This window comes from Panthera tigris, chromosome E2 (genome assembly GCF_018350195.1).
Source record: "Panthera tigris isolate Pti1 chromosome E2, P.tigris_Pti1_mat1.1, whole genome shotgun sequence".
Taxonomy (NCBI): domain Eukaryota; kingdom Metazoa; phylum Chordata; class Mammalia; order Carnivora; family Felidae; genus Panthera; species Panthera tigris.
In genome coordinates, this window is record NC_056674.1 from 23,047,627 (window position 1) to 23,118,303 (window position 70,677).

The 70,677-nt window shown below is 51.2% G+C and overlaps 1 protein-coding gene across 2 annotated transcripts; it reads right to left on the reverse strand.

Annotated features, from left to right (window-relative positions):
• Positions 1-2,752: 2,752 nt before the first annotated feature.
• On the reverse strand, positions 2,753-28,446 carry VSTM2B (V-set and transmembrane domain containing 2B). 2 transcript variants are annotated; one of them, XM_042969554.1, is made up of 5 exons: positions 28,365-28,446; positions 27,626-27,810; positions 26,680-26,709; positions 24,852-25,332; positions 2,753-3,114 (listed from the first exon to the last, which is right to left on the reverse strand). In XM_042969554.1, exons 1-5 carry the CDS (start codon positions 28,444-28,446, stop codon positions 3,026-3,028), a joined length of 867 nt encoding a protein of 288 aa, XP_042825488.1. In that variant the 3' UTR covers positions 2,753-3,025. The 2 variants fall into 2 exon arrangements, with proteins under 2 accessions (XP_042825488.1, XP_042825489.1); XM_042969555.1 differs by lacking the exon at positions 26,680-26,709.
• Between the last annotated feature and the right edge of the window lie 42,231 nt (positions 28,447-70,677).

Below are 70,677 nucleotides of genomic sequence, written 5' to 3' on the forward strand. Positions count from 1 at the left end.
TCCTTCCCTCAAGGCCTCACCTGGAAGAGCTGCCTGCTGCCTGGAGGAGAAATGTGGGACAGCACCACGAGGCGCTACCAGCGAGGGGCAGCCCTTATCACCACTGCATAGTGCAGGCCACTCCCCTGGGTCTGGGGGGTGGGTGGCCCAGTCTCTCCAACGGGCCTGTTCCCCTTGCCCCCTCACGGCCCCTCCACCCCCTCACTCAGTCTCCCCCTGGGGTGGAGCTTTGCCTTGCTGTCACTTCCTTCCTCTCCCTTCTTGCTTCCTCACCCTTATTTTGGTGTTATTTGCACTGATGATCCACACTTCTGCAACCCCTTCTAGCCAAGGGGCTGGTCTTCACAGCCTGGGGCCAGAGTTCCTGAATCCCCCACAGTCTCTTCTTCTCAAGTTAAAATATTCGTCTTTGTCTTCATACCCGAGCCCCTGTCTGCCGTGGACTGGGACTGAAATCCTGAGGAAAAGGTGGTTTGGGTGGTGAGTCCACTGTCTCAGTGTCCGTTTTTTGTGGGAGCTGTTCCTCCTGGCTTGTAGATATCCCCTAAAACTCAGTGCAGCCTGCCCATTCTTTGTCCCGTGTTGGGACATGACATGAAGGACCTCAGAGGGCATGTGCAAGTGTCCCCCATCTATCTGCTTTGTGGGTGCACAGGTGCACACTCCACTTCTCCTTGCTTTGAGTCCAGGGCACCGAGCCAGCTGGGATATGGCCCAAGGGAGTCCACTGTCAGAGTGATTTGCTTTCGCCCCTCATGGACCCCAGTTCCTCCTTGGCTTTGGTGTGACTTCCACGCCTCTGTTGGGGGTGTTAAGCCCAGCCTCACCTGTGACTTCCTTCCTGGAAATCGTCGGTCCTGAGGAGGAGACATAAGGGCTTGTTTCTCTGAGTGTGAGCTGCTGCCTCTCTGTGCAGGGTCAGGGTGGCCCAGTTCCCCAAAGCACCTCTGTTCCTCTTTCCCATATGTCTCACACCAGGGCCAGTTGCTTCCGGGCAGAAACCTGGCTGCTGGCATCTGTGCTTGCAGAGGGTCTGGTTCTGGGGATGGGAGATGGCTCCCAGCTGCTGGTCCCCGGAGTGATCTGGCACAATGTTAGCCGGTCACTGACACACCGTTTCCATTCAACCTGGCGTCCGGCAGGTGCCTGTTTCTTTGCAAGCACACGGGGCCTGTATTTAACATGACATTAGCCTGCTGCAGTATTGAGTTAACTATAAAAGAGATGATCCTCTGGACAGAATCACTATCCACCAGACAAAATGATTACATTTACAGCTCAATTGGTGCCGATCAATATAAATGAAATGTGAACAACTTAATGTATCCACCAGAAACAGCAGGCCTGAGGTGGTCTCCTCACGTGCATTGTGCTCCACACTGGGGGGTGGGGGGTGGGGGAGTGTCTCTGCACTCGAGTGGTCATCCAAAGCACTTTTGCTTTCTCTCACCCCTCAAGTAAGCAGGCAGTACTTTGCCGAATCAGTCGAGGTAGGCTGGATGATGCTGCACTAATGAGCCAAAGCTCAGGGGCTTGAAACAGCACAGGTTGGTTCGCCTTCGTGCTGCATTTCCAGTGCTGGCCAGCAGAGGGAGCTCTGTCTACTACAGAAGCTCAGGACCTAGGCTGGTATTTTCGTCTTGAAAATTGCAGATGGTCCTATCAGAGGGAGAGAGGGCTTTGAAGGGTCTTGCACTAGCAGTCAGATGCCTGGGTCTGGAAGTCAGGCACATCCCTTCTGCTCATCACTCACTGGCCAGAGCTGGGTACACGGCTCCACCTGCCACAGAATGTGGGAAGATGAGCAACATCAAGGACAAACACGCTTGTGTAAAAACTGGCTGGATGAACAAATCCAATGGGTCCTGGCAGTTTAATGCGATCCTATCATGGAAGGAATAACAGCCCCCGAGTCATGTCTATTTCTTTAAGATCTGTGTCGCCTGCCCATACACATGTATTTCAGAGGTTCAAAGCCATCTCTTCATGCATGAAGAGAGGGTGTGAGCTGTTTCACCTCCCCAAATTTCCTCCTCAAACTAGCAGTGAATCCAGTAACCGTGAGTATACCTGGCTGTGTCATTGTCATCTCCACGTGGGCAAATGCATTGCACAATTACTTTAAACCAAGAGGGAAAAAGTGGTTCTTGATTTATATCACACCCCTTCCCAGTGACCTTCTTTCCTTCCAAACCCAGGCTGGAGGTTCCTCTGACTTCTGGCTTCATGAGGTCCCCTGTCCCTAGTGGAGGCTGGGAAAGCATCCCCGTCTGCTCTGTGCGGCCTTGGCCAGGTGCCCGGGGCTGTCCTCCAGCCTGGGCTGTATCCAGCCAAGGGTGCAGCTGGCGTCAAAGAACAGGAGGTCATGGCATCCGGGCTTAACATTCATACATGCCTGCAGAGAGGTTATTTCAAAGTTGTTTTTTATTCAACTGTTATTCAGCAATATACAATACAGTTTATAAACAAGTGTCTGACCTTGTTTCCAATCTTTATTTAAAAATAAATATTATTGACAGTGAATTTTAATTATGATAAGATGTATCTTTTTTTAATCAAAATGTCTCAAAAGAAATAATTTACTTTAATAAAAAAAAGGAAAGCCCCTAAAGAAAAAAGTAAATAAAAAAATCCCTAAACACAATAATCTACTAAAAATATTTTGCTTTGTCAGAAAGGCTTTGACCCAACATTTTTACATAGTATCCTAAAGATAACTGCTCAACAGTTCGTGCAAAATGAACACTTGGAGGAAAAGTTTAGAAAAGAAAAATACATTGAAGTAGCGAAATCACTGATCCCATGCATACCGCATGGTCCAAATTCCATCTTATTTGGAAACTAGATGCATTATTTTAGGTGTTCTACATTTGTGTAACTTCCCCAAAAATAGGATTTATTTATTTTCCACATGGACTTGGTCATGCTTCTCAGTCTCTCTGTGTCCATCTGGTGACGCGAGCCTCACGCCGGGTCTGGGCAGGCCGTGTGGGCGGGCTGAGGTGCGGGGGGATGGCTGTGCGTGTCAGTGCCCCACCAGCAGGCGAAGGAGCTTATGCAGAGCCAGCAGGAGCAGGGACAAGAGTGGGTCTGTGGCGGAGCTACGGCCAGTGCCTGCAGGGGGTGAGAAAATGGGCACGGTCAATGCCGGATTCATGAGAACCTAGTGGCCATGGGCAAACCCGGGAGAATGAGACTTCCTCCAACTTGGACATCTTGACCTCAGTACTCAGCTGGTGCCTAGTGGCACTTCTGCACAACGATGAAGCATTTTGCTGTTTGTTATTTACAGACCACACGTTTTAGGAGCCTACTGTGGTCAGACACCAGGTACCCCAGCCTAAAGCCGTGTGTGCTAGATCACAATTGCAATTCTAAAGTCCCAGTTGTTATTTGAGCTGAATAAGAAGGCAATATGCCAATCACCACCCCCCTACTCTCCCCAGAACTATACTGGAAAGTGCCTTCCGCATCAAAGGCCCAGCTTCCCCTCTCCTCCAAGGATACTCCGTGATTGCACACAACTCCAAACCTTCCAACCCCTGCCTGAACTACACAGCTTAGTATTCACAGATGCCGTCTTAGGCATCCTGATATTTCTGTGAGTCTTGTTTTCATGCCCTGTTGGTCTATCCTACCTTAGGGTCAAAGTGGGGAACTCAGAAATCATTGGTTGATGGAGGTGAGGGGTTCCTGGTTCCTAGATTCCTGGAGGAGTGACCCTTGCACTGTTCTAGTGAGGTCACTTCCATTTGCTTAACTTGGGCCCCTGGCCCACCACTGGAACTGTAACGTGTTCCTTCATCCTGCCTCCCCTGGGCTGCCTGCCTGGTTTCTTGCCCATCTGTCATTGGGGTCTGCGTCTAGTGGAAGACCTTCGGTGCAACTGGAGGAAAGCCTACCCGTGAATCACAGGCTTTTCCCTGGAAGGTGGGATGCTCCAGGGGTCCTGAGAGGAGCCAGGGAAGAAGTGCTACCCAAACCGTGGGGATGACGTCACTGCCACTGCCACCCTGCTTAGGGTCAGACTGCATTAATGTAAACAGTTTCTAGCCCTACCCTGCTCACTTGTACCATCTGGAGGCCTCTCTCCTCCCTTCACTTCAGCCAGCCAGCTGGGCTGGAGCTCTGTGCCTGGATGGAGAGAGGCAGGAGGCCCTTCCCTGTGCCAAGCAGATGGTACAGAGGCCGTGGCCACCTCTGCTTATCTGCCCACGGGTGCTGCAGCCAGGCAGGCCGGGTTTCTGGCTTTCCTGACCAGGCTGGGCCTGAACCCATGACCTCCCCCTCTCTCCAGTTGGAAGAGCCATTAATCTTCTATCTAAGGTGTTTCCCCCAATCCCAAATCCATCTTGTTCTGGCAATAACTGTGTCCTGGGCCTTAGTGTCCCTTTGTGAAAGGACAGGGTAGGATAATGATCCAGGGGCCATTCCTGCTGGAGACTCCGAGATTCTACGTGCCCATTTTGGGAAACACAGGCTGGGTTCAAACATCTGAATGAAAAGGGGGTGGAAGCTGTCTGCAGTGCACATCTCGCCCACCATTACTTGTTTCCATGCATGGTCTGAGACCCCGTGGAGAAGCACAAGGACAGGACAAATCCAGGTGTGCTAACCTTCCTCTTCAGACACTAATTTTTTACACAGTTGTCCCTCCTGGCCCTGCTTGCAGCCTGGCAGGAACTGACATTCTGCCCCTTGCCATCCATCCGTGGAAAGGACCAGGGTGTGGTCATCACTCCCAAGACTCGGGTCCTCCTCCTCTGCTGCTTTCACTGCCACACATCACTGGGAAGAATGAGGGTGGACGTGGTGACGGGTGTGTTGATGGATGGCCAGGTGCCTGGGCTCAGGTACACGGAAACCAGCGGTGCTGCTGGCAGAACGCTGCCTCCTGGCCACACAGGGCTTGTGTGCCCAGACTGGGCCCATTGGCCTTCAGATCTCCTGGCTCAGAACTTCACGCTCCTGCAAACCCAACACGCAGGCAGGTGCAGGCAGGATAGAAACAGCCACACGAGGCCCTGGAAAGCAGATGTCCGTGTGCAGTAAAACACGGAGCCTCAAGACACGCGGGGGCAGGACGAACGGCAATTGGGCTCTCGAGCTGGGCAAGGGAAGTGTTGCCTGTGGAACTGGGGACAGATGAGATGTGAGGAGACATTTTAATTTGCCTCCAGAGACTGCTGACTGGCCTTTCCCGCTGTCACAATATCACCTACTCACATTGAAAAGTTTTAAAATTGCACAAGACTTTCCAAAGACCCCGGGTTAAAACAAGCAGCCTGCCACTCTGTTTTGGGCCAGAGTGGGAGCAGCAGGGGCCAGCGGCTGAAGTGGTGGCTCCTGGAGACCAGAGCCTGTGGAGGGCAGACACCAGAGTCTGTGGTGTCTCTGCTGGTGGATGTCTGTGGGGGCTCGGCCAGGGTTTGGCTCCTGGGTGGCACCTCATCTACTCCCTGGCCCAGCGTCACCACAAAGGGGGCCAAGGGAGGTGGTCAGGGGCAGCAGGCTGGCACCTGGGAGAGAGGCTTTCAAGCAAGCCAGCTGTGTGACCTGGGGCAACACCCTTTACCTCTCTGGGCATTGTGCCACCCACTCTATAGAATGGGGATGCGCATATGCATGGCTCTGTAAAATTAACATGTGCTTGGCATGTCTTTCCAGGTTGGGGTCCAGATCAAGCAAGATCACAGTGGTAGATTGCAAAAATGGCCACAATCTCCTTCCCCCCTCACCTCTTAGATCCCAGCATCCACACCCTGTGATAGTGCGTCCCCCCCACCCCTCCGAGATGCTGGGCTTGGTCACATGACTTGCTTTGGCCAGTGAATATTATCAAATGTGAAGTAAGCAAAGCCTTAAAAAAGTGCTTGTCTAGGGGTGCCTGGGTGGCTTAGTCGGTGAGCGTCTGACTTTGCTCAGGTCATGATCTCACAGTTGGTGAGTTCAAGCCCTGCGATGGGCTCTGTGCTGACAGGTCGGAGCCTGGAGCCCCCTTCGGATTCTGTGTCTCCCTCTCTCTGCCCCTTCCCCGCTTATGCTCTGTCTCTGTCTCTCAGAAATGAATAAACGTTAAAAAAAATTTTTTTTTAAGTGCTTGTCCACTGAGGCTTGCCCTTCCTCTGTGCCTCTTGTAACCCACTGCCTATGAACAAGACTGGGCCAGCCTGCTGCAGGATAAAAGCCATGACACGTCCCAGCTGGACTCCCTCTAGCCCAATCAGTCCTCAGCTGAAAGGGCAGCTGTCCACGTGAGCAGGAATGGGTCCACAAGAGACTGGCAGAGGAGTTTCCCGACTGATCCACAGGATCATGAGCTAAATAAATTGTTCTCGTGTCATACCAAAGCCACCGAATTTGAGCGTCTTCTGTTACACAATTACGTAAACAGAGTCAGCTGCTCTGAAAATAGATACAATTGAGAAGGGTAACATAACTACCTCTCTGAAAAGCGTTGGAGAAAATATAATATGGGGGGTTGTCCTTCCCTCAAGAGGAAAGTTTTCCAAGATCGACAACTGTTTAGGACATGGCTGCCGGTCTCCCTTCACCGCCCCCAGCGTCTGCTGCCTCAGTCCCTGTCTTTGCTTTCCTGGAGTGGAGTGAGGCAGGACTTCCCGCTATTGTCTGGGGCTCACCTGGACCCTCCAGGGCCAGGAGGATGCCTTTGGCTCAGCTGAGGTAGGAGCTCCTATCTTGGCCTCTGCAGTGTGGGGATGGCTCTGTTCCTATGAGGCTGCTGTGTCTGGATGCTAACAGTCTCTGTATCTATTTCCTCCCTTCCTAAGAGCACCAGGAATAGCACTGGAACACGCAGAAGTTTATTTGTCATGATTAAGCTGGAAAATCAGGCTGCTTGAAATCAGGCTGGAAAATCAGAGGTGAGGGAAGCCCTCTGATGGAATAGTGGCTGATTCATTCTTTGATTTAACAAGGATCATCATTTTGCTAATCATTCTTAAAGAAATCAAAGCTGCTTTGGCTCTGCGAATATTAGCTTTTATCATTGAAATGGTGAACAGGATAAGACACCTGCTGGAGCCATTTAAGAGGCTCCCAAAGAAAACAGTGGGGGCACTCAGCCCCCATGGGCACCGCAAAGGCACCAGCCAAGCTGCTTCTGACTGGGAAATCCCACTTTTCCATTTACACGGCAATGGCAGAATGCCAAAAGCCCTGTCAGAGAACAACACAGAAGCTTTGAGGCCTGGTGATAAAAGTGAAGGAGGAGGTTTTGCTTGGGTCATCCTCTGGGACCCTTGCCTGCACTGGCTGGAGGCTAAGCCCATGAGTCAGGTTCCTGGTGGGGCAGTGCCTGCAGGGGAAGCAGCTGCCCACTCCCACTCTGTCTCAGACTCCCACAGGCGTGGGTGCACTGAGGGGACCGCTCCTGCTCCGTGGGCATCAGGAGCATGGTGAGCTGCTCCCCAGCTGACCAGTGGGGACACTAGCCAGGGAAGCCACTGTCTTTCCTCCATGTGCCCTGCTTGTCCTTCCCAGGGTCACAGATGGTTCCCTGGCTTCGGGGGTGACGTCTGCCCTGCTGTGGTCTGTAGCCCCTGTCATGCTGGCCGCGGGCAGGAGGGAGCTAGGGGCCTGCTGACGATCTGCTTGCTGTACTGGAGGGGTTGCCTGGGTCAGAGCTTTGCAAACAGTGCCCCTCGGAGTCCAGGGTTGTTCAGGGGCTGTTTTTGTGTTTGTTTATGCTATAGCTTGAAAACTAAAATTTGGTTCAAGTTTGTAAAGAGTAAATAAAATTCAGATACATTGGAGGCCTAGCTCTACCTACAGAAACAGATCCTGGGCTAAGTTGGAGGTTCACTCTGGCCACAGCGTGATGCCTGGCCTTTCCCCGTCCAGAATTGCACTAGAACATTCAGAAGCTGACTACAGCAGCCAGAGAACTAGTCCAGTCTCTGTGGACAGAGCCATCCCACCAGTAAGCATGGGTATCCTGACATAAAGACTGTGATGGGGATCTTGGGGACAGTCCCCTCCATGTCACACAGAGCAAGGCCACATGAATATTCTGCATTTCATGCTGTCACAACACATCTCTTAAATATAGGCTTCTAGGCTAGAAAAGGTAGGAAGTCAAGTGAGTGCCCTGGACAAGACCCCTGTCAAGGCCAATGCTCAGTGCTGGGCCTTTGCCCTTTTGCTCTGCCTCAAAGTGAGAGAAGACGGCTGGCCCCCAAGAGGCAGCAACCTTCATGGGCTGGCCTCGGACATGCGCTTAGACATGGGATGGAGGCCTGTCTGGACTGGTCCTCGCTCCCATTCCCATCAGTGCCCTGCCCATCCTGGACCCACAGCAGAGGGCCAGCCCCCAGTCGAAGGAGAGGACACCCTCTTAGAGCAACCCAGTGCCAGGGTGCAAGAGGCTTCTCTCTGGGTTTAGAGGGGTTTGTGGAGTCAGGCAGAGAGGGCATGTAGGAGTCACCCTGGCCATGGTGGAGATGCCCGTGATCTGGAAGCACCAGGCCAGAGCTGAGGGCAGGGTCGGGGGCACTTCTGGGGGCTGGCCTCTCCCTCTTCTTCACCCTACCCCCTTCTCCAGCCCTGCCTCACTGGCTACAAATCACCATCTCCTGCAGAGCCCAGGGGCAACAGCAAGGAAAAGGGGAGGAAAGGAAAATGGCCACTGGAGGCTCAGTCTTGTCTGCAGAGGGGTCTGACTTGGTACACACAGTTTCAAACATTACAAATTGGGGCGCTTGGGTGGCTCAATCGGTTAAGCGTCGGACTTCGGCTCAGATCATGATCTCATGGGCTCAGATCTCCTTTCATGGGCTCAAGCCCTGCATTGGGTTCTGTGCTGACAGCTCGGAGCCTGGAGCCTGCTTTGGATTCTGTCTCCATCTCTCTCTGCCCCTCCCCTGCTCACGCTCTGTCTCTTTCTCTTTCAAAAATAATAAACATTAAAATTTTTTTTAAATAAAAATTATGAATTATAGGGGCACCTGGGTGGCTCAGTGGGTTAAGTGTCCGACTCTTGATTTCAGCTCAGGTCATGATCTCACGGTTTGTGAGTTTGATCCCCGCATCAGGCTCTGCCTTGACAGTGTGGAGCCTGCTTGGGATTCTCTCTCTCCCTATCTTTCTGCCCCTAGCCTCTTTCTCTCTCTCTCAAAATAAATAAACAAAAACTTAAAAAATTATAAATTATAATCCAACATGTAAAACTCAGAGACTTTTACCTGAAAGCACAGATTCAGGTAACCCTGGGCACGGTTTCCTCCAAGATACATGACCAGTAGCGGGCTCCTCTTCTGGCAGGAATCTGCTGCTCCTTGCTTGCTCCTGACCCCCAAATGGGCCCAGGGTGGCTGCTAGTTCCCTTCTTGGCCCTCAAACAGTTGGGGCTTCCTTTGTCCAGCCAGTCTCATTCCTCTCCACCACCCTGCCTGGCGCTCGGTGGGGCCTGAGTTTGCAGCCTCTGAGCCTCTGCTGTAGCATCCAGGAGGCCTGGCCAGGGTCCCGTCTTGGTTCGTACAGCACTGTGTGAAGCTGGCTCTCCCTGCTCTGACGCTCCTGGCTTCCCCATGGCCGCTGCGCCCACCTCCCCATGGCTCTCTACCTCCCCTGGATGCCGTGGCGAGCAGGCCAGGCAGCCCGGCCACAGCTGAGCGGGAAGATGCTGCCTTGCAAGGAGGCTGCTTCCCTTGTTGACGTTTTAATTAAAGCCTCTTCATGGATATTTATTCAAAGGGAGTCAGCAAGGAATAACCGGGCACTAACAGAATTGGACAGAATTAATTTCTGCCATAAAATTAATGTGTGCTGGTAACTAGGGCAAAAACTAGGCGCAACCAGTGCCGTTGGGCTTTAAAGGAAACAGAGACGTTTGGAAGGAGAGCTGAGTGTGGATGAAGAGATGTAGGAGAGCAGATGGGACGTGGGTCCGTTGGTCCCGTGTTGATCCACCCTGCTGTCCTGGCCTGCCCAGGTCCTGGGTTCGAACACAAGCTGTCCTCCGGTAGCCTCAGTGTCTAGGCAGTGGGGGGAGCCTAGGCACTCCCTGGGGTGAAGGGGGGCAGGGGCAGGTGTGGGACACTCATTTTAGCCTTGCTTGCTGTGCCTTCTCTTCCTTGCCATGGCCCGAGTGACCTCCTAAAGCATCTTCTTGTCTCCACAACACCCACTGCTCACCCCCCTCCTTCAGACACACCCGAGAACTCTCCCTGAGGTGCATAAACTCGATGCGGCCCCTCTACCCACAGGAGAAAGAGCCTCCGGCTCAGTGCCACAGCTAGGACTTCTCTGTGACACTCCCAAACAACCTCGCCTTTGCTGTGCCCGGCCAGCTGACCTGCACTCCAGTCCACTGTTCCTGGTGAGTGCCTACAGCAGACTCTGGGCTCACCTGCAGAACCTCCTTGTCCTTTGTCTAGTTCTGACCTCTGCCTCAAGCCTGGAACAAGCACTACCTCCTCCAGGAAGCCCTCCCTGAGCACCTAGGCACAGAGGGCTTGGGACAAATGTCTGTGCTATTCATGTGGCCCTTTGTCTTCTCCCCTTCTCCCCCCACTCCCATAAATGCCTTTCTTACAACATGTCCTACCCCTCCACCTTTCTGGAAGCCCAAGCACCAGAGGGCTGGCCTCAGACCTCCTCCTCTCCTCTGCCCCCAGCAAGCAGCCCCACCCCCAGCAGGGAATGGATCTGATGCTGGAGCAGATGACCAGCAGTGGGGAGTGCATGGCAGGGGGCAGACCCAGCCAGGTTCAAGCAGATAGAGGTGATCAGCTTCAGGATGACTACAGCGAAGCTGGCTAGCTCTTGTTCACACAGGCACTGTCGCAGGTATATTACATCAAATACAATCCTCATAACTGTAGGAGTCACTCTTTTATTCCTACTCTACAGGTGAGGAAACTGAGGTCCAGAGATGTGAAGCAAAATACTCAAGGCCTAGGGTTGCCAGAGAAAATACAGGACACCAGTTCAATTTGAATTTCAGGTAAACCATGGATAATTTTAAGTACATGTATATCTCAAATACTGCACGGGTCCTACTTAACCTAAAATGCTACCTCTTGTTTATCTGAAATGCAAATTGAACTGGGGGTCCTATATTTTTATTTGCTAAACCTGGCCCTACCAAGGCCACACTAAGAGAAATGGCAGAGCCCGGACTTGAACTCAGACAGTGTGTCTGCCGTCCACACACCTACCCACCACATACACCACCTCTCGGGACCAAAGAGCCAGACCCTTTCCCCGATGCCTTGGCTTGACCCCAGCCCTAGGCTGCTTCCAAGGGAGACCTCATGGGGGATGAGACGTTTTTCTGTATTTTAACCTTCGTAATAGCTTTTTAATGCAGCCAACTTTGTTGTGAATGCCTTTCCAGCTTCTATTTCTTTTGAAATTAGATCTTGCCTCAAATTATCCTTTAATGGTGTCACTTAATGAAAATGGTAAACAGGTCTTTCTGTGTGGTCAGGAGGCTGGCATTGGTAGGGCTAGGGGTAGCCCAGACCACAGTAAGCATCAGGGTTCTCCCCATGCGGGGGTGGTGGGGGGCCTCTCTCAGTGCTGGGTCCAGGTCTCAGGGGGATCCCCCACTGCCCATCCAGATTCTCTGAGCTCTGAGACTGCAGGATGCTAACAGGCACATGATTCTGGGTTCCCAGTGCCAAGAAAATTCTCTCCCTTCACCCTCTCAGTGGACTTAGGAGGTAGAAGCCACTCCCCTCTCACAGGCGAGACCCAGAGAAGTTAAGTGGCTTCCCTAAAGTTGCACAGCTAGTAGGCAGTACAGATACAGAAGTTAATCTGCAGTGACTCCCTGGTACCTGTGAATCGAACCTAGATTCCTTAGCCTGCTCGAGGCTCTTCCTGACCCCAACCCAGGGTCATTTCTGCCTCCCCTGCTTCCACGATGCTTCAGATGCCCTCAGCCCCAGTACACTGGGATGCTGCATGGAAGCCACTCATGCTGTCCACTTCACTAGTCAGCCCTATCCTGTCTCCTCTGGCTGCCCACAGCCAACCCACCCTTCCCTGCCAGCCCAGCCCAGAGCCACTTACAAGGTGGCTTCCAAAACAGTTCTCACTCTGTGCACTTCTCCGCCCTGGCCCACCTTTGCTGGTCCTTTTACCCTCCCTTCACATCAGCTCTCTCATGACAGGGCCACGTTCTTGACCCACATCCACTAGCTCTAAGCAGACAGGTCCCTACCCAGAAAGAGGCCACAGTGCCCTTTGCAAACACAAAAACACATCATGTGCAAACACACGATGCCCCCCAATCCCCCAGGGGCTCCATCCCAGGTTGAAGACCTAACTCCTGGCCCCACCCCAGACCACCTTGCAACTTCACCCCTCCCTTACAGCCCCACCATCATCCGTGCTGCTCACCCCGTGTCACCTGTCTGCCTCCTCTGCACCCCCAGGCCTCCCTCAGACACTGCATCCCCCAGACTCCAGCTGGAGGCTCCCTGCATCCTATGGGCTTTACAGCAAGTTCTGATCCTTCCCAGCTGTGTTTGGTGGCCATGGAAGGTCTACCTTTTGACTCCTCTCTCCCACCACCCTGTGCGCATCCCACACATAAAATATTCATCAAATGAATGAATGGGAGTCCTTCTTAGGTGTCCCCAGCTAGTCTAAGCAGCCACGATGCACCAGACATCCACCAGATGCTTCATGCTTGGAATCTCATTTTTCATCTTCAAATACAAGGTGGTGCTGGAGGCCCATCGCTATCACCCTGATCTGACCTTTCAACTGCCCGAGACTGTGTGCACACATCTCTTTGTCCAACTTTTCCTCAAACTAGTTTCACCATTTCACATTCATTTTCCCTGTATTCCAATTTCTTCATTAAAAAATTTCTGTTCTATTAGGTCACATGCAGCTTTGAAAGCCACTTCAAATTCTTTTCTTAGAAGGTGGCATACACACACACATACACACACACACACATAAACGTATTTGTATACTCTATATAATTTATATACTTACGTATATATATATATGTATATATATATATATTTGGACTATATCAGTTGCTTTCAAATCTTCTAAAGCAGTGGAACCTCCATTTTAAGCTAATTGCTGCATGGAAGCCTGATATTTCAAATCATTAGAAAAACAGAACAGCTCTGTTTGAAGCTGGGGGTAGGGCTGGGGCTCAGGGTTCCAAGGAACACTGTTTGGGAACCATTCACCAGAGGCTCAGGTCTGAAACTCACAGACCTGTGGATGCTGGGGTACTAGTGTGCCCATTACACAGATAGGGAATGGGCTTCAAATGAGTGGACCTGCCCCTCTTTGGGGGCATCCTGGCCTTTTTAAATCCCTCATGTCCCCTCCATAGCCTTCATGTCCCTTGACACAGAGTCTGCCTCACATCCCCTGGCTCACGCAAATGTTGGGCACTCACTCAATGCTGGTTCAGTGAAGGCTGTTCAGTGTGTGGGTCCTTGCCTCAGCCTTCTCGCCCTGCTCCATGGAGGTGGGCCTGGCCAAGATGAGGAGGAGTGACAGACAGGAGCCCTGAGGGCCAGGGAGGAAGGCCTGGAGGCCCCTGAGTCTGGCACGGCTGGGACACAATAGCAATCCTTTCCTCTAGGCTCTGCCTCCATGGTGCCTAGATATTTCTTTCTGTTTCATGCTGAGGACTTTTCTTTAGAACACGATTTAACTGAAAAGGTTAACACATTTTAATTGCCCAGGGATAGTGCTCTGAAAATTCTAGAACATGTGCTCATTAAATAAAATTAGCACAGAGGAGCTGCCCAGGATATGTCACGCATTAAAATATGACTCTGTAGACTAGCATGCATTATGAATTATTGCCTTGTGTATTTTTTGTTACATTAGTCTTTAATGCGAATACAGTTATTCATCTGCCCACCTGGAGATTTGATTTTTTAGATGCTTGAAAAAATGTATCCACGGTAACTTTTACATGGACAATATTCAGCAAGTCTTGGTCAGGCTGCATTCACCAGAGAAACCAGAGTTCAGCATATGGAAAGGCCCCTGCTCATGTCCTTCACTGGGAGTGATGCTGGTGCCTTGTAAAGGCTGAGGTGTTGGGGGAGCTGGAGCAGGCTGGGGACTAGCTGTGTCTACTCACCCCACCCATCTTACTATGGTCTGGGGACTGCAGAGAGAAGCAAGGGCTGGCATGGAATTCTGGGCCTAGTCAGTTTGTGCCATGCCACCACCTGGGACCTTTCTCCCCGTGGCCTCTATCCTAGAAGATATGGACTGAGTATGCAGTGTAACATGTGGGGAATGCCAACACTGGGCATGTCTGCAGCCCCAAGCCCATTCATCCTGCAATACCCAACTTGTCTCCCACATGGACCCATCTTCCCATTCCTGTTTCAACCACGTATCCACTCTTCCTTCCATCCCCCCACTCACCCACTCACCCATTCACATTCTTCCTTCCACCCATCCACACCTCATTTACCCTTCCATCTACCCATCCACCCACTCATCCACCTACCCATCCATCCACCCACTGATCCCTCCATCCACACCTCCACTCATCCACCCATCCTTCCATCCTTCCATCGACCCACCCATCCACTCATCCTTCCTTCCATCCATCCATCCATCCACCCACCCACCTATCCATTCATCCATCCACTGATCCCTCCATCCACCCACACCTTCACTCATCCTTACATCCAATCTTACATCCGGTCATCCTTCCATCCACCCACCCAAACCTCCACTCATCCTTCCATCCATCCATATATCCACTCATCCTTCTATCCATCCCATCTACTCATTCTTCTATCCATTCTCACATCCATAAATCCTTCTATCCATTCATCCACATGTCCACGTGTCCTTCCCTCCATCCACCCATCCACACGTTCACTCATCCTTCCTTCCACTCATCCCCTACACTCTCATCCATCCATTCACATCTTTCCCTTAACTCAGACACCAGCTACTTGTTTATCTACCTATCCGCCTATCTATCCAAACAGGTAGACCAAAACCTGTCATCTCTTAGCAGGATCACTGCCTCTACAGTGGTTTCTTCACATCCACTCTGTCCCCACTTCTCTAATCTTCACACTGCAGCCAGAATATCAGTTCCAAAAACATCATGCCCTGCCACCCACTTGTTCCCCATGCTGTTGCCTTAGGACAAAGCCAAAGCTCCCATCTCTATCATAAGGCCTTATGGAGTTTGAGCTCTGAACTACTCTTTACTTAAATTTCCCAACCCTCTTGCACTGTCGGTGGGAATGCAAACTGGTGCAGCCGCTCTGGAAAACAGTGTGGAGGTTTCTCAAAAAAAATTAAAAATAGATCTACCCTATGACCCAGCAATAGCACTGCTAAGAATTTACCCAAGGAATACAGAAATGCTGATGCATAGGGGCAGTTGTACCCCAATGTTTATAGCAGCACTTCCAACAATAGCCAAATTATGGAAAGAACCTAAATGTCCATCAACTGATGAATGGATAAAGATGTGGTTTATATATACAATGGAATACTACTTGGCAATGAGAAAGAATGAAATATGGCCTTTTGTAGCAACGTGGATGGAACTGGAGAGTGTTATGCTAAGTGAAATAAGTCAGGCAGAGAAAGACAGATACCATATGTTTTCACTCATATGTGGATCCTGAGAAACCCAACAGAAGACCAGGGGGGAGGGGAAGGGAGAAAAAAAAAGTTACAGAGAGGGAAGGAGGCAAACCACAAGAGACTCTTAAATGCTGAGATTAAACTGAGGGTCAAAGGGGGGTGGGGGGAGGGGAAAGTGGGTGATGGGCATTGAGAAGAGCACCTGTTGGGATGAGTACTGGGTGTTGTATGGAAACCAATTTGACAATAAATTTCATATAAAAATAAAATCTTGCTTAAGGCATTAAAAAAATAAATTTCCCTCTGTTCCTTTTCTTGCTTTGCTGCCCCAACCATACTAACTTTTTGTCAGGCCTTTGTACTCCCCTGCTCCCTCCTGCCACAGGATCTTTGCACATGCCACCCCCTCTTCCTGGAAGGCTCTACCCACTCCCTTTACACTCTCTCTTTACTCTTAACCATCTTTCAGATTATGGCTCAAGTGTCACTCCCTCAAGGACCCTTCCCTGAGTCAAGTCCCCCTATTCTTAGCTCCTTAGAGACCCATGGGTCTCTCCTTTAGAGTAACCAGCCATGGGTATAAATTTCCACTTGCCATGTGACTATTTGATCAATGTCTGTTTCTCCTTCTATCAGACTCTGAGGACCTTGTAGGTCTTATTCACATTGTGTCATCCATGCCTAGTTCCTGCACATAAAAGATGCCCAATTTGACATTTGTTGAATGAATGAATGAATGAATGAATGAACTAGTGCCAGGCCCAATGAACATGGAGTAGGGAGGATACAGATATGAGAAGGAACTGGGCCTGTCTCCCCGGGGCATCAGTCTGGATGGGGTAATCAGCTAGGCACTGACTCCATGACAGGGAAGGAAATGTTGGGGGCCCTGAGACAGCAGTGGAGCCCTTCTGGGTACTCAGGGTGGATGAGACCCCTTTGGCTGCAGGGTCAGCAAAGCCTTCCTCCCTTCTGTGAAGTGATCTCCACTGGTGCCACCTTTTCTGAGTCCTTCTTATGCCCCAGCTAAGCCCTGAATTCATTCTCAGAGCACTTCTTGCTTATTCTGACTGCCATGGTGAGACTGTGAGATTCTTCCTGAGGTGGGGGCTGAGTCTACCTAATGCTCTGGGAAGACCTCTGCCCCTTGGCTCTGGCCATACCAGATATAGTTGGCCAAGAACCCCCACCCTAGCTCAGAATGACCCATGACATGATATCAGCTCTCCCTCCCCCGGGTTTATAAAAGATCCTTCATCTGGGCCAAGTGGCATTTGTATGAGAATCAATTGTAATAAAAGTTGCTATAAGGGGACTAATGTTGCAGCTGGGCTTTCCTGGCTTAAGGAAAACTGACATCCTCCTGAGGAGAGCTGATGGCAGGGGGCCAGGGATCAGCAGAGTAAGGGGCTCTCTGTCTCTGGCGACAGCCAGTAAGAGTGAGTGGGCCTCCTTTCTGGTGAACCTGTGTAGGCTCCCTGTGCTGGTGGGAGGCAGGCTCACGTGGGGCAGGCCAGGAGCGGTCCTGGTCTTCTGGCCCTGCAAGCAGCCTGCTATGCTCCCAGCACCTCCTTCTGGTGGTCTTTGTCCTACCTTCTCCTCACTGATCCTTGAGTACCCCTTTGTTGGCAGGCAGCAGGCACTGTGAGCCACAGGGAGGGCATTTGGGTAGGGCGTGAATAGGAAAAACAAATGCAAGCCCTCGCATGGAAGAGCCCAGGCATGCCCAAGCCTATGACAGTGGCCCCAATCCCTATCACTTCATAGGCCCATCCCTGTGAGGCACTGGGCTTGCCCACAAAACCTCCTCTACCTCTACTGGTAAGAGTCCCAGTGAGGAGGACATGGGGCACCTCCTCTCCAGCCCAGGCCTGCTTTGGAGGCTCTTTGGCTAGCTGACTGCCACTGAGGGGGTTGTTCCTTCTGTTCCCTTCTCCTGTGGAGAGGCTCTCGTCCTGTGCTGCAAACACCAGCCTCTCCTCAGAACTTGGCTTTCTAGCCACTAAAGGGCCCCCCTCTTCCCATCACAATGGCCTCCCTGCTGCCAACAACCTATAGAACAGTGAAGCAAGACCAGGCATAACACAGGTGCACAATGAGGCCTACAGGCAGGTGTGCAAATGTGGTGGTGTAACTTCGGGGCTGGACGTGAGAAGCCATGATGAACCTGTCCTTGCTCACCAAGGAGCTCCGAACTCATGGAAAATAGCCACAGCCAGGCAAGGACGAGGACGTGGCATCCTCCCCATTTCCTACCCTCCCCCCTCAAAGTGGCACAGAGAGAGAAGGACAAAAATAGCAACCTGCTGAGCCATTTGCAATCTGAAGGCACTCTCTGTTCTGAAGCTAGTTCATCAGCTTCCTTCCATCACCTTTAGCTCCATGATGCTCACAGAATGTGCAGAGGGAGAAATGTCTCGGAGTGAGGTCTCAGATAGGAGCACCATGAAATGATCCTGGACAGTCAATTCCATTCTTGCAAATAATGCAGAGAACAAGAAGCAACATCTATTGAGCATTTTCTAGGTGCTAGGTCTCCTGAAGCTCAACTCTTTCTGTGGATTATCTCCTCTGATGCTGTCACTTGTTCTCTGGCATGGGTATGGGTGCCATCCAGATGAGAACAGATACAGAAATCATATGTGGGGTGCGTGGATCAGGATTTGAATGCAAGTGGTTGGACTCATGCAGAGAATGGGAAGCACAGGACTTACAAAGGTTAAGAAGGATAAGGCACATACTTTGATATCTTGGTGGTCAGAGCTCTATAGGGCCCAGAAGTAGGGAGAATGTTATGTCACCCAACCCTGGCTTAATTGTGAACCAGGTAGCTGAACAGTGAGGAGCATTTGAAATGTCAGGAGGAAGAAAGAAATGTCTGGAAAAGGTGGTGAGGATAACTTCCTCCTGAATTGTTCTCAACCTCTTTCTGGTTTATACTTTGTCTCTTCCACCATAACCTGTCTCTCAGGTTGCTCCTGAGAGAACTGACCTCACCCAGGCCCCTCCCCTTGGGCTCATCCCTTAATGGGCACTGGGTGTCCAGCAGGTGCACTCAGGAGGTGCCCTGTGTACAGGTGGCCTCCACAGACACCAGTGGTCTGTTCCCCATGGCAGCCCTTCTGGCAAGGTGGTCACTTCTGAGCCGGACAGAACAGAGCCCCCAGGGGTAGCTAAGTGTGGGTGGATTATAAGTGGGGAGAAAGCTTTTGTAATGTCCACTTTGGCTCTATTTTGTATAGACAGAGCTCCCCCCTCCCCTCAACATTCCACTTGAACCATAAACACCAGAAGCCAGTCCAAAGTAGCTTTGATGTTTCAGCCCAGGGGGGTGGTAATGCAGAACAGAACAACCAATAATTTCTAGAAACGGCCTCCCCTGGGATTGCCAACACAGGACTTCACAAGACCTGCATCTCAAGGGCCATCTCATGGAGGGTACAGGTCTCACCGGCTACTGAGGGGCTGCTGCTGAGCCCCTCCAGCGGCCGCTTCCATGACTCACTGCACAATAGCAGCTAGCCTGAGCCCAGAGCAGGACAAATTGGATAAGTTATCTTAGTATTTATAGTACACCTTCCCCAAGAGCACCAAAGCCACTGACAAGCAGGTTAATTTCCCCAGAAGCCCCACCCCAGGGAAGGAGTTTGTCACCCTTTAAGAACAGGTAGGGATCAGCAGTTACAGGCGCTGGGCCTGTTTGCTGGTCGTCTTAAACTTTCCTGCAGCCCTTACATAAGACAAAGGGAAGCTTCTCACGCTTCGGGTATGAGTTTCTGAGAGATGCCTGGTGATAGTCAGCAAAGCATGGGGGAATAGAAAAGATAATACTTTTTTTTCTCCTGTGCTGCAAAGATGTGCTAAAACCAAGCTGCCTTCTCCCATAAAGCTCAGGGGTTTAGACCACAGCCAAGCCCTTGCCTTGGTCCACATGGGGCAGAACTAATCAATATCGTATTACAAAAGCACTTGACCTCATTTATCCCCACAGATGCTTGGGGAATCCTTAATATTCAGAGCTCTAAAAATGTGCGCCTGGCGTATTTAATGAGAAGCCCCGTGGTGGGTTTGGCTCCCAGTGACATTTAGAAAGGCCGGCTCTCGGCTTTTCTCATGGGGGCTGCCACTCCAGCTAGGGAAAGGGTCTGGGCCCTGGGGACGGACTGTGACATGAAGTGAGGCAGGTGGAGTTATGGAGAATGGCAAAAAGGAGGGAAATATGTGATATGTGCGTGTGGCACATAATCAGTGTTCAGTAAAAGGTAAGTATTATTTATCACCATTAAATCCACAGTGTAGCCATTTTACCCTCAATTTGGGGTCTCTCTTCTGAGGAGAGAATGGCCACGCAGTGAGCTGGCTAACGACTGGACAAATGACATTCCATTTGGTGTGACTTTCTCTATTTGTGTGGTACAGGACAGGGAGGGAGGTGAGGCCTCCAGAAGCTTCCGCAGGGCTGACCTAAGCAGGAGGACAAAGCCCCAGGTGCCCCTTCAAGTCAGAAATCGCACACTGTCTACAGGAAGCCTCCTCTGATTGCCTTAGCTGGAGTAGGGCTAGCCCCTCCTGGGACTCCCACTGACACAGACAGCTTTATCCTGGACATACATGGGCGCCCTTGCCAATCTTGAGCTGGGCCCATGGCTGGCCTTGCCAGTTCCCACTCATGGCAATCACATGACAGGCTGATGAGGGAGAGGACGCCATGCAGCCAATAATCACACACATTTGCTGCTGTCAGGGATGGTGCAGGCATCTCTCGCCAGCTGTGAGGCTCAGCCATTTTCTTTGTGAAATCCTTTAATTTTCTCTTTCAGGATACCCAGGGAGCCTCTCCCTCTCTTCTCTGGGACAAATTGTGCCAGATTTATTTTCTCTTTAATTATGATCCTCGTGTCACATCGGAGCTTGAGGGAAGAGTGGATTGTTTATTTAAGCCAATTGTTTTTGGGTCCTTGTGGGTCCAGGGAGATGGGAACACTGGGTGACTGCCGCCTGGCCCTGCTGGCCTAGTTGGAGACTTTCCCAGCTCTGTGGAGATTGTCCCAGGTCATGCCGGCACCATTTCCGCCAGCTTTGTCAGCCACGGGGGCATGGGTTGAGAGTGAATGCCTTCACCTTGTCCACAGCCCCCTTCAGTCATGGTTTACGGTTGCCATGGAGACACCCAAGGATGCTCCCCTTGATGGCTCCCAGCAGTAAGAGCCTCTTTAAAGCCAGCACACCCATGGCCTTGGCTGTCTTTCTCTCATTAGGAAATGAAATATTGAGAGCCAGTTCTCCGTGTGGGCACCAGGCAGGAGTTTGCCACATCAGCCGGTTCTCTGTAGGGGCCAGGGCACCTCTCCTTGGAGCTGGAGCCTTGAGGCTAATTAGAGGTTCACATACCACAAGATCTGAGTCCCAGGTCCTTGCAGAGGGGATCCTCTTGCCAACATGCAAGCCATTCAGTTGCTAACTGTATTCTTCTGAGGCCACACTTAGCTTCACTGTGGTGCCTTTCCGGATTAGAAGGGTTTGTCTGGCAGGTACTCTGTTTTGTTTTCTCTTTCTCTCTCCCTCTCTTTTTTTCTAGAAATGGCAATCAGCAACAAAGTGTTCATATAAAATAGGTCAGTGTTCAGATTAATCAGGAGCCAGATTTATGAGAACGTGGCTAGGAAGGGGCCTGGTCTCCTGTGCCAGCTCTGCTGTGCTAATCCAGCCCATGTTATTTTTAAGCACAAATATCAAAACGTCTCTTGACAAATGAGACGTGAAATGAATGAGTTTTTGCACATAAACTTTTAGTACAAATATGTATTTGGCTGTGTTGGGTGCAAGTGGGGCACAGGAAGGGTTTCCTGGCCTGGCTGTGCAGAAGCTGAAGGGTGAGGGATTCAGGTCAGTACCCACCCCCCCGACCCCACCCCTTCTCTGTCATCACCAAAGTAGCTTGCTTGAATAACAGAGTACCACAGTACTGTCTGGGACTTCTTCTGACTTTCTTCCAGGAGTAATCACTTAACTGGTGACTGTCTGGGGAGGTGGATTGGGACCACCACTGAGGCTGCCATTCTGAAACAGCCAGAGTGAGCACTTGACCCGGCCTGGGATGACCTTTGGGTTTGTCTTGGAGCTAGGGTGGAACCTATCTTCCGCTCTCTGAGAGTCAGGTTATTCCCTCTGTTCCTCTCCCCCCCCCCCCACCCCAATCCACCTTTCTCCACTCTGCTCTGAGCCTCTAGGCACTGGTCCGTATAGGTTGCATCAGCCAGCACCCTTGCCTCTGCTTTAGGGGGGTTTGGCCAGTAGGAGGCCCTGACGGGAACTGGAGGGCAGGAGGAAGTTGAGGTCCTTGCTGGGCCATCGTACCAAGGCCACAGCTCCTGTCAGGCAGGTCACTCCATCTGGCGCGCCCCTCTGGGTTATACTAATCACTCCCGCTTTGCCATTAGAGGTGCTAATGGCTCCCACTGCCACTAGCCCTGGGGACTGGCACTCACCCTTCTCTGGCTGCCCTAACCCTGTCCACACCTTCAAACACTACTCTCATCGCCTCTCCCCCGTGACCCTGTTTGAATGTGCCATTTGCTTAGCCAAGCACCCTGACTGATAGACTCTGTCAACAGAGTCTATCACCTTGCTTGTGAACCAGGTGGCAGCCGTCCTGCCTGGTCCCCTGCCCTCTAGGCTGCTAAGAACTGAGCAGGGAAGGCCAAGCCTGAGGTTGCTGTCTCAAGCTCCCTCTCCGGCTCATGCTGCTGGCAGCTCTGGGTGATTGGCTGGCCTGCTGCACCCCAGGGAGGCTCAGCAGGACTACACATGGCTCAACAACACAGCCTTGCAGAAAGGTTATTAATGCCTGCCACCAAAAGGTAGTCTTCAGACTTTGCCCCATCGACAGCCCCAGCCTGGGTGGCTTCGGGTGGTGGGCAGGATGGGACATTTAAGACAGCATGGGTCCCTCCTTGGGATCAAGGTAATTCAGGTATGTTTGTGGGTTAGAAGTCAGCTAACCCATTTCTCCATGCGCATATCTCCAGAGGTGCCCACTGCACCGTGACTCTCCCAAGACCTTCACCTGGAGACAGGAAGATGTAGGCTTTCTGGTCTTTTGGCAGAAGGCCCACCTTCTGGCTTTCTGAATGGGAGTTGGAAAGAAACCTGGGGTTCTTTCTGAGATGTGTCTACATGGTTCCTGGCCTATTCAGGAGCTGGCAACAGTTTTGGGGTGACAGAGACATTAGGGGTCACCATACCCCCAACCTGGTGGCACTTCCCTGCCAGGGCCTGATGGGAGCCTTCCCTGCCTTGATGGGAGCCCAGCTGGCTGTGCTTTTTGGAGGGAAATGCACACTACAAGCCACTCCATGGGAGGGCAGAGGAACCCCAGCCTGGGCTGCTGCCCTGATCTGTGTGGGCATTAAAATACTGCCCTATGACTGGCAGATGCCCAAGGCCCCACCTGCTGGGAGGTCCTGGACACTGTGCCATCAGAACTGAACTGATGTGAGGACCCCCAGATCTCCCAGAAAGAAGGGTACTTACTATCTGTGCCACCCTCCACAGACAGGTTCCCTGTTGGGATGAGTTGCCCTAGAGCCCCCTTGTGGCCAGCCCAGAGACTGAATATCTGACTAGCAATGCGGGGCATAGTCCGGTCAGCCTTGGTTCTGCTCAAGGTGTCAAGGTTCTGGCCAGGCGGACAGGGAGATTCAAGCAGGAATGAGCCCATAGCCTTGGTCTCATTAACACCTTTTGTGAGCACTACCAAGTTTATTCTCAAAGATCTCTTTCATATAATACTTCCTTGACCAAAGCCTTGACCAAAGTCTCTGTTGGATCTGCTGGGCATTCAAGGCCCTCAGCAGCTTGGCCTCCAACTGCCAACCACTCAGTCTTATCTCCCCCATCCCCTCCTCTCTGGCCAGAGCAGGTAATGACCAAGGTGATGACAACAAACATTTACATAGAAATCTCCATACTGAGCTCCCTCTGAGATCAGGGAATACCATTCTATTTTACAGATGAAGAAATATGTTCAGACATGTTAAGCCACTTGCTTAAGTCATACAGCTAGTAAGCCGTGGAAGCACAACTCACATCTGGGCTTCTGCTTTCCAAATCCTTTGCTTTGCCACTCCACTCATGGTCTGTAGAACATCCCATAAGAGTGAAGCAGAGGTGCTTTTTTTTTTTTTTTTTTTAATCATGCAACTAAGCCAATTGTAAGTCAGTAACTACTTTTCCAGCACACCTACTGTGTGCTAAAGAGAGATGGCTAAGTCCCCCCAGGATTTATGCTCTCCTTCTACCCAGAAGAGAGGAGGTCAAAAACAGCTCCTAAGCTAACCTTGCATCTATGGGGCACCAAGTGGCTTAGTTCTGGCCAAAAGGTGAGGGTGAAGGTAATATATACCACTTCTAGTCCTGGGCCTTAAAAACCTGCCTTGCCAGTCTCTACAACAGATTTTCTCTGAGAGAATTAACCCCTACCAAAGTGATTTCAGTGGCTATTTTCTCAATCTTCCAAGAATGATACACACTCTGCCCCAGAGCTGCCTGCCCTGGCAGTCAGTATGTTTTCCTGCTCTCTGACTCCCCTCTGCCTGCCCACCTTCCATCTCCCCCAGCCCTTTTGGCTCCCTAGGAAAGCAGGCCTTAACATGTGGGTGCTCTCCTAGCAATGACAAAGCTCTATCCTTACTTCCCCATCCCCCAAGAGGGCCCAAAGGGGACTATTTATAGCACAGCCTGTGCCTAGGACCATTCTGGACTTAACCAAAGACAGCAGAGGCTACTCAGCCAGGCCCAACCACACAGCCTTGGACAAATTCTGTCTGTTCCATCAGTCAATCAGCATCCAGACTCACGATGCCTGAGTGGTAACCACCTCCTTCCACTCTGGATGCTAGTGCCCCACCCTCTAGACTCTAAGGACCCCAGGAGAAAAAGGTCCAGTTCTCCAAACTCATCATGAGAGGGGTCCTCACACTGGAGCCGCTTGCCTACTCTTACCCAGAATTTGGGGCAAGGCCGCCCCTCCCCCCTTCCTAAATACAAGTCTTGAAAGCTTCGAAGCAACCAGCAATAAACAGGAAACAACAAGAAGAGAACCCAAGCGAGGCTGCAGAAAACTTGCCCCAGGCGCACGCACCCACGTGAACTACCACCACTAGGCAAACGCCAAGTGCCAGAGCAGGGCTGCCTCTCTGGCCAGAGCCACTCAGGACCCTGTCCCCGCAGCCCCCGTTCGAGCGCGCCCCCCTCTCTGCACACGCTCTTACCTGAGCCGTGCCTCTGGCGCAGAAGGACCGCCTGGCCCAGTGGCGGTGACGCTGACGAAGCAGCGGCCGCAGCCGCGACAGTGGTGGCGGCTGCGTGGGCCGCGGAGGCAGCGGCCGCCTCTGGGACTCCGGGACCTGGGGAGGCAGGAGGACTCCCCGGAGGCGGGCTTTTGTCGCCGTGGCCGGGGTCGGAGGTGGCTCGGCCTGCGGCGCCGGTGGCACCCAAGTTGTTGGCGTTGGCAGCGCTGGCGGGGCCGTGGCGACGCGGACCGCTGCTCTGAATGTGGGACACGGCCTCGGCGGCCTGCATGTTGGGCGGCGCGAAGCGCGAGAGCACGCGCAGCAGCGCCTGGGCCTTGTGCTCCTGCGTGTCGTCGTCGCTGTAGTCGGACACGCGGCATTCGTACACGCCCTCGTCCTGCCGCCGCACAGCTGACAACCGCAGCCTGTGCGAGATGTCATTGCCCTGGACGCGCACGGTCTGCAAGACAGCAGGGGCTGGGGTCAGAAGGCCGGATGGACAGGTCCACGACGCGCTCTCCCTGCCGGCGAAGTGCACCTGCGCCCAGCTCTGCCATTGCGCCCCCATGCCACAGCACCCCAACACCTCTGGACGCAGGTTTGCCTGTCGCGACCCGGTTTTCCTTTCATTCCGTGGCTCCCCAGTGGCCTGGGGCTCCCAATCCTGATTGGATCTTGGATGGTCCTACCCATTGCATCGTGTCCCCATCATCTTAACCGAATTCATCACGTTGCATCCTCCTGCCAAACTATGCTTCTGACCTTCAGAGCTGCAGAACCTACCCGTCCTTCCTCCCTCCTGCATCTTGGAGAAGTCTCAGGCTCGGCCTCCTGTGGCTAACCACCCTCTTTGCTGCACGGCCTTAAGCCCAGCCCTCCACATCTACTCACACCAATGTTCCTTTACTCTGGATTTCGGAGGGCCTGGGTAGTGCCGGAAGGACAGCCACTCTGCTCTCAGTACACATAAAAACTTGCCCCCCCCCCCAGCCCTTTACAGCTAACCCTCCACCCTCCCAAGGAGGCGACGCTGAGGTTGCTGTTGGGCCCCCAGAGCTTTGCTACTTCGCAGTCTGCTTTTCAGCGCGGCAGCCTGAAGCTCCCGACCAAGCTCTCCTCCCCAGCGTCCTGGAGGAGACATGGGCAAGCAACCGCTCTGGGGCCCTCACCTCGGAACCTAGAGCTCTATGAGGCCCTGGTGGTCTCCAGGCCCCGATACTTCCATGCTCCAGCTGGGGAAGCGTAGACGCGTCTTCTCCCAAGCCCCACGACCCCAGCACCTCTCAACTTCGCCAACCCCCGCCCCACACCTTCTTCCACAAGGAGCCCACTGCGCCGGGCACGGGACCCGGACCCCAGGCAGAGGAGAGGGCTGCGGCGGAAGGTGCCACCTGGGCGCCGGGTGTGTGTATGTGTGTGGAGGAGGGGTGGGCCCACAGTCGGAGCACAGGTCGCTGCTAGCGCAAGGAGCAGCGCGCTCCAGTTGCTGGGAGACATGCCAGCAGAACAGAGGCAAGCGGATGCGCAGGGGCCTGAACGCGCCGGCCGGCCGAAGGAGAGTTTTACAGGTGAGCGCCGAACGGAGAAAGGAGATTCAGGCCTGGGACCCTTGATTTACACAAAAGCGAACCCGATTCCGCTAGCGGCGACAGATGGCCCCCCGACCTGCCAAGCAGCCGACTGTGCAGGGCTGCGAGTAAGGCCCTACACCGCGGCGGCCACTGAGCCTTTCTAAAAGGGAGGAAGATGTGGGGCGCGAAGCGGCCAGAAGGGGTCTCCCGCGGCCCGCGCTGGGCTCCACACTTACGCTGATTTTAGTTGCATCCTTATTTGTTACCTAAAATGCAAAGAGGGAGAGAGACACATTAGGCTCTCGGCCTTCAGGCTCCGGGGAACTCAGATACGCCTCCGGCAAGGGGACTCTCTGCGGGCGGGCTAGGATTCGAAACCGCTCGGGAAGTGGCCGGGGCTGAGGGCACGAAGGACATCAGGATCTCCTGGAGTTTTACCCTGAAGGAAGCATGGTGCCTGACCCAGGAGGGGCTGCCCTAGCACACCTGCTGGCCAAAGAGGAAAGGCTGGATTGCCAGCAGGGTGGGAAGAAAGGCTCATCACCCTCCCTGGAGCATCCTCATTCCCTGCAGTGTTTCCCTAAACCCCGTGGAAAGCTGGATGGAGGGGCCGGTGTATCTGGACGGGACGCAGAGGGAGACGTGAGCAGTAACTCTGGGTGGGACCTTGGGTAGAGGGCAGCTGTGTGTATGTGTGTGTGTGTTCGAGTGTACGTAAGAGACTGGTTTAAGAGGCCTACTGACAGTGGGAGCCTTCCCTCCGATCCTGAGGTGCACTGCGGGCCTCTGGAACCCAGCCAAGAGGAGCTTAACTCCTTGGCCCTGTGCCCCGGGGACCTCGGAGTAGCAGAGGGCCGGGAAAGCCTGGCCCTACCAAGTGGTCTTCCTTCGGGACCCAGCACCCATCTGACTCCGGTGCCCGCAGCCAGCAAGCAAGAGCAGTCGAACTGGATGAGGTGTTGCTTTTTAGCGGCAGGCTGCAGTTCAGGAGGTTTTAAGGGAAAGGAGAAGGATTACCAGGATTTGTGGGTAACGATTGCTGCTGTTGAAGATACTGTGGGGATGGGGAAGGTGGGAGGTGGGCTGCTCCACCAGTGCGCGCCCTGCCTTTTCTGCCAGGATTACCCCAGCCGCCCCGGCCTGAGCCGAGAGAGCGCCGGCGCCGCGTGGGCGGCGGGTTACCTTGCTCCGGGCGCCGGGCACGCTGAGCGCCAGCTCGTGCAGCAGCTCCCGGGGCGGCTCCTTGAGGTACCACCACTGAATCTCCAGCGAATACGAGGTGGCTCCGCTAGCCCGGAACGCGCAGGGCATTTCGATGTCGTCTCCCTCCCGTACTGTCACATCTTTGGGGACTTCGGTAAATGTAGCTGGGGGCGGGGGAAGAGAGACGCGTGACCAGCTGTGGGGCGGGGGCCTGGGGCAACCCTAAGCGAGACGGTGCGTCCCCGGCTCGCCGGCCTTGTGCTTGCCACCCCCAAGCCACAAGCGTGGCCCAGGCGCTAGCAAAGTTCGGTCGAGCAGCTGCCGGGCCCTAGCAGAGACCAGCTACCGCTGCAGGCTGCTTCCCTCAGGATCGGGCGGGGCAGCAGGGGCGGCTTACGCTTCTACCCGGCGCCCAGCCGCACTGCCGGAGCCAGGCTGGGGCGCGCCGACTCCCGCTCCCCGCGAGCCGCCTCTCCGCAGCCCGAGCACGGGTCCGGCTCCGAATGACCCCGGCTCGAGCGCCGCAGCTGCGGCGACCCTTCGCCGCTCTCCTCCCCCTGCCCCTCTGGGCCCGGGCTGAACACCGGGATTGTTGGAGACCGTGAAGCCGTCCCCTTCTCTTCTTCCTCCTGCTCCTTGGCGACCGGGACAGGCTGGCTCTGGCGGCCCCAGCAAGGATCCCCTGAGCCCCCCGCGGCAGCAAAGTTCCCGCGCTCACCGTCGGCCACGAAGAGCAGCAGGGCGTGCAGCAGCAGCGGCGGCAGGTATCCGAGGGCGCCGAGCCGGTTCCGCTGTTCCATCTCCCGCGGGGGGCGCGGCGGCGGCGGGGGCCCGGGCGCGGAGAGGCGGCGGTGGTGGCAGCGTGGGCTCGGATCCGGCTCCAGCTCGGGCTAGGACGCCTCCGAGCCTGCCATGGCCCCGCGCGGCGCCCCCTCCCCCGGCCGCCGGCGGCCGCCAATCAGCCCAGCTCCCTCGCCGGCTTGCCCGGCGCGGCTCCGGCGGGGGGCGCTGCGCGGGGGGCTCAGGACGCGAGGTCCCGCCGGGAGGCTACTGGTGATCTGTCCGTGCCTCCTTCTACCCCGCTGTCCACAGGACGATGGGGAACCGCAATTCAGTCTCTGCCCGGCGGGCCGGACAGAGGCTGGGCCGCCCCGGGACCCATCCCTTGCCAAGGGAGTGCGCGCCTCAGAGCTGCGAGCTTCTGCTTCCCAGTCTCCTTATGGTTTGGCTCCCGACTGCCACCTCCTCTGGCTCTCGCGGAGCTCTCCCGCCGCCGCCCCCGCTGGTCCCTCCGCGGCTCTTTCCGCAAGGCGAGTGGGCGCTCAGCCGCGGCGCGCAGACCTGGCGTCCGACCCAGTGCAGCGCGGGGAGAGCGGGTCCGGCGTGGCGGACCCAGAGCCGAAGAGAGGCGGGGAGAGGGGGAAGGGAAGGGGAAAGGGAGGAGGCGGTCAGTGGCTGGGCGCGGAGCCGCCTCCACCGCTGCATCACCCCCGCCCTTCTCTCCCCTTCCACAGCCGGCACCGCCCCCGGACCAGAGCGCGCCCCCCCTCCAGGGGGTCGCTTGGAGGGCCCACAGTCTCTGTGGTTGGAGCGCAGCCCCGCCCAGCACCCGTTTTGGCTGGGGGTCCTCCCACCCAAACTCTCCCTGGCTTCTTCCCAATCTCCCTCTCCCGAGACGGCCGCTTATCCTGCGTGCCCCGCGGCCCTCTCCGCAGACCCCCGCCCTCAACTGCTTACCCCAGTTTGGGCAAAGAGCTGCACCGCTCTTTGTCCCAGGCCCAGGCCATGGCTGGTGGGTGGGCGCCAGGGGCCGGGGAGAAGGGCGGAGCGCTGTGCTGGGCTGGGGACGAGGCCGGGTGACGGAGGCGACGCCAGGAGTCTGCAGTGTGCGAGCGAGAAGTGAGCGCAGAGCGCCCGGCGAGCAGGTGCCTGTGGCGCGGAGAGCGCACGAGCAAGCCAGCGAGCAGCGGCCGTGAGTGACGGCAGAGGCGGCGGGGGTGGGGTGGGGTGGGGAGCGCCCAGCACGACTCAAGGCCCCGGAGGTTTCCAAGCGGGGGTGGGGTTCCTGCACCTCAGTCGTTGGCCCCTGCGTCCCCACTCGTTCCTCGCCGGTCGCAGCTCTCGCTTTACCGGGTGCAAGGAGGGGGGGATCCCCAGGCAGCTAGAGGCAAAGGTCGGGTCCATCGCTGCTTTCCGGAACCCATCCCCCGCCCCTGCGTCCCTGGCATCCCTGTACTTCTCCGGGCCCTCACCAGGAGCCTGCCCCTCCCCAGCTCTCTGCGGGAGTGCAGTCTGGCCCCTAAAGGGAAACGTGGGGCGGGCTTGTGGCTCTGATGGGCACACAGTTGTAGGGGCAAGTTCCGCAGCTCGGCTCAGGTCTCTCTTGCTTCCTTTCTCATGGGAAACCCAAATGGTCGATTTCAGTGTATCTCCCTACCCTCCTGGCCCTAACCTCTCAGCTCTGTCCTGCTGTTGGGGTGAGAGAGCACGCCCGCGCCCCTGCCGTTCAGGCGTCTGCTTTCCCTGCTCACTGGCTTCCTGGAGGCACCACCAGAGGGTTCTCCCAGAGCCAGGGAGAAGGAAACCCAGAGAACAGACACATCACAGCATCAGAGCTGGTCCATGCTGCCCAGGGGCACGCCCTCAGTAGAGAAGTAGCTTTAGGCCCTTCCTGAGCTTTGCTCTTACCTGTACGATGCCCTGGAGAGTGTCCCTTTGCCCTTCCTGGGCCTGTGTGTCAGTATCCTCATCTGTGACCAAGGAGTCATTTCCACATCCTCAGGCTACTGCTGCTCAGCTATGGAGCCCTTGTTTGCCAAGGTCTGTGGCTGGGAAGGGAAGAATGTCTAGGGCCTTCCTCTTCTTTCTATAGTTTCTTTCTGGGGAACTCAACCCAAAGAGGCAGTTGCCAGGTGCTGTCTCCATTTTTTTCCCCCGTAGGACCAGGAACTTTTCCTCAGCAACCTCACCTTCCTTTACACACTGCTTTGGGTTGCTGAATGTGAGACCCTGCAGACCCCACTGCTGTCCTCAGCATCTGAAGGGAGGGGGCAGACTTGCACTGTGCTATACAGATTCAGGACCTTGATGGGATTCTAGGAAAGCAGATTCTTTTGGGGACTGATACCAAGCAGAGTTCTGATGTCAAGAGAACTGATGGCCCACTGTGCAGTGGCTTGCCTGGAGGGGCAATCTCCTGGCCTGATACCAGGTGCAAGCAGAGATGGATGGCCAGTATCAGGGATATACAGGGGAGAATTTCTGCAGCTAGAGGGAGTCACACCTATGTTATCAGTAAGATTTGCGAGTCTTCTGAACCTGTACCACCACGTGGGGTAACGTGTATCTTGCCTATTGTGTGAGTTGGTGTTATTATTAACAAGAATAATAGCTATACTCCTTCATACGCTTTTCATGTATCGGGCACTGGGTATATACTTTCCACACATTAGTTCTCAACCTGACAGTCAAGCCATCCTCCTCAAACAGAAATCAGATCACTCTTTCTCTGCTCAAAACCCTACAGTGGCTCCTTTTTCATTCAGGATAAACACCAGCGGCATTGTAATGGCTGGCAAGGTCAAACCGGCTGCCTTCCCCTTCTGCCCTGCCACGATGTCCTCATCTTATGTTTTCTGTCCTTTCCCTGATGATGCTCCCTAGCCACACTGGCTTCCTTCCTACAGCACAACATACTTCTACAGTGCAACAGTGCTTCTACCCCGGGGCCTTTGCACTAGCTATATCATTTGACTGGGATGCTCCTTCCCTGGACACCTGGCTCACACACTGTGTCATGTTCTGGTTTTTGTTAAGAAGCCGCCTTCTCAATGAGGCTCCCTGGGACCACCATATTTCGAGTGCAATCTGCACACCCCTTTCCCCAGCACTCTGCTTACCCTGCTCTCCTTTTTTTCTCCTTTCCTTAGTACTAACCGCCTTCCAGCATATGGTACAGCATCCTTATTTACTGTATTTCTTGTTTGTGGCCTGTAGCCTCTACTCGGATGGGGGCTCTTTGACTGCTTTGTTCACTGATGCATCTGTGGCATCTAGACAGGGTCTGGCATAGAATAGGAACTCAGTAAAAAACTGTGGAGTGAGTGAATGAGCTCATTTAATCCCTGTAACAACCCTATGAGGTAGGCACTGTGATTTAGCCGCATTTTAGAGATACTGTAGCTGAAACTCAGAGAGCTTAAGGAACTAGCTCCAGGTCACACAGTTAGTAAGTGGCAGAGTAAAGCTTCAGCTCAGATCTATCTTAGTCTGGGGTCCTAATTCTTAATCAAAACACTGAAATTTCCCCTATTCCAGGTGAGACTCTGGTCTCTCAGTACCTGGAGTTGGTACGGAGAGCGGGGACCCTCTGCCCTTGATTAATGGCAGCCTGAACTTGTCTCACAGCTTCTTCCCTGCTTGTTACAAGGTGCACAGCAGTCCCGTGTCTGGAGAGACTGTTTGCTCTCCCGTCCCCGCTGGCGGACTGCGAGGGCAGCAGCTGTGCCCTTCTTTTCTGGGTCTCTAACTCCCAGTGGGGCCAGCCCTTGCTTAGGCTCAGTAAATGTTGCAACTAAGAGTGCTGTTGGTTGTGGTGGGAAGGTTGTTGTTTGCATCTTTCCCCCCTTCTGCAGGGGAGTCGGCTCCTTCTCGCCACATCTGCAGTGACCTGTGGGATGTGGTCTCAGTCGGAGGCTCTAAAGAAGGCATCTGTGACGGGGCATGTGTGTTGCTCCTCTTGCTCCCTTCTCAAAAGGAAACTTCTCTCTGGGGACACAGTCACTCACCCCACTCACCCCTGCCAACTGCCAGTCCCTTGGGCTCCCACAAAGATGCCCTGTTTGGAGGAAATGTTGGTCATATGAAATGAGGCTGGTTTCCCACTGATGGACTTTTGAGAGACTTTTCAGAACTGTTGTGTCTCTGAAACTGTTGTTGTCTACTCATCAACAGCTCATCAGTAGGTAGTGACAGGCACCCTTTAGACTACAAGGTTTTTCTTTCCCTTTCTCCCTCCACAGGCTCCAAAATGCCTGCAGGATCATTGTGTAGAGGGGCCTGGAGGTGAACCCTCCTGTAACGTGACCAGTAGGCCCTCAGTGTGCCTGCTCCACCGATGGGGCTGTGCATGGGCGCTTGCCCGTGTCTGCCTCGCTCTGTCCTGCCCATTGTCATTTTGTGCTGCTGTGATCCGGCTGCCAGTTGGGGTATGCTGTGCTTGTCAATACCATTTTGTGGATGGATTCACTAGACTCTCAAAGGCACTTCAAAAAGTGTTATTTAAAAAGACTGCCCAGCCTTTCGTGAAAGTACCCTTAAATTACAGCCCTTAAGTGAATGTGTTTCCTGCAACTCACTTTCAAAATTTATTTATTTTAATGCTCAGGTCCTCTTGGAGTTTTGGTTTCGATATTCTTGTCTCGGTTGACCTTTCCTGTCCTCCCCGTGCCTCGTACAGCAACATTGATTTTGGGTAATGTATTTTGATTTTAAGATGCAACCCATCCATAAACTTTTCTATCAATAATCCCGGCACACTCTGTGTACCCGACAGCTTAAAGGAAAATACCAGATTTATGGGGGCTTTTATTTTTGGCCAGTTTAGTCATTCACTGGCCTCACTGTCAGGGGATAAGGGCCTGAAGTCCAGCCCCAGGAATCTGCCATCCAAGGGCAAATGTCAGGTCAGCTGCTCCAGATGGTGGAGGATGGCCCTCTCTGCCTGGATGATGGGGAGGAACTGATGACTGAGTGCCCCTAAGACACGGGGAAGGCAAGCGGAAAAGCTCACAGTCTGGGTTTCTGTTGTCGTCTTCTACCCCCACATGGAGATAAGAGAGCATCCTCTGCTCACACCGGGCCTTGGGGCCATCAGTGAGGTGGGTCCGCCCTTGCCCTGTCCCTGCCCATGTGCGCTCTGAGAAGCAGGCCTGGCTTGCAGTCCCAGGTCTGGGCTGTCATTGCTGTGTCGGTGTCACTGCTCAGGGTCCCCTGTGCCTGGGGCTGTTTGTTTGCTTGTCAGAAACAGGATTGATTGGGCTTGTGGATTGCCTGGAGAGATGGAATGAGAGGAGAAACTCCAGGCAGAGCCTGCCTGCTTCACCTCAGACTTATCCAGCCATCATGTCCTGAGAGCCCAGTATTCATTTATCCAGCACATACCTGTGGGTATGAACTTTACAGTTTGCAAGGTGCTGGGGACCCCGCGGCATCCTGCCTGCACGGAACCTGCATTTCAGCCCAGAAGGGGGTAGAGGCACACCTGCGAAGAAGAAACAAAACCGAAGCCTGATCATCTCAGTGGAGTGTAACACGTAACCTGCAGCCCACTCGCGCACACACGGACATACCTAGTGGGAGTCTTGGTGGACACAGGAAGACCTGAAGTGGACAGACAGGCAGAGACCTGGGAGAGGCAGAGTGCTTCAGGCAGAATGACGTGGCAAGGGTGAAGGCCAAGAGCAGGGCAAAGTGGGGAGTTGGAGAATAGAAGGTGGCAGAGCCTCATAAGTGAAGGGTGCACAGTTGGGACAGAGAGGCAGGTGAGGGCACATGTGGCCTTCCAGGCACAGGAAGGATTTCTGTGCCTAGAACAATGGGGCTCAGAGATTAACAGGACATGGCTCTGGTCATGGGCTTAGAGCCTAACAGGGAAGCAAATAGTGGGAGCTGGGTCCCCTCTGGCAAGACTTCATGGATGTGTGGCCTTTTTGTTCAGGAATGTGCGCAGAGAGGAGTTTGACTGGCTTCAGTGGGGGTGTGGGTAGGGTGTGTCAGCATCCCAGATGAGTAGCAGCCTCTGCAGGGGTGTGGAGGCGGGAGATCTGGGGAGTTGGTGCGGCAATGAGAAGAGTCCTGTGTGACGAGACCATTGACTAGCATTGAAGGTAGCAAGGAGGAGGTCTGACTGAGGGCAGCGTGAGGTAGTGGTGGGAGCAGAGAAGCTGGCAATCTGGGGAAAGGATAGGATGGGGCGTCTGGGTGGGGGGTGGGGGGTGGGGGCAGGAGCTAGGCGTTGTCACAGACCTCTCCTTATTTGGATGTAGCTCCAAGCAGTGGCCTTGTGATGAGACCTCACCTCCCTCTCTTTTGTCATCTCCCCACTTTCTTTGCACTTGAGAGCTGGCTCTGACAAACAGCACACTCGGCATGAGGAAGGTGTGAAAGTTTTAGGGTGAGCCCCACAGTGTTTGAGTCCCGGGGGAAAAATGCCTTGTCCCACCCTCCCTGGCCTGTCTGAGGTGCCTTGGACACTGGGGTTTGGTTGGGAAAGCCCCCAAACCTCAGTTTCCCCAACTGCAAAATGTGATTTTAATTCCCACCCTACCTCCTTTCTCTTCTGCACCGCCCATGAACATGCCCAAAGGTGCTGGGCCAGGCTTGGCAGGAACAGCAGCTGGGCAGGCTCTGGGGGCTTCAGACACCGTCTCTGATGAGCAAGATCCTGCCTCCTGGCCTAGGTTATTGATGGCTCAATGAAAAATTAAGTCAAAAGCAGATTAGAACAAAGCAGAGCAAGGTGGGGTCCAGGGTTATGGAATCAGATGGGCTTCGGTTCAGATCCTGGTCTTGCCTTGGCCTCTTGGAACCTCACTTTTCTTATCTGTAAAGAGGGTATCCCAGCCATGCTGACAGCAGGGGTGGGGGGGAAGCAGGAGCATTGATTTTTGAGATAAAGTGTTTGCAGCAGCCGGTTTAGCACCTGAGGTGTAGCACCACCACCAGCAGAGATCCACACGCTAAAGTGCACGTCTTGCTGGCTTTTGTGTTGTGAGGAATGTAGGGCGGGGGACTTCAGGGAACTGCCTGGCCATCCTTGAGCCCGGGTGCTTGGGCAGGGTGGTATAGACGGGGCGGGGGGAGGTGACCAGTGGAGCTGAGTGTCCACTAATGGATCTTATTACAGCCTGTCTCTGTGTTATTTATTTAATCATTTGCCAAAGTAAATCTTACAGACCCATGAAGAGTTTATTTTTTTTAATTTTTAATATTCCCAATGCACTTGGGGTTTTATTTCCCACTAGATCTATTAGTTTAATTTAGTAGAGGACAGACTGTATACTTAACCAAAAATTGCTTTGACATTATGGAGAATTAAGAGGCCGGGGCCAGACGGATCTGAGCAGATCGATCTGTTTGAGATAAAACCCTGTTAGTTCCCTATGTGCTTTCTTCACCTTAATGGTGAGGATGTTGATTAGAAAACACAGAGCTGGCTAATAATGGCCAGGGGTCGGACAGAGGGTCAGGGCTCCGGCTCCGATGCTTTCTCCAGACCCACAGTAAGGTCTCCCCTGTGGCGAGATGTTGTTTGATGGTTCCAGTGGAGATGTTTTTGGGGGCCAGGGGAGCCTATGGCAGCCCCCCTGTGTCTGTGATTGACCAGCCTTCTGAGGAGTTGGCCTCATGGTCAGGGAATGAAGGCCCTGGGGTGGTGCTGTTGGGGCAGCGATGGAGTGGTTGAAGCCTGGTGTGTCGTAGTTGAGTCTCCCTGCCACGCTGAGCTGAGTCTCACCTCCCCATCAGAGGGCACCGCGATCCTTACCTCCCAGGGCTCTTGTGGGGTTCAAAAGAGCTGATGCCCACCAAGTAGCTTTGTGAGTAGTCATGGGCATCACTCATGCTGATGATTGTGGTCCTGTGTCCTCTGCATTTCTGGGCCCCAGGAGCAGCTCAGGAAATTCCTGTCAGGCTGACCAATGGCTCTATTTCCAGGGCCCTAAGGTTTTGGCATCTTTCCAGGCTACCACCTAGAAACTTCTGAGCAAAGAATCCCCGTGGGGGACTTGGGGTCATCAGGAGGTACTGCAGTCCTCAGGCAGCTACCCCCATGCCCAGGTGGTGCCTGACATGTGGATGGCTCTGAAGGGTGAGGAAGCAGAATGGGCGCTCTGTCCCTACCACCATCCTGAGCCACAGTGGGACCTACAGGTCTGGGGAAGGCTCACCTCCCGCCCCTTCTGGGAGCCCCAGGGCTGGACTGAGGCTGCTTCCTGTAATCCCACTTTGGAGCCCTGTGGTCTTGGTACACCAGCCCTGCTCCAGCCCAGGGTCTGCCCACCTGCCTGTCCACCTGCTCTTCTGACTGATTCCAGCTGCCAGACTTTTCCTCCAGGAAGCCTTCCTCATGATGTCCTTCACCTGCCTGCGCTCAGAGCACCCCTTATGACCGGGTTAAGCTCTCACTTCAGGAAGGCTCAGCCCTGCTGTCACCTCACAGGCCAACTCCTGTGAGGTACTGGAGGCTACTGGGGCTCTGTGTTGAGAAGTACTCTGAGGCCACATCTGGGCTCATCAGGAAAGCTTGCTGTCATGGATAAGTGACATCTGCCATTGCCATGGGTGAGGGAGGAGGAGATGGCAGGATTTGCCACCTCTGGAGGGGCTTCCTGGGCTCCCTGAGCTCTGGACAGGGCCTCCTTGTCCCTCCTGCTTTCCCTGTGAGGCCAGCACACATAGGTCTGTGCTTAGAGTTGGCAGAGTTTGGGAGCAAACATGAGGGCCCTCAGGTCCCCCCCTCCTTGTCCACACAGAGTGGCAGACACAGGTGCCTGCTTCTGGTAGCACCTTGTTTCAGCCTGCCTCCCTGCTCCTGCCCCAGTTGGGTTACCTGCAGGAAAAGAACACTGGCCTGTATCTTCCTGGACTTTGCCCGGCGTGTGGCAGGTGCTCAATGTGCGCTGGATGGCAGGGGGATGAGGCACAGCTCCTGGCAGATTTCTCAAAGGAATGTCTGTCTTTCCTGGTTTCATCCTGGACAGCAGCCCCTCCTCACTGTTAGGCTCCAGTAGGTACAGGACCAGGGTCAGGGGAACAGGCTCAAGCTCCGAGTTTAACATCATCTTTGGCTTCAGAGCCACAGAGCATCTGGTCTGGATGGCCCTGGAGGTCAGCCGTCCCTTGCTGGGGTGCACCTGGGCAAATGTGTGGGTCCAGAAGAGATGGGACCACCAGGCAGGGGCCCCCACCCTGGCCTGAGCATACTGGACCCTGGCCTTCTAGGCTCCTGGTCCCTCGGTGCTGATGCCTGGGTCTGGGAGAGTCTCCTCTGCACCGCCGTGACCTTCACGCCTGACTTGCCCCTTTAGAGTTCCTCCCGCCCGTAGACTGGCAGCTGCCAGAGCTGCTCGGTTTGTGAAATGTCAGTGGTTTAATATCAATTCTGGAGATTTTATTGCCTTTCCCCCCTGTTTTCCAATGGGATTTTGATCCAATCAAGGCCGATCCAGAGTGACGGCAGATTTGTGTTCCCGTCCGAAGTTGACAAAAGGTCACTCTGCCTGGGGAGCCAGGGGCTGCCTTGGCTTTGCATGCATGTATGTGATTGCTCTCTCGTCCTCTGGGCTCTGGAGTCAGGCCACGGCTTTCCTCCAGGAGAGCTGTTTCAGGTGGGTATGGTTCCTGCTCCCCCCAGGGCCTGTTGACTGGACCCAGGCACCTGGGGATTTAAACTCGGGCAGTAGCCAGCCACAAAATGCCTTCGTTTTGTTTACAAAACGTCTTTGATGCTTCAGACCTAAATTAATTTTTCACAGTAATGTTTCGAAATGTCATTTTTCCCTTTCCAAGGGCGGAAAAATGCTGTTGAATAAGTTTCTCTGTTTGGGAAGAGGTGTGAGGCTGGGGAGAGACCAGGCCCCCAGCCACACTGGCCTGTGCCCTGTTCCTCCTCTCTCTGCTAAGCTCCCTGCTGTCCCCAGAGAACAGGACACCAGTCCTGCTCATTTCAGGTCAGGGAGCTGGCAAGGGTGCAGAACGGGTGTGAATTTTTGTCAAGTTCTGATCTTGCTCTGTGGCACTTTAGAGAAGTGGCATTCAGAGTTTCAACCCAGCCTGGCAAGCCTTTTGAGAGTGCCTGGTGGGTGTGTGGCTCACAGTGGGCTCTGCAGGTGGGTCAGGAAGGGCAAGCCTGGACAAGGAAGAGGAGACTCTGGTGGGCTCCGTGCTTGTGGAGCTCCTGGTGGGGGTCCTTGAGAGTACTGGCCCCACAGGATGGCAGCACTGCGGCCTGTGCCCAGGCATGGCTCCTGGAACCCCCAGCTGGGGACAGGTGGGAGGAGACCATGGTGGCCAAGTTGAGGGGAAGGAGGGGCAGTGGGCGGTACATTTGTGCAAGGTGACAGAGCTTAGGGTGACAGCTGGGGTGCTTCATGGTGAGAGTGGCAGAGTGCACGTGGAGTAAACCAAAGGGGCATGGCTCTCCACACTCCTGCATCCCCATCTCTGGACAGGGGAGGGGCTGGGAGGGTGGCACCCTTGGGGCCTGCCGTCAGGCATTGCCATCCTCTGTCACTGTGTGGTTTGCACACACGTCCTGCAGCAAGCAGCCTGTCCCCTCAAAGACTATCTGGTGTAGGCACACTCTCCAAATGAGCCCAGCCTTCTACCGAATCCCTTTTTCCAGGACCTGGGGTCCCAGGGGTGTGACCTCAGGGCAAAGGAGGTGGGCACCTGCAGTGTTTATGTGCACTGACAACACATTTGCAGGGAGGATGTGTGTGTGTGTGTGTGTGTGTGTCCACACATGCACAAGTGTACCTACTACAGATGGTGTAGCTCTCATATGCGTGCAGATGGCATGCCTGTGCCCAGGCAGCATGCCCTCCGTGTGTGTGTGTGTGTGTGTGTGTGCAGAGACAGGATTTGCTTGCAGGGACAACTGGTGTGGCAGACAGCATAGATGTGTGTAAATGGTGTGCATATGCCCAGTGTGTGCACAAATGGTGTATATGCATGTGGAGTGTGTGCGTGCAGGCTGGTGTGTCACACACGAAGGCTGGGTGGCAAGTTGCAGCCAGGTGGCTGTCTGGGCCTCCTGCTTGCCTCCTGTGGGCATGAAATGGGAAGCAGGAGACCCAGATTTTCCCACCCTCTTCAATGTCTCCTTCTCCCCTTTCCTCTCCCCCTCCTCCTCCATCCTCCTTCGTCCTCCTCCCTCCCCCTTCCTCCTTCCTCTCCCCCATCCCTCCGTCCTCCTCCCTCTCCCCATCCCTCCCTCCACTCCTCCTCCCTCCTCCTCCCTCACCCCATCCCTCCTTCTACTCCTCCTCCCTCCTCCTCCCTCCTCCTCCCTCTCCCCCACCCTTCCCTTCTCCTGCCTGGCTGCTCTCGGTGGGCGAGTGGATGGGGACTCTGGGCAGGCTGCAGTCCAATACCTCTCTTCAAGGTGCGAGGTCTGAGGCTATCCGGGGCCCAGGCAGAACTGCAAAGGGCAAAGGGACTGGTGGGGATCACTGGGGAGGGGGGAGGACTGGGGCAACTGGTGCTCTCATGCCCCACTTAGAGGTGGCCCGATGCTCCAGTGTTTCTAATGAAGGTGGAAATCCAGGTTTCTATGCAGAATCTAATTTTTAAATGTTGGTTCTACCACAAAAATAAACCTCCAGGATCTGCAGCCTACACTCTGGCCCAGGGGTCCTGTTTGCCTCGTGGGTTTAGCATGCTGGGGCCTCCGGGCCTCACCTCTTACCAGCCCCAGCCCAGCTGCAGCTGTCCTGGCAGGAGTCTGGTGGAGCCCTCTCCCTCTCCCAGCCAAGCCTTATCTGAAGCCCGTGGAGACATGGACAGAGGATTGGGCAGCTCCCTTGTGCACCCTTTAGGGATACTTGTGAGACTAGAGCTTCCTATGAGATATGGCCCTGTGGAGTTTTCAGACTCACCTGAGTTTTCCATCCATTTCAAGTTTGGGTGAGGATGCTGTTCCTGAATCTGGCTCCTCCACCCCCACCCCCACCCCCACCCCAGTCCTAGATCTCTCACCTGCACTGGCTTTGGAGGGCTGGGGCCTGGTGCTGGTGCCAGCCAGGATCCACACCCTGTCACCCTCACAGCCTCCTTGTGTCTAGAGTTCCTCTCCCTTTTACAGGTGAGGAGGCTGGGCTCACACACAGGAAGAAGGTGCTGGGCCATAGGTCCTGCCTTGCCTGCTTTGTCCCTCCCTTCTGGGCTTAAGAGCCCCAGGCTGGGGAGAATGAGGGCTTGTGTCATTCCAGGCCTTCTTGCAGAGGCTGACAGAGACCACCACTTACCTTTCTCTCCCCTTCCTCTGGGGCAGGTCTGTGTCTGTGTCCTCACTGTCCAGTCCTCCTCAGGCTGGACCAACACTCCATGCCTTTACTGCAATGGCTCCCAGTGAGATACCTCAGTGCCTCAATGTTCTCAAGTGTAAGGGACACTTTTTAGCCCATATCTTGACCTTCTACACATTCTCTTCTTCCTGAAGCTCTAGCCTTGGCTTTTGTGACCGCAGCTCTTGGTTTCCCTCTTCCTGCACTGGCTGTCTTACCTGTCTACTGGCTGTGTTACCTGTCTTATAGGGGGCTGGCTGTCTTTGCCGAGCCACCGGGCATTGGAGGCCTGGCAGCTTGGGCCCAGGCCCTCTTCTCTGCCTCCACAGATGGAGGTGGTCCTCTGTCTGTGTGCACTTCCGCATACATGTCACAAGGGAACCTGACCAGCCTGACTCTCTCCAAAGCCTGGTCCTCTATGAACCTGGTAGTTATCTCTGGCTTATTAACTAGCCTGACCCTCCCTATAGCCTGGCAGGAGGGGTTTCAATACCTTTCTCTCCGCTGCTCCCAGGGTGGGAGCAGCTTGTGATTTGACCTTTGGGATATCTCTCAGATTTATCCATTTCTCTTCATCTCATGAACCACCATCCCGACCTGGCCCCTGCCACCTCTTCCTGGATGATGCCGAGTTGTCCCATGGCCCCAGCACCTAGCACTTGCCTCCCACTTGGGAGAAGCCCTGTGAAAAGTTACTGGGGCTGTGTGCTGGAGGGCAGTCCTTCTGGTGTTCCCCTGGGGGTCTGTGGCTGCTGACCTCCGTCAGATGTGTCATCACTCAAGAACAAGAGTGACGTCCAGTGGGCTTTACTCTCTGCATAATCTTCATTGCCCTGCATTGTGTATCTACCCAGCGCCCAGCAGAGAGTAACCTGCAGTAAGCATTTCTTGAACAAACAAATGAGTGAAGGCATAAATGTGTTTACGCCCCAGGAGAGAGTTACTAGTGTCATTCCCATCTTGCAGATGAAAGTCTGAGCTCTGGAGTAGTTTAGTGATACAGTCAGAGGACACAGTCCTGGTTCTAGGTGGAGCCAGGGTGAAGCCTGTTCCACCAGCCAGCAGAGGCCGCCAGGACTCGTCACTCGGTTGGGGGGGGGGGTGCTCAGTCCCTCCCACCTTCCTTCCCTGTCGGGGGATCTCCCCTTGTAGCATCTCAAATTGGGAGCTGTGTAGACACAGCTACTGGGTTAGTCAGTGCAGACTCTAGTGAGCAACTGGGTAATTATTTCCAAAAATATTGACTTGTAATGTGAGGCAAGCTCTTCTCCATGCCACCCGTCAGCAGAAAATTGCCTTTGGTATTAACATTTCAAGAACCGCATAATGTGAATTGATGTAAATGCATAATTAGATATAATAGCCTGGGAAAATTCACTCTTATTTATAAAATTGGGCTTGTTAAATTAAAATGGGAGCTAACGATTTCCATCTCACTCTTAAAACATGTCCGAGGCTTTGTCGCCTTGCTTTGCACAAGCCCTCTATCAGTAGGTGCCTGGGTATATCGACAGCTTTAGGGAGACTCTGGAGAGGGGACACCCTCTGAGGAGGCAGGGACACCACCTGTCCAAAAGGTGGCTCCCTAGTATCATAAACGGGCCTCTCAAAAACATTTTAATCAACATGCAACAAATGACAATCCCTGAGGAAAGATGGCTGGGTGACAATTTCCTCAGCCCTCATTCTTCTTGTAGAATGGGGAGCCAGCCCCCCTGCTGCACCCCAAATCTGAGGCTATTGTGAGGGGTGGGGACAATGCTGTGTGCAGGCACAGTGGAGTGCAGGAATGTGCTCTACAAATGCTAAGAATGTGCAGAGGGCAGCGAGGAAAGAAGACCTCATCATTGTCATCACTATCAATACTTTTTCATTCATTCAACAAGCACCCATTAAGCATTCTACCCATGCCAGATCCTGTGCTTGGTATGGGGTGTACAGAGTTGGAGAAGATATGATTTCTGATCTTTTGGAGCTCACCATTTATCTGGGAAGACAGGAATTTAAACATGTCTTCATTTTGGTTGCAAGTGACAGAAAAACAATTCACACTACCTGAAACAAACAAAAAAGAGGTCTGTTGATTCACAGAACTGGAATAGATTTCAGGCAGAGCTTCATCCAGGAACTCTTGTTCTGTTTCTCTCCCTAGGCTCTTTCTCTGCATGTTAGCCTCATTCTCTCTACTCTTTAAGTTTCCACCCCCCAGTCCCCACATTGTGGAGGAAGGTGATACTGGCTTGCTGTTCACATTTATAGTTAATAGTTAATTTTTTCTAAAAGTTTATTTACTTATTTTGAGAGAGAGAGAGAGAGAGAGCAAGTGGTGGAGGGGAAGATAAAAAGGGAGTGAGAGAATCCAAAGCAGGCTCCCCACTGTTAGTGTTCAGAACCAGATGCAGGGCTCAAACTCTACCTTCTGAGCCAACAGGGCCATGAATAGCTGATCTTTAAGGGAAAAGCCTACAGCTCTTTCCAAATGGAGATAACTCCTCCCCCCACACCCTATTCTTCTGGAGTGAGTGGGGCGACCATTCCCTGCTTCAGAGATGTAAATGTGACCCAGATTTTGCCAGTCAGAGCACTCTGAGCCCTGCCCATGGTAATAGACTCAGAGATCCACAGGGCCCTGGCTGGACGTCATGTCCATGTCATAATGAGGAGTCTGGCCACATCAGGAAGGCAGCACTCCCTGGTCACCACAGTGCTGGGCTGTGAGGATGGCCAGAGCCACCTTTGCATTCTTGGGGGAGAAGCCAGAGCTGACCCATAGAAAGATCATCTTATGATGTTATTGATGTCCCTGGTTCAGCCATGCCTGGAGAGAGGTGCACCCCCATAGTCCTCACTTCCCTAGCCAGTACCTTCCCATTTTGTTTTCATATCCAGGACCCCAGTGTCTGTCCATTAAGACTGGAAGAGTGCTGGGAGTATCTGTCCCGGTCTTTATCCCTGACTAAAAATCACTCCCTGAATAGTGGTCCATAGCTGGTTTTTATAAGGCTCAGCCCCCTTCTAGAAGCTCTCCCTGAAGTGCTCATGGTTTCTTCTTCCAACCCTGTTGGCACATTGTGTGTCCCTCTTCTGTGACACGGACTGTGACCTCCTGGGAGGGTAGGTCCCAGTGCTCTGCCACTGAGCCTTGGAGGACCTGGAACTCATGAAGGTCATCCAGACTGTCTACATCCAGACCTGGAACCTGCAGTGAAATCCAGGGGAACAGGCCCCTCCCTGGGCTGCCCTGGGGAGTGTGTGTGTGTGTGTGTGTGTGGAGACTGGTGTAGAAATATTCCTTATTCCTAAAGAATGAAGTGTTTGATTAATAAAACCCAGGGAAGAGGAAACATAAAAAGAGACCTGACTTTGGATATTTTTAGTGAATTTTCACAACGAGGGCTCTGAAGGCCCTCATGTTCTGTGATGGAGCATTTGGGCTCTGGGGGCACGGTCTGTCTTAACCTTGCTATCAGCACCTCTTGGGTGCCTTCCTGGGGTCTTGGGTTTTGCACGTGTGAGTGATTGCCCACAACATTCCCTGGACCATGCTGGTCTACCTGCCAAGCAGATGCAGGGTCCTACAGCAGAGCCATTCAGACCCTTCATGTGTCCTGTGTCCTGCTTCCTCTCCAAGCAGAGAGACCAGCCTTCGTAGGAAATAGTCCTTCCCCTTCCTTGAATCTGCTCTTTTGCAAGGATCATGGGAGAAACACTCCAATTCCCTCTTTACAGTGAGGAAGCTGGGGCCAGAGTGGGAAGGGGCAGGCCCAGGGGCACATGGGGGTCAGGACCACAGGCCAGGCCTCGGGCTTCAGCCATGGCCAAACCTAGAAAGCTGATTTAGGACCTGATGCTGAGTTCCCCTTCCTGGCCCCACCTGGCCCACTCTGGGGCACAGTGGGGACCCTGAGGAGGGGTGTTTACAGCCCTGCCCAGGCATCCCCTGGCCCCTTTCCTCCTCCTCCTTCTTCCCCTCCCCCAGGGGACACAGGTTCCCTTTTCATGTGGGAAGAAAGCTGCCCGCTTGTCTCCAGGAACAGCTGGGCCTTGTCCCCTCAGCTGTGGCTCAGCGCCTGCCGTGGGCCACACAATCCCTGCTGTGTACTGGGGAACCAGGGGCCAACGGAAGCAGCTTGGCCCTGTCCCAGGAGCCGCAGGGAGCACTGGGTCTATGAGGCTGGAGGCGGGCCCGGGAGAGCATGGAGGCAGGCCCGGGGGAGCCTGGATCTCCAGGGCATCTGCCTTCTCCCACAGCCCCACCTAGGGGACCCGCATGGGCAGATGGGGAGGCTCTGGGCCTCCTGAAAGGGATGCTGAAGTCCTGTTCCTTTCTCACTGGCTTCCTTGCTCTCAGGGGATGTAAGCAGCCGATGAAAGCAGCTATGGATTTGCTCCCCTTTCTGTCCCCTCCTCTGAGCTCAAGGCCCCCGGTGGGCTGGGAGCTCCTCCGCAGGGCAGAAAGGAGAACAGTGAGAAACAGCTGAGTCAGGGGCAGGTTCCCAGCCTGGCCCTCAGGGGTGGCATTTATTTCTGCCCACTCCACCCTCAGCTCCAAGGGGCTGGGCAGCCCCTCACACTGTGCAGTAGTCAAGGACAGAAGCTTTCATATTTCCCGCCACCCTGCCTGCCTCATCTCCCTCTGCAATGTGGGGCTCCTTGGGCAGCCCCAGCTCCAACCACAGCTTCCCCACTACTAACCATAGCCTCATGAATGGAGGGTTTGTCTCAGGACGCACCTTGCTCTTATACCAAGTGGTCTGCAAGCACCACCTCACTCACATCAAGGGGAAGCATGTGCTATATGGTCCTCCTTTTGCAGGTGCAGAAACCAAGAGTCAGGATGGTCAGGGAGCTTGCCCAAGGCCACACAGCTGGCCAACCTAGATCTTTCTCCATCCAAAGCCTGTGCTCAGAACCAACAGGCTCCATGGCTTCTCTAGTGCTTTGACTCTGGCTGCTGTTTCTTTTGCTTGGAAAACTGTTCTTTCTTCAGATGACAACCATTTATTGAGTTCTTACTCTGCACTTGTTCATGGTCTTACATTCTAGAAGGCGAGTCAGATAACAAACACGTGACTAAGAAAGAAGAGAAATAGAGCAGGCAGTGCTCACTGCTCTGCAAAGAATTTAAAAAGAGGGGCATGCCTCGGCATGACAGGGTGTGCCCTTCAGCAGGGCAGTCAGTGAAGGCTGCTCCAAGGACCAGGGATTTGGAGGACAGATGGGGACAAGCCATGTAGAAGCCAGAGAAAAATCATGCTGTGCAGAGAGAAGAGCTGGCAAAGGCCCTGGGGTCGGGGAGGGTGTGGAGTGTCAGAGCAATGGCGGGCGTGCTGTGGGTCTGGAGCTGCAAGAACGGGCGTGGAAGGTGGCACATGAACACTCCCAGGAATGAGGGAGAGTCACCATGTGGCTCATGTCACTAGACTCTATTGTCCTTTCTGGGAGTTGGGTCCATCACAAGCCCCTTGCTATCCAGGTATCCAAGCGGGAGATGAGTCCCGACAGTAGGTAGATATCTCTACTCAGGTAGTCGAGGGACTGACATAGGAAGAAGAATTGACATGAACTATATGGCCTCTGAGAGTGGAATCCATCCTCCTGTGGGAGATGGGTTTTAGGTGTGTTTAGCAGTCACAGATATTCAGGGGTTAGAAGAGTCACCCTGAGGGGTCGTGAGCAGCCTGTCACTGGTGGAGTCCCAGGGGAGCTCTGCTTGGAGTTGGAATCTGGTGGAACAGCCAGCCCTTGGTGGTGGACCTGGGGTCTTGAGTACCAAAGGGCTGTGACTAGCCCATACAGGGGTCTTCCTTAGAGGTCTCTGTAGTGCTGAGTGTGGGAGGACGTCGATATTGGAGAGACGGTGCACACTTCCTCCAGCCACTGGCCTTCGGGTGGCTTGGGTCAGACTGCAGACTTCTCTCTGAGCTCTGGGCTGGAATGTGCCTGGTGCTTGATAAATTTTGTCACTTGATTGATTTCATCCTGGTCCCGGAGGGAAGTGAAGGGAAGATTTCTTGATTTGAGAAGACCAAATTAGGAACAGATGTCTTTTCTAGCTATTAATAGGCGGTTGGGGAACAATGGGGCTTATTTTTAAAGGAGCCCACAGCATGCCGGTTGCTGCTGTCCATTTGAATGTTTTGTGTTGGAGCGATTCATAATTGTGGCAGTGGAGAGTCATTTGCGGGGAATGACAGAGCTTTCCCCCCACCCCCTGATACTCGATTCAGGTCATGAGCCAGAGGGTCTAAATTTAAGTTCTTCCCCAAACTGTTCTGCTCCCCAGTAAGGGCCCAGAACACCGCATGGTTCTGATAAATGGGTTTTATCAGCACAGAATGGTTTTCCAGAGGAGGGGGCGGGAGGCACAAAACGTGTACTGGTTGGCCCGACTCACCTTTTTATTCTTCAATAAAGAAGTCTGGAGTTTGGCTTTAGGCAAATGAATATAAACCACCGTGGAAGCTATTAGTAGCATTATTCACACAATCACAATTGTTGAAAATTAAAATTGTCCATTACTCTGTGTGCGCGTGCTTTCTCTGCCGATTGCAATTTCAAAACTAACATCACTTAGCTCATTGAAAATAATACTAGTGGGGAAAATGGTTTTTCTTTTTTAAAAAAAATTCCTTAATATATTTTGCTGTAATGTATTCCTGTGAAGAAAGTAAAGTTAATTATGATGCAGACAGTAGAATTATCTGACTTGATTTAACACGGCAGATTGAGTCTGTGTCCTGGTTCTGCGGCAGACACAGACCCGGGAGGGGGATTGTACTCTGGGGCGGTGCTACTTCTTGGGCACGAAGCTTCATGCGCTCACAGGGGGGCAGGAGAGTGTCTGGCGGGAGACACCCAGCACCCCTTGGTGGCTTCTGGTCATTTCTGAATGAGGCTTGGGCTTGTCCATTGGGACCAAGCCCTGTTGGGGGTCCTCCTTCTCTGGTCACTTGGGGCTGCTCACCGCCCCATGGAAGTACCTGCTTGGAGAGTGTAGCAACTGCCATTGGTGTGCCCGTGTCCCCAGGTCACTCACTGTGGCCCCACATCAGCAGCATCTTACTGTTTGTAACTGCAACTCTGCCTGTGTGTCCCTCTGGCCATGGAACATGTGCTGCTACACATCTGGGAGCTGACACCCCAGGAGCAGCTTTCAGCAGTGATGTCCACGCCTTTCCACCTTTTGGGTGGGGCAACTCTGAGGTCTGCAGTGCCCCAGGGGTGCCCGCAGGTCGCTCCTAGCAGTAACCTGCTTACTGCCACATCCTGCACTGTTCCCTCCCAGTCCCCTAATAGAACTCCTGGAGCTTAAAGTCTATCTCAGGGTCTGCTCCCTGGGGTGGCCAGAGTAGCAGAGAGGATGCAGGATGGCTCAAAGGGCAAGGTCAGGGGGCCTGACTAGGGCCTGGTTGCAGCACACCCTGCTTCTGCTTGACTGTGCGCCAAGACTGGGCAGTGCCCGCTGACCGATGCACCGATGACCTGCAGGCTTCTTCTGCTGCCCCCACTCATCACGGCGCACTGCTCTAGCTGCCAGTTTCATAAGCTGAAGCCTTACCTTCAGGATATGGGGTCCTTAAGAGGTAATAAGGTTAACTGAGGTCTTAAGAGTGGAGTCCTAATCTGATGGGACTGGTGTCCTTATAAGAAGAGGAAGACCAATCTTCCCTGCCCCCATCCCCATGCACAGAATAAAGGCCATGTGAGCACACAGAGAGAAGGTGGCCACCTGCAAGCCCAGAAAAGAGGCCTCAGCCTGGAACCTACCTTGCTGGCACCTTGATCTTGGACATCTGGCTTCCAGAACTGTCGAAAAATAAATGTCTGGTGTCTAAGTCACCGAATCTCTGGTATTTTGTTATGGCAGCCTTAGGGGACAAGTACACACACTCATTGAGGCGACTGTGTATTTCTCTGAGGCCGAAGCTTTGAGGGCCATGATCAGAGCACATCTCTCTGGAGAGGGGAGCCTCTGCACCACCACCTCCTCTCCACTGCTTGCCAGCTTCCCTGTGGTTTTGGATGAAGCCAGGAAAGGGCTCTATATAGGTAATAGAAGGTATATAGTCCTCATACAGGCTTAGGTCTTGCCAGTATAGGAGCCCTAGGTGAAGAGGGTTTCTAAGTGTTCCTGGCCCAGACATCCTTCGCTTTGCTGAAATGCTACCTTTGCCTCTTCTGGAACCTCAGTATCCTTCCTCTTTGGGGCATGTTGTCCCTTGCTCAACCATGTGACTCTGAGGGAGGGTGAGGCTGCTGCCAGGGCAGGGTGTGTGATCCAGGCCACCAAATCAGTGGAGCCAATGGAGTGGCCCTACTTCCCATGCCCACTTCCTTCCCCAGGAAGCCAGGAACTTGTGAGCCCTGGTGCTGTGGCTGCCAGCATCCAGCTATTATAAGGAAGTGTGTCTGATGGGATGCTGCTCACTGGAGATGAGAGAAGGAGAGAGAGTCATGACAACCCCAGTTGTCTGCTGATCCCCTGGACTCCACCCTTCCTGGGGTTTGGCTCCTGAGCCCATTAACTCCCCCAGGCCCTTCCTGATCCATCTTGGGTTGTTTCTGCCTCTTGTCACCAAGCGTTCTGTCATACCCACAACAAGTCATGTTTGTCCAGCCACAGGGGCCCCTCGCTCGTTATGAACTTAATAACTGACTGCAGTGGCCATGTGCGTCGTCCTCTGGAAGATCTGCTCTGATTCCACCATCCAGTGAAAGTCACTTACCACTGAGTTTCTCTGACTGTGGCAGTCCCCAAGCCAACCAAGCAAGAGGCTGAGGTGGTCCTCAGGAAGCCAGGCTGCAGAGGGAATGAACAGGACATTAGATGTGGCCCCTTCAGTCACTTTGGGGCACAGGGTTAGAGGAAATGGGGTCATGGGGAGACCTCGGCTAACTCTCCCTGGCACCCGTGCAGCACCATCCAGGAGAGGAGACCCTGACCTGAGCAGAGGGAGGAGGTGGGATGGTGGGGTGAGTGCCCTGTTTGCTGGGCCAGCAAACATTAATGATGCCTAGGGCAGCTGGGGTGCACAGAGCTGCATGCGGTGTGGCCCGCTACGATGATCCATGGCAGTGACAGGCAGTGATAAGGACAAGCCTTGGGCTGGACTTCAGATTTCAAGCCTGCCCGTTTCTCCCCATCCTCACACATCTGGTCATCAGACCTTGCATCATGGGCATGGGGCCACCATGGAGGCAAGATGTACACAAGTCGCCGTGATGCCAGGTGGGAAGGGAAGCTACTCTAAAGGCTCTCAAGTCTTCAGGGACTCCAGGGCTGGCGTGGCCACATTCGCAAGGAATCGCAAATGCCTATATGCAAGGACCATGTAGGGCTCAGCTACATGGCCAGCTGATGGCTGACTCAGTGTCACAGTGTGTCCTACAGCTTGGACTTCTGGAGCCACCTTGGCCCCTTCCTCAAGCCCACATTGTTTGGGAGTCTGCCTGGTGAGTCTCTGAAGCCTTCTTCCCAACCACACCCTCTGCCTGACTTCCCAGAGAGGGCTTCCGATTGTGTGCCTGCTGAAGGCTTCTCAATGATCAGCCTCACTGGTTGACTTGTTCCCGAGCTTCACATCGCTTGTGAGGAAGTCCCTCTTGCTATCCGACCACATACCATTCTGCTGCAAAGTGTGATGATTGTGTTATAACTTGTTTTGGGGTTGAGGGTTTTAAAGAAGGAAGAATCATTCAGAAATGGCCCAATCTCATTAACTTCATCTTTTAACAGCCAAAGTATTTCTCTGGACCAAAAAGGAATCTTTTTACTTCCCATCTTTCTCTGTCTTGGGTGGGGGCTCTGGCTCCTAACTCTGCTTGCGTCAGGCCTCTCTGATGTCTGGAATCTCGAGTAGTTTCCTGGAGACAGATGGCATTGATTTTTGCATTTGTTCCACCATGCCTGTCTCTCACAAAATATTAACATCAGCTTTTGACATGGAGCTCCTGGAAACATCAGAAACAACTTGATCTGTGACTTTATAAAATATTGGTAACACATTAGACATGGGGCAAGTTTCAGAGAAGGCACTATTTTTCAAGCAATTGGAGAATTTTGGAGAATACCCAAATTATTGCTCTTTTTCGCATATAATCTTCTTGCCTCTTCTTGCACCTGATATTTTGACAATTGGGCTGTGTTTCAGTAACCTCAGCATAGGAGGCAAGGATTGACCAGCTTCTGTGTACTGGCACAGGGAGGAACTCTGGGCCAGGGGTCCACAGTGGGGGCTCTCTGTGACTTCCGGTAAGTCGCTTCCCCTCTTTGGACCTCAGTTTCTCCATTGCTGACATCGGGAGCATGCTCCCTTTCCTTTCTACATCCCAGATGCCTAGATATATTCACTTACTGATTTTTAAAGGGAGAGTTGGCGTACTTGCTTGCTCTCTGTTTCTCTGTTGGACATAGAAAGTCTCTGGACTTATTTGACCTTGAGCATCTGAGTGGCACTCTTTATCATGCAAACAGAGAATGAGGGAGGTCCCATGGCCCTGCAGAAGGGGACCCCCAAGACCTCTTGTTTTGTCCTCGTAGAGCTCCAGGGCTGGTTGCTGGGGAAGATGGGGCTTATTTGCTTAGACCCCCAGTCCCTAGTCCTCTGGAGGGTCACACCCAGGTCTTGGCTATAGCAATGAGTTCTAGATTCCAGTAAAATGGATTGTGACATTCATCTCCACATGAGGACTCTATGGGAAAGCCCATTTCAGAAGTGGACAGTTAGGGACCAGCTTGAATTCAGTCACTTCAGGAACTCAAGAGAGGAGAGGGAGCTTCCTCTCTTGGATTCCTGTCCCCAAGACTCTTCTCTGTGCTACCTTATGTTAGTTCTTCTGCTCAGGGGAACCTGAAAATGCCATGTCTGGTGCAGACACTTGAAGAAATTGGCTTGGACAGGAGACATTTAGCGCCAGTTACAAGGTCAGGCAATTCTAACTGACAGAGATTGCACAAGGTGGTCTGATGTCCCGAATGCCCAGCTCCTGCCCAGATGGCCTCTTCTTTCTCTGGTTTAGCATGATCTGAAAGAATGTGAGCACCACAGAGCAGGGAGCCTGCCTGCCTTAAGTTCCTAGGGCCCCCAGAGCCAAGAATAATGCCAGGCACACAGAATATACTTCTTTCTGTCACTCACTCATTTGTTCATTCAGTTCTGAACACTGGGCCAGGCTGGAATCCGGGCCTTTCAGAGATGGGCCACATTCAGGTTGGCTGGGGAGAGGTAGGCCCCTATGACAAGCCAAGGGAAGCTGGGAATGAGCCAGGAATTCCAGTGTGGGCCCTGTCAGGCTCACGGTTGGGGATGTGCTGGCTGGTGCCTCTCACCTGCACCCCACCTTGTTTTCTGGGGCCCTTGGAAACCTCGAGCTCCTAAGTCACTGTCCTCATCAATGGCAGCCTTTGGGGCTGACCATACACAGCTCTCCCACAGGACCACTTTCCTTGAGGAAGTCAGCTTGGATTTTTATCAAAGTTCCTATATGTATTTTTGTCCTTTTAAATTCTTATTTAAATTCTGGTTAGTTAACATACAGTGCAATATTAGTTTCAGGAGTAGAATTCAGTGATTCATCACTTACATATAACACCCAGTGCTCATCATAACAAATACCTTGAAATCACCCGTTTTGCCCATCCCCCACTTGCCTCCCTCCATCAACCCTCAGTTTGTTCTCTATCCTTAAAAGCCTCTTATGGTTTGTTTCCCTCTCTCTCTGTTTTTCCCCCTTCCCATATGTTCATATGTTTTGTTTGTTAAATTCCACATATGAGTGAAATCATATGGTATTTGTCTTTCTCTGACTGACTTATTTCACTTAGCAAAATACACTCTAGCTCCATCCATGTCATTGCAAATGACAAGATTTCATTCGTTTTGATGGCTGAGTAATATTTTATTATATATAATATCTTCTTTATCCATTCATCAGTCGACGGAAATTTGGACTGTTTTCATAATTCAGCTACTCTTAATAATGTTGCTGCAAACATTGGGGTGCATGTGCCCCTTTGAATCCGTATTTTTGTGTCTTTTGGGCAAATACCTATAGTGCAATGCTGGATCGTAGGGTAGTTCTATTTTTAATCAAAGTTCTCTTTAAGCTGATGCTTGATCTAAACTTCTGTTCTCTACCCCAGAATTTTCCTTCCTGGAAATTAGCGGGAGAGCTGCAGCCCTCCTGTGTAGGTCTTTGGAAGCAGATGTAGACCTGGGTGAGGAGAGCAGCTGGCGCAGATTCTCTGAAGCACAAGGCTGGTGAATGGATGGACATGTGTCTTGGTCACATGGGAACCGTTGTGTGCAGCATGCGGTTCTGCCTCTGGGTTGGCTCAGTGGGCTCTGCCACTTGCCAACCGCTTTACTTGACAATTAGCCTTGGGAATAGGATGTGCAACTGAGACCTAATCAGGAGTATTAGCAGGAGCTTAGCAGGTAAACATTTATAGGACAAAGGAAATCCCAAATTGCACCTAGAAGGGCCTTTGGAGGGTGCTTTGTTGGAATGCTTGTAGTTGCAGGTGATAGAAGACAATTATATACCTGGATTAGGCAAAGAAGGCAGTTTATTGACTCAGTACTAAAAGACTCAGGCTTCAGGCATAGCTTGATCCAGGGCTTCAACCTCTCTCTATTTCCATGTGTTTGCTTTTCTTTGAGATTAATCCCCTCACAGTCTCTCCCACGTGGATGCCCTTGCTGTCTATAGGTTGTCATCTGAACAGGTTAGCAGCCCAGGCAAAAAGAGAGCCCTCACCATCCCCAGTGGTTCTAGCAAAAGTCTTAGGAGTGAGTGCCATCAACCAACCTGAGTCATGTTTTTGTATCTGAATATTTCTTTCCTCCCCTCTTCCCTCCCTCACTCTCTTTCTTTGTCTTTCTTCCCTTTAGGAATAATGAATTTATTGAATTTATTAAAAATGTGTTATCATAAACACTTCAAGCAAAAATAAAAAAATTTGGTGGTGGTCATTCCATATATCTCTTTAAGAATATATACAGATACATAAATAGAATCAGTTTGATAAAATGGGATTATTTCACACACCTTTTCAAAAATAAAGTTGTCAAGTTTTGCTTGAATTTAACAGTAACAGAGCAATGTGTCTTCACCTTGGAAAAACCTTCTTCTTCTCCTTCTTCTTCTTTTTAAAGGGAGAGAGAAATGGCACGCACACACGAGCATGCGTGAGACCTGGGGAAGGGCAAAGGGAGAGAGAGACAGAGACAGAGACAGAGAATCTTAGGCAGGCTCCAAGCTCAGCCTGATGCAAAACTCTATCCCATGACTCTGGGATCATGATGTGAGTTGAGTCTCAAGAGTCAGACACTCAACCAACTGAGCCACCCAGGTGCTCCAGAAAAAATGTCATCCTTAAAGAGTCCCTAAGATTAAGAAAAAAGATTGTGAGAAACAATGTGAATTGAGAGTCATTTTAAGGATGTTTCAATTCCAGACCATTTCACCTGGCTCCGTACTCTGAAAGATGAAGAAACTAGCAGGGCTTCCTTCTTTTTTTTTTTTTTTTTGATGATTCTTTGTCTATTTTTGTTCATCAGATTATTCTTTTACCTTGTCTAAGTTTATAATGCTTGGGTTCTCTTCTACAGGGTTTCTTTTTTCTGTATTTTATTGTATTCAGTGGTTGTCATTTTTTCATGACTTTTCCATTTCAAAGTTTTTTTTTCTATTTTGATGTTCTGTTTTATTGTGGAATAGCTATTTTTCAACAATCATGGTTCTGTGTTGTCTGATTTCTTCATACTAGAGAATGCTTGTCTCCTGATTTTTAGATTTCAAGGACAGCTGAGATGTACATAGTTTTGCCTTTAAAAAACAGCTTTTCACCAGGCTTTGCTTTAGAGACTTCTAGGTTTGAGGATTCCATACCTCTCCATTTTTTTCCCTAAACGCTATCATTTTGCCAATTTTCTTTACCTTTTGATATACTTTGCCTGGATTTAACTACCAATTAGATTTTTATTATTTAAATTTTTATTTATTTTTTATGTTTATTTATTTTTGAGAGAGAGAGGAAGAAACAGAGTGTGAGTGGGGGAGGGGCAGAGAGGGAGACACTGAATCTGAAGCAGGCTCCAGGCTCTGAGCTGTCAGCACAGAGCCCAATATGGGGCTCAAACTCACGAACATGAGATCATGACCCAAGCCTAAGTCAGATGCTCAACTGAGTCACTCAGGCATCCCGGAATATCTTCCTTCTTTCATTTTTTGCCCTTATACTCAGGCTATTCAGCAAGCGGGTAAAAATATAGAAAAGTTTCTAAGCTTATTTTGCAAGGTGAGTCTATGCCAGGCATCAATATGAGACAAAGGAAGCCAAAGAAGACTGTGGAAGAACCTTGTTTAGAAACAAAAGTTACCTATAAAATATCAGTACATCAAATGAAGCATGAGATCATAAGAGATACACAGTGTGTTCAAATATGGCTTATTGCAGCAACAAAGGACGATTCAACATTGGGAATATACTAATGTAATTACTCTTCTGACAGATTAAATCATGTGAGTCTCTTAATAGAGGCTGAAGCAGCATTTGATGCAATGCAATACCCATTCCTGATGAAAAAGAAAAGATGATTAGCCATCTTAGAAAACATCATACTTACTGTCCATTTGAGAGGGAGCCTTGGTAAGTCATGGTGGCTGTAAGAGCAAGTCGAAGGGTCACCACCGAATTCCAGTTTGCCCGGGATGCAGGGATTCCTGGCATGTGGGACTTTTAGTGCTAAAACTGGCAAAGCTTGGGATGATGGTCCCCATATATGGAAGGTGTGGGTAGCAGCTTGGGCAACAGAAGAATAAAAGAATCATTAAGCTGTTCTGTAGAAGAAAATGAAACTTTTTTTTTTCATTCCAGAGAGGGAGGGGAGATAAGAGAAAGAGGGGCAGGGAACGAGGGGGAAGAGGCAGGAGGGTGCTAAGGTGGTATTGTGTGGGCGAGGGGCACTCTGAGGTGTGGGCTAGGGACATTTTAGGAACAGGATGTCTGATGCTGATGCAAAGCTGTGTTTTCATGATGGAAGTCTCAGAACACTGTTTCCATCTCTTCCCTGTGGTGGGTGCTGTGGGTGTCCCAGCCAGAGCTGGTTATGGGGCTTCTGCTCCCCTTGCTGGAGAACTGACCCGAGCTGATTACATCCCCTGATCCCCACAGCCACCAGCTGGCTGAGTACACCAGATACACAAAACATCGCTCCCTCCCTGTGCTGCTGGGGAACCTAACCTAAACCTACCACATTTTCGGGAGGATGTGCAAGTTGAGGATGGCTGGCTGTCCACCTTAGTCAATACAATAGGAGCAGAGACTGTGCAGGGGAGCAGAACCCTGGGGCAGAGGCGACCGCAGGGATCTGCAGAGATCTTGGGGAGGTTTCTTCATGAGTGAGGAGTTTGGATCAGTCTTATCTAGACCTCAGAGAAAGGGGAGGCTCCAGCCTTCATCTGTATTACACAGATGGAGACTCCACAGGGCCAAGTTACCTTGTCCAAAGTCTCACCATAAGAGACAGAGCTGAGATTACAACCCTGATCTGTGTGAGGTAAGACTGGAGGCTCTAACCATTGGGTGAAATTGCTGGATGTGGGACTTTGGGCTGGCTCCTTCCCCTCTCTATGCCTCACTTTCCCCAAGGAGGTTGTGAGACCAGTGTGAAACATCGTGCTTGCCAGAGACAAGCGAGAAGCAGGAGGTCCTGGAGTTTGTACCATGCAGCAGGTGGGCTGGTTGATGGCTAAAGTGAAGGGGGAGGTGAGAGATTAGGGCTCACCAGCAGACATAGCTTAATATGCACCTTTTTCTTTAAGAACAACATCTGCATCTAAGTAGGTTACACTCACTGTGGCTTGTTTGCATCCTTCTTTGCTTAGAAAGCAAACTCTTTCTTCAAAGCTAAGCTTCCTCCTAGGCCTATGGGATTAGCACATACTCCAGATTAATGGTGCCAAATTAATGCGATTTAGTGTCATGGCTTTCAAAAGCTGTGGTCTACGTATACAGCTACCTTTTTTTTTTTCATGGACCAAAATTTAGGACACTTGGACCAACAAAAGATACTTTTCTCAGTTGTGCATTTAACCACATTAAATGTCTCACAAAGTTATGGGAGGCATAGCACATTGAATAAATCACCGTAGTCTGATAGAAGGAAATGATACAAGATCAGGTCTTCTCTGGAAACCCAGGGTGTGGTTGCCATGTTGATCTCAGTTATGAAAGAGGATAATCCAGTATCTTCAGCTGAGTGATGCTTGAGAAACTCAAAAGGTTGAGTGCTCCCCCAGCTTCAGGAAAGTAAGACAATAGATTCTATGCATTTTCTAGTATGGCTGGGTGCCCTACACCTGCATCCACATATGTGCTACAGACAGGGTTTCTGTGAACCAAATAAAAAGCAGCTGATGGATCCCAAACCCACTGTCTCTTTTCTCCTGTGTTTAATGAGAGCCAGACGAGAATTCCAGCTTGGGTCATATTTGGATGTATCCCCATCATCCATGAAGCCTGTGCTGATCTGATGCCCAAGACAAGCCTACTGAGAAATTAGGGATCTTTACATTCATCTTCCACTGTTTCTGGGCTCAGCTGTCATCAGGAAGTGGTTTCAGAACCCTCTGTTCCCCAAGAGGCACCCACACCTCCCCTCACCGCAATTCTCAGGAAACTGCATCCTTTCACAGTGCCATTTAGCTCTAAACGATTATGTAATTACATTTGTAAATGTAATCCTGTAGGGCATTATTCTAATTATAGCCCACAATCCCTTTCAGCAGCTTTCAGAGAAATAATTTTTGCAAAGAAATGGGGCTCTTCAAGCTGCAAGAATGTCCGAGGTACCTGGGCATACACAGTCACATCCACCTGCTGGAGTCTACACACCCTTGCACTCTCTTAGGAAGGGGAGAAAAGGGTCCAGTCCACAGAAGCTGTTCCTCATGAATGGTCCAATGCAGTGTACGTCTAAATTGTAGATCCCCAAACGACTCTGAGAAGTTCCTGTTCTCCCAATAACTTTGCTCAGCTCCTAATTGCTCATTATGCATTCTTTAAAAGTAGTTTCGGGGGAATTTTATGATATGTAAATTACACTCAATAAAGTTGTTACAAAATAAAGTAGTTACTAAGTTAATTATAATCGAATGCAGAAACGTATGTATCATACAGGTAATCATTGCTGTGGGTTCAGGGCAGATTACGTGAGATTATCACCTGGGAAGGTCTAGAGATGGAGACTGAATGATTCTAAGATTTGATTAGCAGAAGTGTCCGAAGTGAACGCTGGTAGCCGTTTGTCTATAATAAGCAAAGTTGTTTCTTCCCTTGCGTCCTCCCACCCCTTCTCCCCTCCGCCCTCTACTTCTTAGTTTTTGAAGTAATTGTTCATTGATAAAGGTGGAATTTTCCCAGTTGTGCCAAAAGTTTCATAGAGTTTGTTCTTTGACATGCACTTACTTTAGGCATGCCTTAGTACTTAGTGTGTGCCTTACGTTGTGTTCTCCCAAAGTCACTCATTTTGTACTTTCTGTACAGTCTGATTCAGAATTTCTGCCTGCATAATGGCCTTCTCCATTCATAGGCATTCTTGGAAAAAACAGAACTTTAATCTTCAAACATTATTGATTACTAGTATGAAGTCACCTTAATGTTATCATCATCATCATGAATCCACCTTTTCAATTAATGTGTGTTGGTTATAAACAGTCATATACGTATGGCATTTCAATGTTTGAATCTGATAGCTGGAGTTAAAATGCAGGGGCAGGGGATGAGCAAGTGCTGGATCAGGTTTTTGTGAGCCTCACAGGTTGGATTTACTTGCTGGCTCTTTCTCAATGGAGGTCTGTGATGTCCATTCACAAGTTCTGGTCTGGCCTTCACACTGAAGTGTTGTGCCCATTTCATGTTTAACATAGAAAACAGTTTTATCTCGGGAAGTTTCCCACAATATTTATTTCAACAGAGTCTATTATTAAAATGGTCTACAACAAACATTCATATTGCATTATTGTATGCGAACAGTCCTGTGTAAATGAAGTGGGAACCTAGATGCCCCTCCTTCTTAGGTTATGACAGGGGCTGCTTACTGAAGCCTGTTCCTTTCTCCTACTTTCTTTTTTTTCCTTTGCTTCTTTCTGTCTTCCCTTTCTTTCTTTCTTTCTTTCTTTCTTTTCTAGAGAAAGAGGGTGCAAGTGAGTGAGGGGCAGAGAGAGAGAGAATCTCAGGAGGGGCAGAAGCGGGGGGAGAGAGAGAGAGAGAGAGAGAAAGGGGTGCTCACCCAAAGCAGGGGCATGGGCTCACTGAAGCAGGACTCGTGCTCATCCCAAGTGGGGCTCATGCTCACCAGAAGTGGGGCTTGAGCTCACCGCATGTGGAACTTGAACTCACCAACTGTGAGATCAGGGCCTGAGCCAAAGTCAGATGCTTAATGACTGAGCCACCCAGACGTCCCCTTTCTCCTACTTTTTTTTGATACGTTTTATCTACCTTTTCCTAATGTATTGGGTGCTCAGTTTATTTCTTTTATTCTTGTTCAGTAATGAAATAAACCAAGGCTATTAATTTTCCTCTGAGCCTACTTTTGGATGAGTCCCCTAAGCTTTGATATGGCAGTCTGAATGCCTTGTTGTCCTTTTCTAAATAACATGCAAATTCTATTTCTAAATAGCATGCAAATCCAAGGGTTTTGTGGGAGAGTTTTAAATTTAAAATGTTTTGAAAGCTCCAGAGGATTAGGTTTTAAAAACTATACATTTATCATTCACTTCTAGTCTTATTGTGTTGTGATGAAAAGATTATAGCCTATACAATTTTACATTATTTTAGAAAAATATATTTATTTTTTATAAACCTACCATGGGTGCTGGAAAATCATCTGTATCTTCTATAGGAAATGAAATTTATTAATTTGTAGTCAGGTTTTCAGCATTTTTGTTCATTTTGCTTTTTGTTAACATTCTGTCCAAGGCAGATCAGGTGGGCTGAGGGGCAGGCTGTGGGTCCTGGGAGTGCTGGACAGACTGGGAGTATGGGCCTATTCATCCTTTCTTCTTTGTGGAAAAAGAGCTCAGGCATCGGGTGACCTGGATTTGAGTTCTGGCTTCAACTGCTCGTCACCAGTGTGGCCATTTGTGGAGTGGGAATGGAAGCATAAACTAGGAAAGGCTTCAGGGAGGATCAGGTGAGAGGAGGGTGAGGAGAGTGTCCGCCTGGCCCTTCCCCTATGCCTCTCTGAGGGCGCCCCTCTGTCCTGCTGGATAAGAGACCATTGCAGGTGAAATGATGCAGGCATCCTGCCCAAGAGGGCCTGGGTGGCTGATGCATACCTCAAAGAAATGATGCATAGATGTGCTTGAGGCATATTTGAGTGGTTGGCAGGGGGCGGGGCGCTTTTCCAGGAGTGCCTCTCAAATCCCACCAGGCAGGAGGCTTTCCCTTGGTCTCTGACTTATGGGAAGTGTTCAGGCCAGCCTGACTGGGGAGAGACCTATGGTCTGCTCCTGCCCCATGCCGCAGGTGTGATCCAGGCAGGACTTCTGATTTGGCAGCCTCTGCTGCTGGGGAGCATGTAGATGTGGGCAGGGGATGCAGCTGGCTAGTAGTCTGGGACAGGAACTCAGGTCCTCAGTCCCCAGGCCCATGGGCTCGGGTCATATGTCCTGCTTCTCCCAGCATCACTGCCCTCCTTGAACATCCAGACCCCAGGGAGGGCCAGGGTGAACTGCTCAGTGGATGCCGGGTCCAGGAGAGGCTTCCTCCACTGCCCCAATTTCTCTGGGGCATTTGAGGGTTGGAGCTGGCTGCACCACGTAGATCAGAGTTAGTCGGCAGTCCCTAGTAAGGTCAGGAGCACAGCTGACAAAATGTACACATCATAGCCTGCAGAGATGAGGCCAGGAGAGAGGCGAGGAGCCCTTACAGGCTGCATCTGTTAGGCTCACACTAGGCTCCCCCATCTCTGCTTCCTTTGGTCTGGGGCCCCTGCCCACTTACTCCCAGGCCAGGCCTCACATGAGTCCCTCTACCTTCCTCTCTGTGGCCTGGAACCAGAGGCCTTGGGTGGTGTCAGTCCTGCTAGGAAGCCCTGGCCAGCTGGTCCACTCCCTAGGCCTCCACTACATCATCTGCAAAGTGGGGCTGGGCAGACCCTCTCTCCTTCCTCAGGATCAGTGCACTGGCGGCTGAGAATAGACTTTGGGAAGGGTCAGGCACAACACTGAGAGGCGCTGCGGGGCAGAGAGGGTGTTTGCCAGCTGCCTGCATCCCTCACTTCAGCATCCATTCTGGCCCTCGGCCTCTCCCGAGTGGTCTCAGAGGAAAGTGCCCTCATCCTGCGTCATCTCAGCCTCTGCTGGGGGCAGGCTGGCACAGCACTTCAGAGAATCAGTTTGGGGTCAGATGGACCTGGCTCTGTGACCTCCAGTAAGTTTCTTAGCTTCTCAGCTTTAGTTTCCTTACCTGGGAAATGGGGGTCACAGGTCACAGGTCTCCTTTAGAGGACAAGTGAGTGGGGAGTGCTCAGCAGAAAGGCTCTGCTAGGAAATCATCCTTAGCATTTCCCCAGGCAGCGGCTAGCCCACACACTGCACTGAGGGCCCCTGGGAGGGCAAGCAGCCCTCGGGACTTGCTCTCTCCAGGTTTTGTGAAGCCATGAAGGCGTGTTCCTGGGGAACACAGTGAGAAAGGAATAGGCTGGTGGGAATTATTTTAGTATATTTTTAATAACCATTTTTTTTCTCGTTTTCAATCCATTTCCACAAATCTCTCCTGATACCGAGTTCTCTCCATACACCTCTCCTGGTCACCTCTGGCCCTCAGTTTATCACTGTCCTTGTTCCAGTCCTTCCTGGAACAGTAAATCTGAGTTCTGTAGCCCCAGTCAATGAAACACCCTGACATGAAATCGTTCCCCCTGCTCTCCTCCTGAAAATCCCTGCAGTGCCTCCAATATCTTTCTGGCCCAGGGAATAAATCAGAGTTTCTCCAGTTTATATTGAAGAGCTGATGTTCTCCTTTGGTTCATCTCTGCAAACTGGAGGCAGAGGAGAGAACTCCCAGAGCTCGTTCTGACCTGGAGCTGTTTGGGGAGACCAGGCCTGAGGGCAGAAAGAACCAAGGCTTCATTGCTAGTCTGCACCTGCTTCCTGGCCCCTCAATGTCACAGGAGGACATGATGGTGAGGCAGGGACACACTGTCACACTCAGCTCCCTACAAGAACTTTTGAAAACACTTTTCATTATAAAACAATTACAGATCGACAGGAAGTTGCAGTAGTGGTGGGGATCTGGTGTAGCTTTTTTTCAGTTTCCCCCGTAGTTACATTTATGTAACAATAGCATATGGGCACCTGGGTGGCTCAGTCGGTTGAGTGTCTGACTGGCTCAGGTCATGATCTCACAGTCTGAGTTCGTGCCCCACATCGGGCTCCGTGCTGACAGCTCAGAGCCTGGAGCCTGTTTCGGATTCTGTGTCTCCCTCTCTCTCTGACCCTCTCCCGTTCATGCTCTGTCTCTGTCTCAAAAATAAATAAACGTTAAAAAAAAAAACAACAGCACAATATCAAACGCAGGAAATTCACAATGTGGCAATGACAATGTGCATGTTTGGTTCCATGTCATTTTATCACTCGTGTCTGACAAGTGTTTTTTTATTTTTTTAAAGTTTATTTATTTTGGGTGGAAGAGCAGGGGCAGAGAGAGAGGGAGAAGGAGGGAGAGAATCCAAAGCAGGCTCCACGCCCAGTGCAAGGCTCAATCCCAAGAGATATCACCCGAGCTGAAATCAAGAGTGTTAGACACTTAACCAACTCAGCCACTCGGGAGCCCTGACAAGTGCTTTTAAAGATGCCTCCTAGGTCTATAGTCCAGCCTTCTTGCTGACCTGATGGAAGAGAGTTCCAGTCTAGAGGCCACCATGCCTGCATTCCTGGGCACCAAGAGGGGCATCCGGGAAGTGGAAGCAGTTGGCCTAAGGCTCCAGCTAGAACCCACACTGGGCCACGGTGCCCAACAGGGTTTGAACTTGGTACTCTGCAAGCCTTTGTGGAATGCACGTGTAAAGAGCAAAGTGCTTACCTGGAGCACACAGGACAGAGAGATGAAGGGTGTGGTTGTCAAGAGCCCAGGCTCCAGGCCCAACTTTGCCGACTGTTCTGTCTGAGCCTCAGGTTCCTCACCAAGAACATGGGAACAGCACAGCTGCCCTGGTCACTGCCAGGTCTCACTGGAATGGATGTGGATGTTTCCGTGAGCAGACAGTTTCCCCCCTGCTCCCTCCCTCTTCCTCCCATCCCCTGTTGAGGCAGAGTTGGCTTCTCTCCTGCTCTCACGTGGTCCCTGAGTCTTTACAGCACTGGCTCAGGTCCATAGGTGGGGTTTTCCTGGTCAGGGAACACTTTGATGAGGGGTGTGCAGGCAAACCCAGGGCTTATGCCTACAGGTTCCAGCTCCGATGTCCCCCAGTTCCCAGACCAGTGTGTCCTGGGACCCGGGCCAGAGCTGCTCCTCACTGCTCTGTCCGCACACTTGCTCTTTGGTCTGGCTCTGCTCATTCTACTCAGAGGTGGCTGTTTTATGTGTACAGACCCTTAGACAGATCTTCTGGGGCTTTGTTTCTCCCACATCCGGCAGAGTAATGATCCTGGAAATGTTGGGTTTGAGGCTCCTTCTAAAATGATTTTTTCTAAAAATAAAGGAAGTAGAGGAAGTGCCACTCTAGTGGGTCCACACGGCCTTTGAAACTAAAAGGCCCATAGGATTGTAGAGAGGATGTATGACTTTGGGTAAGTTACTCACCTCTCCACCCCTGAGTTTCCTCAGCTCCAAAACAGGGATTGCCAGTCAGGTCCTGAGCCACTGGGCTGCTGTGATTCAGCAAAAGTTGAGTATGAGGGAGAGCTTAATCTGTATTGTGGTAGTTGTTTTGTAAATAGGAAACAGATGCAGGAAACGAGCCCACAGGCCCAGGGTCCCACAGAGAACGACAGAGCTGACCCTGCAGCCAGGGCTGGAGTCCTAGCCTGGGTCCATTTTGTAGGGAGGGGTGACAAGGAGGCCCTGACCCCCAGCACTGACTGCCTGCCAGGGAGATAAGCCTCACACACTCAAATCCTTCATGCCTGAGACCCTTTCTCTCCAACTTTGCCTGGCTTCCCTGACTGGTCCCTGGGGCGATCAGGCTGTGGCTGGCCCTGGTGTCCTTCGTCTCACTTGAGAGAGTGGTAGGTCCTGGGAGGCTGGAGGCCCATCTTTCCTCAAAGTGGAGGACAAAGTCCTTGAAACTCATTCCTTTTCTTTATTTGCCCTCTATCACAAACCCCAGTGGGGTCTTGGGAAAGTGGCCCTTCTCTGGACCCAGCCTTCCTACCTGCAGCTTCGGTGCCCTCCATGCCCCTCTCAGCTTTGACAGTTCAGGCACAACTGTCCCCTAGGGGGTGCTCAAGGTCCCTCTAGCTCTGCTCTTTCTGAGGAGGAGCAGGGCAGGTAAGCTTCCCCAGTGTCTGGAGCAGTGTCCTGAGCCCACTCTTCCTGGGCCCCTCTGGGGTGTTCGTTGCACCAGTTTTGCCCAGTCCTAGAGTACACACTCCTACTTTTTTGGTGGGTATGCTACATTCTTGGTATTTTCCCCTGGGTGTACAGAAGGGCTCAATTCAGAGGGTGAAAACCGACCATGACCTTAGTGGTTGAGAGGCCAAAGGCTCATTTTCTTCAAGGAGATGGTAGGCAGTGGTTAAGAGCAGGACTTGAGAGTCAGCCAGTCCTTATTTAATCCCACTTCTGTCCTTTATGAGCTGAGTGTCCTGGGCAAGTTATCTAACCTCTCAGAGCTTCAGTGTCCTTAAGTCGTCTGTCTTAATTTAGGTTCCCCTGAAAGCAGAGGCTGACTGAAGAACTTGGGTGCAGATGATTTATTTGGGAGTTGATGCCAGGAAGCAGGGGTGAGAAGGTGGAAAGGGAATAAGAGGGAGGAGGAAGGCAAGGGAGTGAGTTGGCTACTGCTGTGTGCAATGGTGGCTCACTCCTGCTGGGGGACCTCTGAAGTAGCTCACAGAACACCCTGCAGAATTGTCCTTCCAAAGACTGCAGATGGAGGTATTTGTCCACTGACCCCTATGCCCCGCTGGATAGGGTTGCCTCCAGGAGTCCCCACTCCTGGGCCACTGACCCCCAGCCTTGGCCCAGCTCCCATGCTGGAAGACTTCACCCTCTAACCTTGGAAGGAAGCTTTGTGGCAGAGAGCAGAGTAGATGTAGAAGGATGTCCACTTGTGTGGACCCACCCACCACAGTGTCCCTGACATTCCAGATGGGCCAAGGTGCAAAGGCATGAAAAACTCCTGTGCCCCTACCTTGTTGGGTTGATTTAGTGTAAGCTTCTGTCCATGGTAGTAAGTGCACGATAAAAGAGAGCTGCCTTCTATTATCCTTGTTGTGGTGATGGCTCTATTATATTACTTGGACCTGCCACTAGCCAGCCCATAGACCAAATAGTAGCCTGGAGACCGTATCCAACCTGTATACTTGTTTAATTTGGTCCAGGGAGACATACAGCCTTTTAAAATTAGTTACCACTGTTAAAAACTTGAGCACTTTTATATAAAAATTGGGAATTCTGGGTTTTCTTGAAAAAATTGAAAGCTCTGGTATGATGGGGCCCTCATATTCCTGTGTCCAATGTCAGTAACCCTTCCCCAGGTTGCTTCTCTCCTTGGCCTGTTGCTGGTGCCTGGATTCCTGTTGCTGGTAACAGGTAGCTGTTTGGGGTGTTGTCTCTACCCCACTTATACCAGGAGTAGGAGCTCCTCTTTTAGAGGATCAAGTGCTCTCAAGGCTGCCCATTTCCCTGGGACTCCCAGTTGGAGTCACACACTTATGTTACCTCCTGGCCCCTGCAGGACTGAGTGAGGACCGGAGTGAGAAGATGTGCTTGGATATGGGTTAAGATGATGTGACAGCCCCAGGGGTATCAGCCTCTGCTGAGAATTGGGAACATGTCCAGCTAGTGGCCCGAAGGCATAAGGAGAGCAATCTCAGACCCCTTCAGCATGCATCCTGCCCCAGTGGTTCCCAGTCCCAGGCAGATGAATAATTGTTCCTGTTGCTTATAGATGATCTGTCTGGTGGGTGAGACCTGTTTCATGGGCACATTCTCAGCCCCAGGATAGCCTGGCATACAGGGGGATCTTACTCCATGGGGAGAGGGGATGAAGTCACTCACGATGGGTGCTAGGCTAAGGCTTGGTTTTGGCAGGTCCAGGGTCCTGAAGAGGAGGCTCCAGTCCTCCTCCTCTCCCTCTTGGGAGCTCCGTGGTTAGGCTGGTGTGCAGAAACCTGCAGGACTTCCCACAGCCAGTTTCAATTTTGGGGAATAGCCACCCTGTGAGTTGCCTCCTGCCTGAATCTCTCTAGGGCCCCTGCTGGCCTCTAAGTACTGTGTGTTTTTCCTGATGGATGTTTAAAATGACTAGTTTGGAGCTTGGCTGCAACAGATCCTGTCCAGAAAACAGAGTTAAGAGCAATCAGAAAGACTGATGGGAGAAAACAATGGGAATTTCCTCATTCCCATTCACTTATCTCTGTCCAAGGTACTTAAGCATCTTATGTATTAGCATTAAGTGCCTGATAATTTAGCGTGGGTAAACAGAGGAGGGAGGAGGGGGTGGGCTCTTACTTTCCAGGACCCCTGTGAGTGGCAGGCCTGGTGTTGGGATGGGAATGCTCAGAATCTGATCTCCAAATAAGCCCCACCTTGCTCCTGCATTTGGGGTTGCTCTCTTGATGTGGGTTTAGTATTTGGGGGCATGTTCAACCCCCATCCAAAACCACTTAACTCCTTAGCTTATTCCTAGTGCTTTGTATTCTACCATTAAGGTACTGGGTGGCCTCCTGGGGTGTTGACTTTATTTTGCTTCTTAGCTGGGTGGCCCTTTCCAAGTTAATTAACATCTCGGAGTCCCAGTTTTTCCACTGTGGAATGGAAACAAGACAAAGCTTTCCCAGAGTTGTTTTGACAAATAAATGTAAAAGTCACTGAGGATAAACTCTAAGTTGTTGAGCATAATGCCCACATGATGCACACAGGATCATGCCCATGCTGGGAGATTTAGGGTATCATAGCTATGTTTCAAGGACATCAAGTGGACCTGCCTAATGATAATGTGGCCGTGGGACAGTGACCTTGATTTTTAAGAATGATTTTCAGATTTTTGGAGAGAACAACAAAGCTGGCTTTTATCTCTTGTTGCAGCCCCTGCCCCCCCAGGGAGGCTGGCAGAGGGATCGAGACTCCTGGAGCCCTCACCCCGTGAGACCCAGGGAGTGGCACTGATAGTGAAATTTAAATTCAGTTGTGGCTTTATCAGTTCCCCCAGAAAGCTGATTTGGACAAGTTGCTCTGGGAGCCGGCTTGGAAGTCCAAAGTACTAGCGTTTCTCCCACAATCCAGACTTTCAAATCAAAACAGCTTAGCAAGGTGCTTTTAAAACAGCATGTATTGTTTTTGTTCAGATTATGAAAATCATCATACATACTTACTGGGGATAATTTAGAAAACATGACAAAGTGTAAAGAACAGAATGCAGTCCCCCTAATGCTCTAAAGAGATGGTTGCTCTAAGCACTTGGGTGAATTTCTATTTAGGCTTTTCCTTCCTTTCCCCCTCATCTCTCCCTCCTTTTTATTTTTGTTATAGAATAATTCAAACAGAAAGAAACAAAATACAGGTGAAAATGGACAACAGCCCATCCATATATAAATGTGTCATCCATTCATCCCTCTCTCTTTTTCTTTTCTCTCCCGTCTCCCCTCCTTCTTTCTTCAGGAAAATCCTTGTAGATAGAGCTGAAGACTGTTTTTATACATCTCCCCAGGACCAGTCACTGAAGTGGGGTGCATCCTCCCTTATCAGGTTTTCCACTCTTGCCTCATATACAGGCATCCATGAATGATCACTGTATGTGATCCCACATTTTTCGGGAATGGTGTCATGCAATTTGTATACATCTGCCACTTTATTTTTTTTCTGACTCCACATTATGCTTTTGAGATTTATCTGTGCTGACATGTACACATTCAGTTCATTCATTTTAATGGAAAGGTTATATATATGGTATGAATGTACCACAGTGATGTATCCATTCTCCTGCTGGTGGACTTGATGTTGCATCAACAGACATCCCTGATAGTGCATCTTCTTGAGCACCTGGGCCAACTTTCTTTTCAGCACACACCCCACAGTGGAATTCCTGAGCCATTGGGTACATGTGCACTTTCAACTTGATTCCATTTTGCCAAATTGTTTCTGAAAGTAGTTATAACAATTTTAATTCCCAATAACAACTTGTGAATGTTTTTATTTCCCCTCAGTCTCAAGCACACATGATATTGCTGGATCCTAACATTTCAGCCAATCTGGTGACATGCTCTGATGTGGGATATTGTATCTCATTGTTTTGATTTGAATTTTTTTCTGAATATTAGTGAAATTAAGCAGCACTTCATATGCTTATGGGCCATTAGGGTTTCATCTCTTATGAATTTGACCATTAAACTATTTGTTTCTAATTGCCTTGTAGGAGTACTTTATATATTCTTGATACCATTATGTTGATTATATGTGTTGGGTATATAGTCTTCAATTATAACTTACTTTTTCAAATTTGTTAATGGTGTCTTTGACACACAGACATTTTAAATTTTAATGCAATCACACATATTATTGTATTCTTTTTGGTGGTGTATGCTCTTGGTATTGTGTTTAAGAGATTCATCTCTAAACCTTTTACAATTTCACATTTATAATTTTACAAGTCCCAGATTGCAGTTTTATAAATAGTAAAATGTAGGAATATATATTTATATGTCAGTATATATGTAAATATTCTTATATACATATATACACACAAAAGATCCATATACATAATTCTATAGCTCCCTCTTTATGATATATGGATATTCATATGGACTTACATAGGTATGTGTGTATGTGTATTCATATAAACTTACATAGGTATGTATATACGTGTAGATAGATATAGCATTGTCCCAGCACTATTTGCTGAACCATTGACCTTTCCCCACTAAATGGTATGTCCACTTGTGTTTCCATATTAGCCTGAGTCTATTTGTTTATTTCCGTCAATACCACATTGACTCAGTAACGTTAGCTCTATAACAAATCTAGTACTTGGCACATTTTCCCTCTTTACATTTTCTTTTTTTTTTTATTTTTTTTTAACATTTATTTATTTTTGAGACAGAGAGAGAGAGAGAGCATGAACAGGGGAGGGTCAGAGAAAGAGGGAGACACAGAATCTGAAACAGGCTCCAGGCTCTGAGCTGTCAGCACAGAGCCCGATGTGGGGCTTGAACCCACGGACCGCGAGATCATGACCTGAGCCGAAGTCGGCCACTTAACTGACTGAACCACCCAGGCACCCCATACATTTTCTTTTTCAAACTGTGTTGCCTACCCTTGTTCTACCCCCCAATTTGAATTTTAAGATTGGATTGCTAAGCTCAATAAAAAAGAGCATTCCATTGTCTGTCCATACCAGTTTGTTTATTCATTCACCAGTTGAAGACATTCACATTTTTTCCACTTTTTTGGATGATTATGAATAGAGGCACTATAAACATTTATGTACATGATTTTATGTGAACATAAGTTTTCATTATTTTTGGTGAAATACCCAAACCTGGGATTGCTGTATGAAATGGTAAGTGCATGTTTAATTTTAGAAGAAACTGACAGTTTTCCATTGTGGCTACATCAATTTACATTCCTATCAGCTATATTTGAAAGTTCCTGTTACTTTGTATCCTAGACAGCACTTGGTATTGACATTTTTTAAAAATTAGACATTTTAATAAGTAGGTAATACTGTCTTACTGTAGTTTTAATCTGCATTTCCCTAAAATGACTCATGATGTTGAGAACCTTTAAATGTGTTTACCTAGGCACATGAAAAGATGCTCAACGTCGCTCCTCATCAGGGAAATACAAATCAAAACCACACTCAGATATCACCTCATGCCAGTCAGAGTGGCCAAAATGAACAAATCAGGGGACTATAGATGCTGGAGAGGATGTGGAGAAACGGGAACCCTCTTGCACTGTTGGTGGGAATGCAAATTGGCGCAGCCACTCTGGAAAACAGTGTGGAGGTTCCTCAAAAAAATAAAAATAGATCTACCCTATGACCCAGCAATAGCACTGCTAGGAATTTACCCAAGGGATACAGGAGTACTGATGCATAGGGGCACTTGTACCCCAATGTTTATAGCAGCACTCTCAACAATAGCCAAATTATGGAAAGAGCCTAAATGTCCATCAACTGATGAATGGATAAAGAAATTGTGGTTCATTCATTATATACACAATGGAGTAATTATACACAATGGAGTACTACGTGGCAATGAGAAAGAAAGAAATATGGCCCTTTGTAGCAACGTGGATGGAACTGGAGAGTGTGATACTAAGTGAAATAAGCCATACAGAGAAAGACAGATACCATATGTTTTCACTCTTATGTGAATTCTGAGAAACTTAACAAAAACCCATGGGGGAGGGGAAGGAAAAAAAAGAAAAAAAAGAGGTTAGAGTGGGAGAGAGCCAAAGCATAAGAGACTCTTAAAAACTGAGAACAAACTGAGGGTTGATGGGGGGTAGGAGGGAAGGAAGGGTGGGTGATGGGTATTGAGGAGGGCACCTTTTGGGATGAGCACTGGGTGTTGTATGGAAACCAATTTGACAATAAATTTAATATATTGATAAAAAATAAAAACAACTTGTCTAACTCTAAAAAAAAATAAAAGAATTAAATGTGTTTACCTGCTATCTGTATATTTTCTTTGTCAAAATGTCTTTTCAAAGTTTTTACCCGCTTTGTATTGTTTTCCAGTTGTTGAGTTTTGAAATTCTTTGCTTATTCTGGATAAAGGCTT

Coding starts and splice junctions, on each gene's coding strand:
- VSTM2B (XM_042969554.1), bottom strand. CDS start 28,446: ATGGAACAGCGGAACCGGCTCGGCGCCCTCGGATACCTGCCGCCGCTG. Junction 25,333..26,679: donor AGGATGCAACTAAAATCAGC/GTAAGTGTGGAG, acceptor GCTGTCTTGCAG/ACCGTGCGCGTCCAGGGCAA. Junction 3,115..24,851: donor GCGCCAGAGGCACGGCTCAG/GTAAGAGCGTGT, acceptor CACCCCCTGCAG/GCACTGGCCGTAGCTCCGCC.